General features: G+C 30.4%; 1 protein-coding gene, 1 long non-coding RNA gene and 1 pseudogene across 2 annotated transcripts; 1 reads left to right on the top strand and 2 right to left on the bottom strand.

Moving 5' to 3' along the window:
- The first annotated feature begins 24,056 nt into the window (after nt 1-24,056).
- LOC105851921 (uncharacterized) lies at nt 24,057-27,958 on the top strand. Its single transcript, XM_073367301.1, has 4 exons — nt 24,057-24,060; nt 24,474-26,800; nt 26,876-26,998; nt 27,167-27,958. Exons 1-2 carry the CDS (start codon nt 24,057-24,059, stop codon nt 25,103-25,105), a joined length of 636 nt encoding a protein of 211 aa, XP_073223402.1. The 3' UTR covers nt 25,106-26,800; nt 26,876-26,998; nt 27,167-27,958.
- Nucleotides 27,959-28,480: 522 nt separating this feature from the next.
- LOC113786215 (uncharacterized) lies at nt 28,481-29,208 on the bottom strand. The gene is made up of 2 exons (XR_003472386.2): nt 28,897-29,208; nt 28,481-28,767 (listed from the first exon to the last, which is right to left on the bottom strand). It is a non-coding gene; the product is annotated as an uncharacterized lncRNA (long non-coding RNA).
- Nucleotides 29,209-42,905: 13,697 nt separating this feature from the next.
- Nucleotides 42,906-45,906, bottom strand: LOC105851923 (zinc finger BED domain-containing protein RICESLEEPER 2-like; annotated as a pseudogene).
- Nucleotides 45,907-56,217: the final 10,311 nt, after the last annotated feature.

The raw sequence follows: 56,217 nt of genomic DNA, 5'->3' as shown, positions 1-56,217 counted from the left end.
GAAATTTCAAAAATGAAATTTCCGGGAAGGGTCACCGGAAATTTGAAAAATCCGGTATACATTTTCAATACCGGAAATTTGAAATTTCCGGATGGATTCCCGGAAATTTCATTTTTAAAATTTCCGGTATGCATTTATAACTACCGGAAATTTCAAATTTCCGGTATGTTCACCGGAAATTTCATACCTCTTTGAAATTTCCGGTACAATTTATATTTTTTTAATTTTTTTTGTTTTATATAATTTTTTTAATTTTTTTTTTATTGAATTTTGTTAGTGAGGACCAGAGGAGCAAAAACTAACGTTGATAATTCTCGAGTTCGACCTCCTACACAATCAAATAGGAGAGCTGCTGTTAAAAAAAGAAAAAAGAGAAATGAAGAAAGGCAGGCGCCCCAGGATGAGCAGCCCCAGCAAAATCCTGTGTTTGATGAAGAACAGGATGACCAGCCCCAGCAAGATCATGTGTTTGATGATGAACATGATCAACAGCAGCAGCAGCAGCAATTTGATGATGAACATGGTCAGCAACACCAGCCTGAAGAACCCATGTTTCCTGGAGGTCCTTATGATCTTTCTGTCCTTAAAGATTATGAGCACCATATTGCAATTAATGTGTGGAATGGACAGGTTAGTAAATAATTTATTTTATTACATATTATAATATATTTGTAGTATAGATTATTTTATTACATATTATAATATATTTGCAGTATAATGTATTTGTAATTGTGTGTTATTTTTAATTAAACAGGATAGACGTGCCTTGAAAGTTGTTTCAAATGGAAAAAAGCAAGACAAATTCATTGATATCAGATATCGATTACGTGCTCAAATAGATCATTGGATTACTATATCTGGATTACGTCCTTTGAGAAGATGTAGTTTGCATATGATTGATGGTAATATGATATTTGCTTTTGCTGAGAGATGGCACGCAGAGACTAGTTCATTTCACTTGCCATTCGGTGAAATGGCTATTACTCTTGACGGCGTTAGGGGTCTTTTGAGCATCCCATGTTCTGGAGAGTTTTTCACACCTCCCGCAAATGTCAATGAAGATTTGGCAATTGCGGCTGCTGTTGAGTTGTTGGGAGTTGCATATGATGAAGCTGTCACTAAAACTAGGACTAATAGAAGTGCCTCGTATAGTTTTGAGTGGTTGAAAGAGGTATTTTTCAAGAAACTTCATGAAGGACGATGTGACTGTGCAGCGAGGGCATACCTACTTCATTTGGTAGGGTGTACCATTCTAGCTGATAAAAGTTTTACCCTTGTATCTGTAAAATATCAGTTTTTGTTTCAAGACCTTGATACTTGTGGTAAATGGGCATGGGGACCAACTGCACTTGTTGTGTTATATGACTATATTATAGATAGTACATTGCCTGCAACCAAATAGATTGGAGGATATTTATCTTTATTTCAGGTACTATTATATTTATTATACTTATTATTATTTTTAATTATTTCATCACCTTTATAATTTTACTATATTTCAATTATTTACAAACTTGGATTTATGAACATTTTCCTGATATTTGTAAACGTGATATGGATGAGCTTATCTCCTCGATGCCATGGATGTTTCGTGGGCCTGCAAAACAAACATCTGGGAACGTTGCATATCACATGGCAAAGTTGGATGCTTTAAAGGATACTAATATTATCTGGACGCCGAATTACGACGAGAACTCTATGACATGATTTCAGTGTGTGTCATTGTTTACAGGATACATTCGTCGGTGTTCCATGATGGTTTTGTATTTACCAGAGAGGTGCATACGACAGTTTGGGTATACTCAACACATTCCTCCTACACCACCGATGCTTGTTGTACGTGATGTTGATGTTGAATGGAGTATGTACCGGAACTCTGTACGATCACTTCGAGCTAAATTGCACCCAGCTGCATATCCACATGAGTGTGTTGAGGGATACATCCAGTGGTATTATAGGATATCTCATCCTCGGATGATCCCTTATGTTGCTGCATATGTTGGTCCTAGTTATGATGCTGATGCTGATGCTGGTCCTGGTCCTGATGCTGGTCATTGTCATGATGCTGGTCCCGATACTAGGTGTACACGGTGTCATGCAATTGGTGGTCTTATGCATCAGAGTTTAGACTTACATATGGGTGGTCCTGAAGATCAGATGAGTGTCTTATTTGAGAGAGCTTTACATATTTCTAGAGGAGGAGATTATCGGTAGTATTATAGTTGTATTATTAAGACTTATTTTACTATTCGCGACTTATTTATTATTCAGACTTATTTAATTAGTGACTTATTTTGTTGTATTATTCGCGACTTATTTATTATTCAAAGTTATTATTCGCGACTTATTTAGTTGTATTTAATATTTATTTAAGGTGTCAATCATCTAAATTTCAAACATATCATTTAAAGTGTCAATCATATCATTTAAAGCATCATAGAACACTTAATTGAAAACAAAATTGGCAATCATCTAAATCGAAAACAACATTTAAAGCATCATAAAACAAAAGTGGCAATCATCTAAATTGAAAACAACATTTAAAGTGTCAATCCTATCATTTAAAGCAACATACAAATCAAAAGTGTCAATTATCTGTCAAAGACATATAATCTGAATTATTTTCTAAATCTAAAGAACCCCAATGTTGTAGATGTCCTGCATAAGCGATATCCAATGATGTAGACTCATCACTACGATGCTTCTTCCAATGCCATGCAATTTTTGAAAGAAGTAAATCGCTCTTAAAAAATCCAATACAATTTTTGACAATAAATGAACTAAATAAAATAAAATGAAAAAACAAGGGCTCCAAAGGCCCAACGAGAGAAAGGAAGGAAATTATGGTGTGATCAATTAAATAGCCTATAACAAACCTACAAAAAGAGGATAAAATTAGGAGGATTATATTCTGCAGCCTACAACTGTACCTGCCATCTCCAAATACACATGAAAATATAATTTTACCATTATAACCATTTATAATAAGTTTCAAAATTGATAGTCTCGGAAGTGTCAAATATTTGAAAGAATGATTACCTTTTGAAAATTTAGAAAGTTTTGAAAGTTTCCAAATTTGGAAAGTTTCGAAAGTTTTAAAATCTATAAATTTTTCAAAGTTTCCAAATATGGAAAGTCTTTCAATTTTTCTATTTCGAAAGTTTTGAATTGTTCAAAAGTTTCGAAAATTTTGGAATTTCTATTTTGAAAGTTTTGAAAATTTTAGAAATTGTCATTTCGAAACTTTCGAATATTCTGAAAAAAATTATGTTTCGGAACTTTGAAATTTTCGGTACAAACTTCAAGAAATTATGGTGTGATCAAATAAATAGCCTATAACAAACCCACAAAAAGAGAATAAAATTACAAGGATTCTACCCTGCACCCCTACAAGTGTACCTGTCATCCCAAATACACATGAAAAAATAATTTTACTCTTTCAACCTTTCAAAATGGATAGTTTCGGAAGTTTTAAATTTTTGAAATAAGGATTACATTTTGAAAATTTAAAAAGTTTCTAAATCTAAAAATTTTCGAAAGTTTCAAAATATGGAAAATATCGAAATTTTCCTATTTCAAAAGTTTTGAATTGTTTAAATGTTTTGAAAATTCTTGAATTTTCTATTTCGAAAGTTTCTAAATTTTTTAAAAATTGTCATTTAAAAACTTTCAAATATTCTGGAATTTTTATGTTTTAGAACTTTGAAATTTTTGAGTGCCACTTACTTTTGATTTCGAAGATTTTGAAAGTTTCGAAGGTTAAAGTAATTTTTCTAAAGTTTCGAGAGAGATGGAGAAAAAATGAGAAGTTAAAAGTTGAAGTTTAATGAGTGGTGCACGGTACAAACTTCAAGAAATTATGGTGTGATCAAATAAATAGCCTATAACAAACCCACAAAAAGAGAATAAAATTACAAGGATTCTACCCTGCACCCCTACAAGTGTACCTGTCATCCCAAATACACATGAAAAAATAATTTTACTCTTTCAACCTTTCAAAATGGATAGTTTCGGAAGTTTTAAATTTTTGAAATAAGGATTACATTTTGAAAATTTAAAAAGTTTCTAAATCTAAAAATTTTCGAAAGTTTCAAAATATGGAAAATATCGAAATTTTCCTATTTCAAAAGTTTTGAATTGTTTAAATGTTTTGAAAATTCTTGAATTTTCTATTTCGAAAGTTTCTAAATTTTTTAAAAATTGTCATTTAAAAACTTTCAAATATTCTGGAATTTTTATGTTTTAGAACTTTGAAATTTTTGAGTGCCACTTACTTTTGATTTCGAAGATTTTGAAAGTTTCGAAGGTTAAAGTAATTTTTCTAAAGTTTCGAGAGAGATGGAGAAAAAATGAGAAGTTAAAAGTTGAAGTTTTTATAACGTTGATTGAAAGGGTGTTAGGTTTAGGTGTAGGGGTACAGACTAGATCGATTTGGAGGATTCTACTCTACACTCTAAGACACATGAAAATACAATTTTACCCTTTGAACCATTTATAATAAGTTTCAAAATTAATAGTTTCAGAAGTTTCAAGTTTTCGAAATAAGATTACATTTTGAAATTTTGGAAAATTTCAAAAGTTTTCAAATCTGAAAAGTTTAGAAAGTTTCCTAATTTGAAAAGTTTCTAAATTTGGAAAGTTTCGAAATTTTTCTATTTCGAAAGTTTTGAATTGTTCGAAAGTTTCAAAAACGCTAGAATTTTCTATTTATTTCGAAAATTTCAAATTGTTTGAAAATTCTAAAGATTGTCATTTTGAAACTTTCGAATATTCTAGAAAATTTATGTTTCGGAACTTTGAAATTTTCGAGTGTCACTTGATTTCAATTTTTTTGAAAGTTTCAAAGGTTCAGTAATTTTTATAAAGTTTCAAAAGAGGAGTGAAAAAATAAGAAGTTAAAAGAATTGAAGTTTTTATATATGATTAAAACAACAAATTTATATTTTCACGTTAAATGAATGATGAAAGGTTTAAGTGCGAAGGTGCATAGTAGAATCTAAAATGAGATATCTACAAAGTAAAAAAAAAAAAGTATTTTCCTATAGCGAATTATCTCTGTTATATGAATTATTCCATTTTCATTATAAGTAAGTGTATAAAAAATGAAAATGGTAAAATAATTTAATGTAATTTTAAAAGGAAACTTATTTATTTTTTGATTGAAGGAAACTTTGACTTTGAAATAATTAATATAATGTTCTAATAAAATAATTTAAATATTATATTGCGCATAACACAAATATGCATTTATTTTATTTATTATATTCTTTTTTACAAAATTTATAATATATATACATATATATACAAGTATGGTAGATTTATTTACTGATTTTCATAACATTATTAAAGTAGAGGAAAAACAATGACTAATAAACAAAAAGTTTTTTTATGACGTGGTTATTATGTTCTCAATAAATATGTAGACAATTGGTAGAATAAAGTTTGAATCTTTCCTATATTATTTCTCTTATGATATTAATTATTTGTTACACTAATAACACTCTTTTTTATATGTATGGCCAAAGTTAAACTTGTATTAGAGAAATGTTTTTCTAAATATGACCAACACTTTAATTGTGATTCATTCCACACTAATCATGGATATTTTCAAGAAATATGCAATTTTAGGGATGAGAATAGGCTAGGCTGTCCGTCAGGGGCTTATAGCCTGGCCTGCTGTTTAATAAAAAGGTCAGGCTCATGCTGTTTTTAAAGCCTATTAATGTAAATAGGTCAGATTCATGCTTATAAAAAAACCTATCAGACATGACAGGCCGACCTATATATATTTTATTATTTATTCTATTTTTTATTTTTTTCTTCTAATTTCCATTGCACTCACTCCAACAAACAAATTGGTACGTAAGCAATATATTTTTTTTTTATAAAAACCAATACTATTTATTTGTTACCTTTATATTTTATAAAAACCAATACTATTGATTTGTTATCTTTATATATATTATTAGTATATAAAATTGGAAACTCTAATTGTTTATTATTATTGAATATGATTTTTTTTAGAGGATTTGTTTAGAGGTAATATTCCGAGTTGTTTGAGAGGATTTGTTTAGAGGTAACATTTTGAGTTGTTTGAGAGATAATAATGGGGCGTTTGTTTCAATAAAAAATTTATTAATTCTTTTAAACTAAAAATCATTTTTTAGAGTTTAGAGGGTGTATGTTTCATATTTTTTTAAAAAATCATTTTTTTAATATATATATATATATATATTAGTATTGGTATATAGAGAATTATGTAAATCAATATAGTTGATCATTAGGTATGAATAATTGTTTATTTGTTACCTTTATATATATATATATATATATATATATATATATATATATATATATATATATATATATATATATATATATATATATATATATATATATATATATATATATATATATATATATATATATATATATATATATATATATATATATATATATATATATATATATATATATATATATATATATATATATATATATATATATATATATATATATATATATATATATATATATATATATATATATATATATATATATATATATATATATATATATATATATATATATATATATATATATATATATATATATATATATATATATATATATATATATATATATATATATATATATATATATATATATATATATATATATATATATATATATATATATATATATATATATATATATATATATATATATATATATATATATATATATATATATATATATATATATATAAAACCAAAAATCAATTTTTTATGTTGAAAATGATATTTGTTTCAGATTTTTTTTAAAATATTTTGTTAAAAAATCATTTTTTATTTAATATATATATACATATATACATTGATATTAGTATGTGAATAGCATTATGTAAATCGGTATGGGTAGAACACATGTAAATTGATACGGATAAAACATCATGTAGGTTGATATGTGTATAATGACTAATTTATTTTTTATTAGGACCCAATTTTTAGTTATCAAGTAGTATTTATTCATTTTTTATATAAATTTGCTCATTTATTTATTTATTATTTTTTAGCTCAGTGTCTAACATATGTATTTTTTCTTTTGTTTTTGAAGGTTGATAAACAAGAGATACAAATCACCTATAAGATTTGATATCATATTTTTGTTATTCATTGAGCTTTGAATGTGTTTTGTTGGCTGATATTATGGGGTTCATTTTGTTTTATTTGCAATTTTTGAAGGACTTTTTAGAGTTTGTTAATTATGAATTCATTTTGTTTTTTTTTTGTTTTATTGGAAGATTGTTGCATTACAAACTTGTTAGTAATTATTTTATTAGATTTGATTATAATTTTATTAGTTTAACTTGTATATAAAGGCATAGTTTAGCCTATTTTAAAAAAATATAAAATATAACATTTAAATATTTTAATGTGAATAAGGCTTTTAAATAGGCTTACAGGCCATGCCATGATAGGCCGTAGACCAGGCTCAGGCCGAAAAAAAAGCCTATGAAAGGCCGTAGGCCTAAAAAATTCATCGTAGGACAGACTCAGGCCTTTCAAAGTCTTGCCTGACCTGACCTATTTCTACCCCTAATTATGCAATAAATATTGTTGTTGTTACAACTTAGAGAAAAATAACTTACTTGGAACTTATAACGTTTATTCAAATTTGAATAAAATATTATGTTTACATATAAGTAATGTTCATTAGAAACAAATAAAATATGAAATATTTTCATGAAGTGGGTTTGATTGAAAACTGAAAGGATCCCTAATAAATTTGTATCACGAGTTTTGATTGAGTGTTAGGTTTTCCTTGGGTAGTAGCCTTCTCAATTTAGGCGGAGAATATTTGCTTTGATTGAGTGATAGGTTTTCTTTGAAATTAAAACTCCGGAGTGGGGACGATTTTTGGAGTGTTCATATTCACTTAGTCCCGAATGCCCTTTTCGAGCTTTTCGAGCATTTTTAACGGTGAGTTCATTAAATATGGTCTATTGTGCCACATAATCTTGAAGTAACTTATTCATTTTTTACTTCGACGGTGATCGTCTCATGTATTTTTTATTGTTTAACTCCTAAGAACCATATTATGTCTCACAAATTTAATTTATATTTAATTTTATTACAACTTAAAATATTAGTTAAAATATTTCAATTAATATTATTATATATTATTTTAATTTAAATTTAAAGTAAAATTGAACTTAAATTTTCATAAAAATAATAAAAATTAAATATTATATACATGACATAAATAATTAGAAATGATAAAAGAAATTAATAAAAAAGGTAATTAAATTATGAAAGTATAGTTCCTTCTTGAGAGAACCGTGATAACAGTTTGTCACAACTTCGAACTTGTCAAAAACTAAATTTTACGTAACTACACGTTTGCAAACGTATTTAACAACCGTTGGAGATGCTCTTAATAATATTATTTTCACTTTAAAATTTTATATACATATACATATTCAATATATTTGATATTTTTTTAATATTAAAAATTATAATTTTTCTCTATAAAATTTAATATTTTACTATCTATTTTATTTTATATAATAATAATAATTTTATTATATTAATTATAATAAATAGAAATTTTAAATTTATTATTTTATACATTTGAATGGAAGCATATGTGAGCGGGGATGGAGACTTAAATTTTACGGTCAATAAAAACCAAGACAATACGGGTTTACCTAGTCAAGTGCGGAAACCCGTCCTCACCCTACTATAATGTTGTCATGTCTAGAGAAATGAAACCTCTATTGAAATAGGAGATTAATATGTACTCCATTAGTTTTAAATTTTAAAAAAAATTGAAAAAATCAATTAATGTTCAAAAGTTTTTTTACCAAAAGATATTTTTGCTTCCAAAATTACTCTTTTTAACTACATTTAATGTAAACAAATTGAATAATTGAAAATCAAAACAAAAGATATAATACAGAGTAGAATAATCCACAACAATTAAACTCTAGCAACTTAGTTCAACCAACATGTCCAAGTAAGCAAATTCAGATTTGACATTATTTCCATAATCCTCTCAAAAGTCTATCAAATAAAATTAATTGACATTTATAAAATGATTGACGTTACAAAGTAAATTTAAATGAAAATGTAATTCGGTTACATGTTATAAATGAAAATAAATAATACATCGGTTACATAAATCAGAATAACGAATGAATAGCAATAATAAAAATTAAATAATAATAATTCTCAGAAATGTTGTATTAATTAACTTTTATATAACATTTGACCTTAAAATTAAAACATCTCTTGGTTACATATTATTATAAATGAAAATTAATTTTGCATCGGTTAAAAAACTTACAATATCAATAATAAGTATACAAAATATTAATTGTCATACATTTTCTTTTACGATATCATTTAAAAGAAATCAAAACATACAATTTTATTTGACCTTGAAAGCAAATATGCATTTATTTTATTTCTTATAATTTTTTTACAAAATATATAATAAATATACATATATAAGTATGGTGAATTAACTTACGGATTTACACAGAATCATTGAACAAGAGAAAAAACAATGATTGTTAAACAAAAATTTATTATTACAACCTTAATTGTAGTTCTTTTGTTTTCAATAGGTATATAAATAATTGGTTAAAATTTGAATCTTTCCTATATTAGTTCTTTATGTGTATTAATTATTTATTATACTAATATCATTCTTTTTACAAGTACGGCCAAAATTGATCTTGTATTAAAGAAATGTTTTTCTAGATCTGACCAACACTCTAATTGTAATTTGTTTTGCACTAATCATGGATATTTTCAAGGAATATGCCATGAATATTGTTGTTGTTGACTTAAATAACTTACTTGGAACTTAGAGGTTTATTCTAATTTAAAGAAAATTTTACTTTTTACACGTATATGTAAGCTTCATTTGAAAGAAATAAAATTTGAAATATTATCATGAAGTGTGCTCGATTGAGAAATTAGGGGATTCTTAATAAAATATATATGTGTTATGTATCATTAGTTGTGTTCACCGTTTGATCTTCGAGAGAGGAAATTATAAACGTAAATTCAAAATATAACTTTGAAACAAAAGTCAAAATTTGAATGATAATCTTGTATGTAAAATTATAGATACGGTCCTTGAATTTTAACTAATAATAAAATTTAAATACTTTTTAGTGATATTTATATATAGTCAATGGTTAAATCAAAATTTTATCATAGTTAACATAACACTTTAACATTCAACACAACCATTCATCAATTTTTCTCTTACATAACATTGTGAGGGAAAAGTCTCAAGCTTACATCTTCAAACTAATGTCTATCTCCAATAACAATCAAATTGTTGACCTCTTCACAAGAGCTTGTTGCCAAAGTGTTTTAACAATTTTGTTTCTAAGCTTGGATTACTTGATATGTATCAAGCTCCAACTTATGAGGGGGTATAATTATAATAGCTGGTCTATTTGGCTCGTGTGCCATGGCAGTCTCCTTCTCTTTTTTGTTGCAACTAGCCTCATTTTCACCGACCAACCAGTCATCCAATAGTAATTTTCTATTTTACTTTTTTCAATATATGAGGAACAATTACATCTTATTTTCTAATACTCTTCAAACTAAATTTGTGCTTGACACTTTTGACAATGCAATGAAGGTCCTTCAAAATATTGAACCACTACATGAAGCCCTGTATAAAAGTCATTGTTGTTTGTAAACATACCTTAATGTTGATTTTATAAAAATTAATTTATGAAGTGGTGGACCGTACATTGAATCTCAGCATTTTCATATAGTTCATATTGAGCCGGAGATTTGGGTTCTTCGTTTCGTACACCTACAATTATTTAGTACAAATATAACACTTACATTGAATTTTTGTTGGGACATACAATAATAAAATATTCTTATATAACAGAGGAGACTTTTTTTGAGAAACCTAAAGTGTAGTCATGGTATTGGGCGTTCGAATGCGGATGTTGACCTTTGACCTTTGACCTTTATCATCATCAAATGTCAACCTTGTAGATCCAATATGTTGTATCGTACTATTCAGGTTACTTTTTTGTTTACCAACTAAATGTGCACTTGGTGGATTAAAAACCTCAGACATTGGGGTCTCCATGTCACAATCTGCAAATCAATTATTGTTAGTGGTGTTTTAGTTATGCATGCTAATTGATTTTTTTAGATATTTGATTGACTTGTAAATGTTGTTGTTGTTGTCGCACTTCAGGTTCATGGGGAGAATTTTGAAAGGGAAAACAATGTAAGGATGCTTGCTTAGGGTAAAAAGCCACTAAGTTTAGTATAAAGCCACTAAGTAAAAAGAAACACGGAACCACATTCAATTTGTTAACAATGAAAAGAGGAAGAAAGAGGAAGAAGAGAAAACAACCACTCTAGGGTTTCATATCATATAATAAACCAAAACTGAAGTTAATAGGGTTACAATGAGTATATATAGAGGAAAATAGAAAATATCTAAAATACCCTTACTACTAATATATAATAATATTATCTAATATCTCTCCTCAAACTCACGATGCATTAACATGGAGCATCTGAGAGTTTGTCAACTAAAAAACGGAAACGTTTAATGGAATGCATCTTTGTGAACAAATCAGCAATCTGTAAAGAAGAAGGGACAAATGGTAGAGTAATAGTTCCATGCTGAAGATGATGACGAGTAAAATGACAATCAATCTCAATGTGTTTGGTGCGTTCATGAAAGACCGAGTTGTGAGCAATTTGAATAGCACTCTTGTTATCACAGTGCATCGGAGTTGGCTCAGCAAGAGAGATACCCATATCAGACAAAAGCCAACGCAACCAAATTATTTCAGCGGTAGTGGATGCCATAGCACGATATTCAGCTTCTGTAGAAGAGCGAGAGACAATGTCTTGTTTCTTACTCTTCCAAGAAATAAGAGAGTCTCCAAGAAAGATACAAAACCCTGTGGTGGATTTACGATCAGTGGTATCACCAGCCCAATCAGCATCAGAATAAGCTCGTAACTCCAATGAGGATGACGATGGAAAGAGAAGACTTTGAAATTGAGTTCCTCGAAGATAACGAAGAATCCGAAGAACTGCTGCCCAATGTACTGTAGTGGGGGAGACAACAAACTGACTAACAACATGAACAGCATAAGCAATGTCAGGTCTGGTAATCGTAAGATACACTAAGCTGCCAACCAAAGTACGATACAAAGTGGAATCTGGTAAAGGAACACCATCCGAGGGAGCATATTTTACATTCAACTCAAGAGGAGTATCTGCTGCTCTAGTATCAGAAAGACGAGCCTGATCAAGAATGTTGGCAATGTACTTGGATTGAGAAAGAAGGTAGCCTCTAGGAGAGTAGGCAACTTCAATCCCCAAGAAATAGCGAAGAGTTCCCAAGTCCTTCATCTCAAACTGTTTGGCTAACTGCAATTTCAACTCATTAATTCCACTAACATCATCACCTGTAATAATCATATCATCAACATATAGAGAAAGTATAATGCGACCATGAGTGGTGGACCTTATAAACAATGCAGAATCATGTTCACTAGAGCGAAAACCAAGAGAAGTGATCACAGTAGAGAATTTCTCAAACCAAGCTCGAGGAGCTTGTTTAAGACCATATAGAGCCTTTTTTAACTTACATACTTCCCCTGGATCATGAGAAACTCCTTGTGGAGGGACCATATAGACTTCTTCATGAAGCTCACCATTTAAAAAGGCATTTTTGACATCCATTTGGGAAATATGCCATTGACGAATAGATGCAACTGCAATAAGAGTACGAATAGTGGTCATCTTGGCTACAGGAGCAAAAGTTTCTTCATAATCCATACCATATTGTTGAGAGAAACCCTTAGCAACAAGACGTGCTTTGTAGCGCTCAACTGACCCATCAGACTTAGTTTTGATCTTGTATACCCAACGAGACCCAATAGCACGTTTTCCAGGAGGAAGAGGTACTAATTCCCAAGTGTTGGTTTTGTGCAATGCAGATAGTTCTTCTGCCATAGCCTGCTGCCAAAGAGGATCAAGAACAGCCTCTTTATAGGAAGAGGGCTCAGACAAACTGTGAATAGAGGTTAAGAAAGAAGCAAACGAAGCTGAGTAAGTTGAATAGACAAAATCAGGTAACTGAGTAGACTTACGTTGACGAGAAGGGTAACGAGGAGGATCAACAATCGCAGGAGGTGGTTGGACAGCCGGGGGGACAAGAGGGATGTCATCATGTGGAGTAGTAGTATTTGTCCTGCAATTCTCAATAGTACAATCACTAGAAGCGCTATCATTAGGACCAAACGGATCAATATGGGTTAGTTCAGAACTCTTAGTAATCTGCGAATCAGAGGAAACAGAGTAAAAAGGAATGTGCTCAAGAAAAACAACATTACGAGATACATAAAGTTTTCTTGCATGAGGATCATAACAACGATAACCCTTTTGACCATCCCCATAACCAAGAAAAACACACATGGCTGAACGAGAAGACAACTTACTGCGCTCTACTTGAGGGCGAAGAACAAAACAAGTAGAACCAAAAACTTTCAAAGAATAGTAATCAGGGGTAGAAGCATATAATTTTTCAAAGGGAGACAAACCTGATATGATAGAGGATGGAATTCTATTAATAGCATGAACAGCAGTAAGAACTGCTTCTCCCCAAAACTCACTAGGAACTGAAGCGGACAACAAAAGGGAACGAGCAGTCTCTATAATGTGACGATGTTTCCTTTCAGCAACTCCATTTTGTTGAGGAGTATCAGTACAAGATGTTTGGTGGCGAGTGCCATCATAAGCAAGTAATTCAGAAAATTTATTAGAGGTATATTCACCACCTAAATCACAACGAAAACACTTTATAACAGAATTATGTTGAGTTTTGACCATTGCACGAAATATATGATAAATGTCAAAAAATTCAGACCGATTTTTCATAAGATAAACCCAACAATAACGAGTGTAATCATCAATAAACGAAACATAATATCTAGATCCACCTTTGGTGAGCACCGGTGATGGACCCCAAACATCAGAGTGAACTAAATCAAAAGGCGCATATGAAACGGAAACACTTTTACTAAACGGTAAAGCTGGAAATTTAGCAAGTTTACAACCACAACAATCTGAGATATCACAGGGTTTTAACTTTCCTAAGGCTCCAGTAGAAGCCAAATATTTTAATCTAGAAGCAGAAACATGTCCAAGGCGAGAATGCCATAAATAAAAACTAGAAGATAATGAATTCAAGCGAAAACTAGATAATAAGTCAGCAGTAGTTGTTGAGGCTGCAATATCTGGGAGTCGTAGTTCATCCAAAACGTAAAGTCCCCCCTGTCTATGGCCTGTCCCAATCAGCCTCCCAGAATGTGGATCCTGCACACAACAAGAAGTGGAAGAAAACGTAACCGAATAACCGAAATCACATATTTGACTAACAGAAGCAAGACTCAAAGTAAGATTAGGAATATAATAAACATTAGAAAGAGACAAGTTAGGTGTGGAGACAGAACCAATGCCTGCTAGTGGCATAGGAGTGCCATCAGCAGTCATAACTGACACAGACGATGTGGAGACAGAACCAATGCCTGCTAGTGGCATAGGAGTTATAACCGACACAGACGAGGCAGGTTTCACAGACACAAAAGATTTATCATCGTATGTCATATGATGAGATGCTCCAGAATCAAGAATCCATATGGAAGGAGATATACCTGACATACCAGAGGAGTTCAAACCTTTAGAAGAGGTGGCAGACATGGCATGTGATTGAGTGGCAAGAAGTCTTTGAAGTTGTTCTGCAATATCAGATATTTGGGAAGCACTCTCAGATGAGTATACAGAACCAGAACTAGAGTCAATGGTAGGAGGAGCAGAAGCAACAACATTGGACGATGGCCCCCTAAAATTCTTCTTATGTGTTCTCCCCAATTTCGGACAACGTGCTTTCCAATGACCTTTTTCTTTGCAGAATGCACATTCATCATTACCAAGCCCAACTCTCCCTTGAGATGTTTTTTTTTGAACAGGAGCAACAAAAACAGATGGAGGAGCTGAGAGAATTTCCTTATTTAACATACCAGAATGAGTCTTAAGTCTGATTTCTTCTGCCAACAATTCACTAACTACTGATTCAACATTAGGAAGGGGGGAACGATGCAAAATACCCCCACGAAGGCCCTCAAAATCATCACGAAGAGCCATTAGAAACCAAACCAGACGTTGCTCCTCTCTTTGATCAATGTATGCTTTGACAGCTTTCAACTCAGGTGATTCCATAAGAGCCAATTGATCCCACAGATTAGTCATTGCCGAATAGAATTCCTGAATGGTCATACTGCTCTGCTTAAGGGCTCTAATATCACTTTCTAACTGATAACGTTTTGCAAAGTTAGACTGAACATACAAACGTTTCAAGTGATCCCAAATCTCTTTAGCAGTATCATATTTTGCTAGTTGTACTCCTATAGACAACTCAACAGAATTATTAATCCAAGTAATAATTTTTGAATTACTAACATTCCATGTTTTCAGATCTTTTGCATATTGAGTTTCATCCTTTTTATCTGTAGGCTTAACAGAAGTTCCATCAACAAAACCCCACATATCTTTTCCAATCAAAATTTTTTTTTATCACATAACTCCAATAAGAGTAATTTTGTCCATTGAGGTGAACACTAACAGCTTGAAGAGAATCATCCTTAACACCAGCCATAACAAATAATGACAGAAAAATACGACAAACACAATCACTGAGAGAAAATAAATTAAGGATAACCTGGTGCTGTGCGAGCACGATTTCTCTCTTTCCAGACGTCGTTTCGTCGATCCGACCGTTGAAGACGAAGACCTATATGTTGCGAACCTGCTGTCCAAAAATCAGCCCGATCCAACGGTTAACGAATGCGCAATCGATGTTTTTCTGAGACTGATTTAACAAAATCGGGAATATGGTTACTCTTCTCTTTTCTCTTTTGGTGGTTGTCTTTCCTATCAAAATAGTCTCTCTCTTCTCTACGGTAGATCCCAAAATCAACCAAAGCTCTGATACCATGTTAACAATGAAAAGAGGAAGAAAGAGGAAGAAGAGAAAACAACCACTCTAGGGTTTCATATCATATAATAAATTAAAGCTGAAGTTAATAGGGTTACAATGAGTATATATAGAGGAAAATAGAAAATATCTAAAATACCCTTACTACTAATATATAATAATATTATCTAATACAATTTACACACAACATGCTAATTTTAGTATTATAAGTATTCCTTTTTAGTGTATTAATATAAATTTAATTCAATTTTGACTATCTATCTCCTACCTATCTATATTATTGTAATATATAGATGTCTCTAAACTACTGTATTCCTCACATGTCATCTCTGCAAAACTCCTCACTTTTTTACTCATAATATTGTGTACACTTATATTTCCTCTCTTAATATCTTTTTTTCTCAAATTGTGTATACTCTATTATTTCCTCTCTCATTTACCACTATTAACATATTTCAACTACTTTTTTTATTAGCCATTCCTCACTTGTCCATTCATGTTGGTTCCATTCTGATGATTAATATGACATAAAGCATGTATGAGATGGTTAACAAGGTGTTTATTTTATCCACCTATTTTTACATGTATTTTTATGTATATATAAACTTAATAAATACTAATTATTTTCTTGATTTTATGGTCTTCTAATGTTTGTCTTAGGACCAAGGGTTGCTTTCAAATATTTCTATAAGGTAATATTTGGATTTCTTTTTCCACTCATTTGTTGGTTTTTGTTTTTGTTTTCGAATAACCCTATTTTCAAATTAATTTATCTAAATACTCCCTTTTCAAACTATTAACCAAACTACCTATTTTTTTAAGTTACAAGTCGCCTTTTGGAATGGCGGCTTCCTTAAGGAAGCCCACGTTTCAAACATCGACTTTCTGAAACAATTTAAAAAAAAAATCAAATTTTTTTCAAATAATAAAAATAAAATATATATATATATATATAATTAATTAATATAATTCATAAAAATACATAAACACAAATTTTAAATTATGATAAAATTATATATATATATATATATATTATATTTTTGTCAATGTATATGTTAATTCTTTTCAATGTTTTTAATTTTGACAATACAAGTATAATTTTTTTGAATTAATATTTTTAAAAAAAGCACTTCAATGTGAAATGTAAAAAAAAAAAAAACTACTTTCCTATTGTTGTTAAATTACAACATGCATTCTCTACATTATAAATGTATGTAGGGTTAGTCGCTTTCTTTTCTTTTTCACATATGTTGCTTAGGAGTTAGGAATTGGGAGCTTTGATTTATTGTCACTATATTGAGACTTTATTTGATGATATAAAGTTATGTTCGAGATTTGGGAGTGAAACAATTAATAATTATTATTAAATATAATAAAAACATAATGCAATATGTAATGATAACATTTAAAATTGATTATTAAAAACAAAGTTTAATTTTTTTTATATATTAAAATTTATTTAGAGAGGCACACTTTAGTGTAAGGTCAAAAAGAATGCAATGAAATTTATATAAAATCTATCAATGAAAGAATTTCAGATTTGAATTCAAGTAATAATAATGGATGTACGGAGGAGATCTAACCATATGTGTCAACCATATTGAGTAATATAATTATATAATTATTTAATATAATTTTATTTTATAACTTGATTAAATTCTATTATTAAGATATTTTCTTTTATGTTTATATTTTTTAATTTATAATTATTTTTATTTAATTTTTAATTAACTTTAAAATATAAAATCGTGCAACACGTGAGTATCATCTCTGTTTATAATAATATTTTTGGGGCTAAAAATACCTTTAAAATGCTTTAAATATTAAAAAGGAGTTGTTTTATGTATGTTGTATTTTACGCACGATATTGAACTTGGATGTGTTGATAACCACTGTTGTGTCACGTTTTGCTAGTATTTCTATTTTGGAAGGAAGTTCATGCTATTTGCTCTCAACCTGGTAACAAAAAGTATAATATTTGATATGAAGGTCTTTATATATCTCATATGAAAAAAGATTTTGTTCTGTTAGAATTTCTCCTCATTAAACTTTTTGTGCTTGTTATATATTCAGTGTAAATTATTTTTCTTCAATTAGTTTAAATTTTACGAGTGGAGCCCATAAAACTAAAACCAACACAATACCTTATCCAAAGTATGGTAAACATGAAGTTTGCTGGTTATGATGTTAGTTATGTTCTTGCAAATAAGTTATTCTTTAAAACTGTACGTTACTAATGTGCCAATTTGCACTTTACTAATGTGCCAATTTGCACTTATATGACGATGTTTGGTGGTGCATAGGTTTCCATAAAGTACGAAAGGGATTTACAATATAAGGTGGTTAATTAGATGATTGAAAAAATTAGACAAACTATAAACTCTACAATTAAGGAATTGGAAAAAAAAAACTTACAATTCTCTCAATTCTCTCATTTGATTATTAAATGAGAATTTTTAAAAATGGTAAAAATTCTAAAAATTCTTCTATATATGTGACAAACAACTAGTGTGACATCATTTCATCCAAAATTTCTAGTTTATTAATAAAAAATTTCACTAATCTCATTGTAACCAAAAAATGGTATGATTCTCATTATCTTCATTCAAATTCATTTCTAAAAGATATTTAAATTTAAGTTTGTTTTCAATTCGTCACATCAATCCAATTTCCAAAAATAAGTTTAGTATTCTATGCTCACATATGATAATTATATCATGTTTATTTTATGCAAGTATGGTAATCATAAATTAATTACTAGGATCTTATCTTTTGAAGATCTTGTTTTGAAAGATATCTTAGTTGTATATGGCTTGGTTAATCAACACATAAAATGGACTAACCAGAATTATAAGTTCACCACTTGAACGGTTGCAAGAAGTATATTTTGAAAATTAAAATATATTGTTTTAAAAACTATTATTAGGTTTTATGTACTCTAAATCTAAAAGAAGTTCTATTCTATCTCTACTATTACACATTTATGGTTTTCTTATCCTTTATATTAACATCTATTCTCCTTCAATATTGTAAGTGACTCATCAGTAACTCCACCACATGAAATTACCAAGTAATTAACCAACAATAATCATTTCATTTTCCTTCATCTTACATTATTTTCATTTCGCAAATGATTTATCCTACATGTTCTCAAGTTGTCATTATATTATTCGATCATATATAAGATCATGATATACATAACTCTGATTTAGCATTCATAAGTATATGTTCATATTTCATACTTCTGACCAAAGTGTATGTTCATATTTCATACTTCTGACCAAATTAGTGTATGTTCATATCTACACATGTATTGAAATAAATTTTAAGTGATGCTTATTATTGGATATGTTTGTACTATTGTCTAATGCAATAACTAAAAGGTAATCTTTGAAAGAGAATTTCATCAATGTGAGACCCGAGAACTTGGTTTTCAAGTCGAACTATGTCAATACAAAAATGGCTTCTATTGTTTGGATATTGTTTAATTATTTTTCTTTCGACAAAATATTTTTGTCTATGAGAAGTATGAGGATAAAACAAATTAAAACAAAATTGTCTTAAATTTAAATTAAAAAATAAATAAAAGTTGAATAGAGGATAAAATTTGAATTGGGAAAAAAATTATCTATTTTAATTTCGAAAATAAAATTAAATAAATCATAAATATTGAAAATTGATGTTAAAATAAAATTAGTAATTAATAAAATAAGATGAATGAGATGTTTGATGAGAAAGTTTTACTTTTATAAAAAGAAAAATTTCATAATAAAAAAATGGAGTTTGATGAAAAACTTTTGCTTTGAAAAAAATGATATATTTATAAATAAAAGAAAACTAAAAAATAGAATTTGCTGTGAAAGTTTTGCTTTGGTACAAAAATAGATATATTTTACAAATAAATAAAAAATAAAAAATGGAGTTTATTACGAAAATTTCCTTTGATAAAAACATTGTTTAATATAAAATAAAAAAACAAAAATTAATATTAAAGTGACATGTGGCAAAAAGAAACTTTTATATATATATATATATATATATATATATATATATATATATATATATATATATAATAAAAAAATATATTCTCTAAATATATATATATATATATATATATATATATATATATATATAATTAAAAATGATATTCATTCAATTAAATTGGTAGAATACATTGATTTGTGTTCAAAATCTACAAAATCAAACGGGATGAATATGCAAACAAACTCACAATATTTAGGTTAATAGCACAAAACGACAACATGACAAAAAATATATGACAAAATTCAAGTGTCTAGAATACTCATGTCTCTAAATTTATAACATCAACGATGTTAAAATCATTGATTGAAATTTTTAACGGAATAATAAAAAAAAAAAAACCTTTTGAGTTTTTTCTTCCATATAAGTGACTCAACATTTTCTCACATTTTGCTTCCATAAGCTTTTCTATGCTCCATTTAATTTAGAAGAATCATTCAATTAAGTGCCGATTTTCTGTTGACCTAATAAACTAAGAAGGGCTTTTTTTATAAGAAGAAGAAGCAGGGCTGACCCAACATGTTATGAAGTTTAAAGCAAAATTATTAGATGGAGTTTTTTTCAAAATTTAATAAATAAATTATTAATATTTTATTTAATAACTATATAAATTTTCTTTAGCAAAATTAATGTCATTTTCAAATCTATTTTCTCTATATTTTTCAAAAAATGAAATAAGACATTTCAGCGGTTCTACGACAACATCAAGAACTCATGTAAAATTTTTCATGTTTTAATTGAAGAAGAAAATAGTGTGTATACATTGAATCACTTCAATAACTCATGTTAATAATATGTTAATATTTCTGATATGAGTAATATGCTCACTTTTTGTCTCATGATTTTTCAATTTATAACTAATATTTCTCTCATCCCTACTACTTTCATTAACCAACTTAGTTGTCCTAAAAAGAGTATTAACAAAAACAAAATATTTAATTTAATTTATATAAGATTTTATCAGTTTTAGTTTTAAGAATATTAAAATATAAAGTAATTTTTTAAAATTAAAAAAAAATTTGAGGCCTTTTTTGTCAAATAAAAAATTTTATTTTTTAGGAAGACCTAAAGATTTTGATTTAGTGGCCTTATCTTTCAGCTCAATTAAGAAGACTAAAAATATAAGTAAATAATCACAAAATGGTGGGTTTTTGATAATTCAATTTTATAGAAGAAAACAAAATAATAGAAAAACCCATGAACCGAGTGTGAGTGCATGAGAAGTGGTAGAAACATGGAGGAAGGTGTCGCACGTTGCGGTCTTGAATCATGACTTATATATATATATATATATATAAAAGATTAGAAGTATAAGTCATGTGATTTAATTGTAAATGATTATATGTCACTTAAATAAATCTTGATCATGACACTTTAATATATAATTGTACGGTTAAAATTTAACTCTTAAAAGTTGGTCATTCAAAAATCAACTAGTTAAGATTATATTCATTCACAAGACAAATGTTATTCACTATTTACACTATTTAAATAGTTAAAAGTCAGTTATTTCTAAATCGATTAGTTAAGAGAGAAATATCTTACTATATTTATCTCATAATTATCTGCTAAATATCTTACTGATAAATAGATAACGGAAAGTATAATATATTAATTATAATTTATTATACTAATCATACACATGAAATGTGTTCACTATACATAAAAATATGTAACATGTTATAATACATGTACAATAAATATAATTTACTATGCAAATATATATATGAAACACATATTTATCACTAATTAATCAGTTAAAATACTGTCGACAATTAATTAAATAATAAAATATCAAATTCATACTCTAAGACACATTTTCAAAGCTTCATTTTAAATCCTCCCTTTATAAGTATAACTTTCTTTTAAGTTTTAATTATTTTTTTATGATAAAGTTTTAATTATATTAGACTAACAAGTTTCACTTATGTATAGTTAATTCCTTCACTCTGTATTTGTAGACCAACAATTAAAATAATTGGTGTAATTTATGTCAAAAATTGAGTTTATAATTATAAATACTTGATATTTTATTCTTATGATTTTATTGTTCTTATTGACTAATTTTTTAATTTTTTCATTGTATTAAATCTACGTAAGAACTTCAAATACAATATATATTAATGATATTATGGTGATAACAAATGAAAAGAATAATTATCTACTAATTGATTGATTTAAGTGTGTAATTTATATAATGCCAAATTAAAACTCTTATATTAACTATCTACTAACAGTAAAATAATTATTTGTGACTTGGTAATTACAATGCGTGTTAGTTCATTAGAAAAACAATATGAATATTATTATCGAATGATGAATTATTATAGTCAATAATTATCTAATGTATATATATATGCAACGTGTCATTTCAAATTAAATCTCAATTATTTTTATTAATAACGATATTGTTTTGTTAACGCAAAATTTTCTCAGCAAACTGCATTTATTTATTTTCTTTATTAATAAAATAGTTTGTTTTTATCAAAGCAAAACTTTCTGAACAAATTTCATTCTTCAAATCTGAAAAAGATAATTTTATTTTGTAAATATTTTTGAATTCAATCCTTGTCCATTTATTTGAATTTTAATTATTTTTGAATCAATAATATATAAAGTAATTTTAAAATTTGGTAGATCGAAAAAAATCTCTTATAAGTTAATGAAAACTTGAGAATTAACGTGTGAGTAAAACATGTCAAGTAGATCAAAAGTGCTTAACACGTAAGAAATAATTAAAGATGTTTAGATAATTTAACCAGATGAAAAACTTAAGTTATGACATAAGAGGTTGTGTATGAGTGAGAAATACATAGTTTAGCTAGTTAAGAAAGACTTGAGTATACATTTTAAAGAGTAAATATGATATTTTGAGGTGTTCAAAAAATTTAAGGCCATAGTTAAGCATGAAACTGGAAAAAAGTTGAATTGTATACACATAGACAATGGAGGTAAATATTTGAGACTATTTAGTGCTTATTGTAGAGAGAGATGGATTAGAAATCCGAAGTCTCTACAGTTAAATGGTGTTGTTGAGAGGATGAACAAAACACTAGTTGAAAGAGTTAGATGTTTGTTGTCGCAAAACGAGCTTTCACAATTGTTTTGGGGTGAAGCATTGAGCACATTTGTGAACGTACAAAACCTTTCACCATGTGTGTCCTTGCAATATGATGTTGTCATTGCCATTTAACTTAACAAAGTGCTCTTATATAAATAGTAATGTAACAGAATAGTATTATGTGCATAGTCAGGTAGATAAGTAGACACATATGTATTTAGGTAGGAGAGCTATTGCATCAAAATGTCATTGAACTTAGAGATGGAAATTCAGTGGTTATGCATTTTGCAGGTAACAGTGCAGTGCCTTGCACCAAAAACAAAACCCAGGTTTGTATTGAAGTGTAGCCTTGTATAATATAATTATAATGTCTATTATTTCTAATAAAAATGGATCTCCTACAAATTTTCAGAGATCAAGAATCAAGCGAAACAAAGTCCCATTTGAAGGCTTTAAATGAAAATAATCATGAAGTGATTGTCAAGTCAAATGGATCTGATTGTTCATATGTACAGAGTGTTGAATCTTCCTCTGTTGATGATGGGGACTCTACCTTATTTCTACAGTTTATCATCAGTGTTCTGTTGCATATATGGTTCTAAATCCCTGTCCATGCATGCATTATTGGTAAATAATTATTATTTGTGCTTATAACTAGATAACTAGATGAATCTACAATCGACAATCGGGATTAGCTATGAAGATTCAAATAACTCTCAAGTTCGATAGTTTGTTTTGATTTAGGGTCTCCTGGTATACGAGAAAGCATTCATTAGGTTTTTATAAAGAAAACTTTGCACAAAACACATCACCTCATATCCCCCAATTCCAATTTTAACCCGCATCTTCTCAACCGATAAGCAAAGTTATTTGGTGGTTGAAACCGATGGGTTCTAAAACAAAATTATCTAATTTAATCGTATCAGTTTTTACTTGATCATTCACTAGTTCTTTCAGATTGGATGCAATCCAATATATAAAATGATTTTAATTGTTCTGATTTTTTTTTTTTTTTTTTGAAGTTTTTTTATGAGACATTTGACATATCATAAAATGTTAATTAAATACTAATAATAATTTCAATGGTTTGGTCTAATGATAAAAAGATAAATATTGAATCTGTAGGTTGTGAGGATATGAAGTTAACCTTGGTTGGAGCACCATCCCTTCACTCTAAATATCTTCTACAAAAAAAATTAAATATTATTTAAAATATCAAATGCCTCATCTCAATCTATAAGAGAAAACTCATGCAGCAAGTCTTTCTGGATCTGTATCAAATTGCAGCTATAACTCAGCTGAGGATTCCACTGGAAGGGGAAATTTCTCTCATGCATCAGTGATGGGAGCCCGATTCAAGAACTGGAAGAACTGGCTAAGGTGCAAGAACTGGAAGAGGCATTGGAGGATACGATTCAAGACATTGAACATGCAAAGATTCCAAACAACGAAACACTTCCAGATATCGAAAAGGAATATGAAAGCAAGTTATCTGCTAAAGAGGAAGAAATTTCAAGTTTGAAAGCAAGGTTGTTTGAATCTGTCACAGAAACCTGTAATGTGGAGACTGTGTCCAGAAATGTAGGTGACGCAGATCTTTTGAAACAAATCGAAGTACTGAAAGAGAAAGTTGAGGAACTTGAGATGGACTGTACTGAGCTGACAAATGAAAACCTTGAGCTTTTATTCAAGCTAAAAGAAGCAAAGACAGCTTCAAAAGATGGAGGTGCATCTGAAGAACTTTTGTCAAACATGCTCAAAGATCAATCTTTTTCTAGCTTTGAATCTGAAGTCAGCAGCAATTTATTTCGAATATTTCATTCAGAAGACATGCTCCAGGAGAAAAACGCTGAGAAGATTAGTAATGATAGTCATACTTCAATTCGAGACCTCCAAATCACCACTAGTAGAAGTGAGATTCAATTATCTGAATAATCATCTAACTAATAAAACATCTGATATGGCTAGTGATGAGGCTGACGCATCAAGTAAAGAAAAGGAGATTGGGGTTCTAAAGAAGCTCCTGAGCAAGTTGAAAGCCAAGGTTTATCATCTTGAACAAGAGAAAATTCTACTAGAGGAACACATGGATGACAGGATGAAAGAAAGAACGCATGAAATGATGCTCCACATATCAGATATAGAACATGAAAATGGAAAGCTGTCAATGCGTGTTTCTGTTTTAGAAGATGAAGTGAGAGATTTGACAAACGAACAAGAGTCCCAATTATCAGAGCTAGAGAATGATAGAAATCAAGCTGCAAGGCTCCGAGAGAAGATTATGGAGATGCAGTATGAGATGGATTCTTCCATAGAAGATTTGAAACAAAAACTGAAGACGACACAATTTCATTGGTCAGAAGCACAAGAAGAATCTGAATAATCTTAGAGGAGAAAATCAGCAGCTACAAATTACCATTGAAAATCCTGAAGACGAGTGCAATTCATTTGAGAATCTAAATGGATATTTGAGGCAGCAGAAGTTGGAGTTAGAGGACAATTGCTCCCTTATGGGAGCCAGGTTGAGGGAATCAAGTGAAAGGTTTGCTGATTGCTGTGGAAGAGTGGGATTCCTAGAAAAGAAATTTTCTCTAATGCTGGAAGATATTGCATTAAAAGAGAAGGATTTAACTTCAGATATGGATGGTATTTTGGATGAGAATAAAAAACATATGGAGCAGGGCCAAAACTTATTGAATGAGTTACAAATGGAGAAGATGGTAGACATTCAGAACCTTAAACTAGAAATAGAGAACCTCAGCCTGAAATTTTCAGCAGCCTATGATGAAAAAGAGAGAATAGCTTCCAATGCTTTGCTTGAAGTATCTGAATTACGTGCTGAAAAAGACAAACTGGAATATGCTTTTGGAGAAGCTCAATCTAAAGTGATTTTGTTTAAAACTGAGGTCAAAACGATGCAGACTCAATATGAACAAAAGTTGAAAGAGCAAACAACTGAGCTTGCTGATTTCAAAACTAAAATGGAAATGCAGATAGCTGAACATGAAAAATTGGCAAAACTGGTGGAGGACTACAAATCAAGAGAACTGAAATTCAAAAGCACTATAAATGCCCTTGAGTCAAAACTTACAGTCACTGCATATAAAAGACATAAAGACCTGGATGAATCCGGAAATTTAAAGGTTTCAGTTGCAGCAGACACGTCAATCTGAAAATGAGATAATGGCTCTAAATAGTGAGCTCAACGCTTCCAATACAGAGAAAGAGCGACTGGAAGCCTCATTATGCTTGACATCTGAACTATGTGAAGATCTGAAGGCAGAGAATACATCATTGGAACGAAAGGTATCAAGCTTGGAGACGGCTGCATCATTATTGGAGCACTGCAAGAGAACTAGAGCATCCATTGAAGAAAGGATTATGCAGTTGGAGAACGACTTGAAGGCAAGAGAAACAAGATGTGCTCATCATGATACTGAGCTCAATAACATCAAAAGAATAAATAGCCAGCTTCAACAGACCATACAACAACTTGAACAGGAAAAGGCTGAATTTCAGAGAAAAGTTCAGGCCTTTGAAGAAGAATTGAAACTGTTTAAGGAACAAAAGCGAAATCAAGTTTCAAAGTTAAACAGGAAAATTATTCACGATGATCAGAAGACTTCAAAAGTAAGTGTCTCTTTTTCATTAATTACATATCATTGTGAAGACATGACTGATAATTTTCTTTCTTTGATTTATTAGAATTCTATGGTTAAGAATACCAATCAAGTACGCAGTAATAGGAAAAAGCCATAATTAAAGAATGACAGAGAAATCCTGAAAGATCAACATGACCCTTATTACAGCAGCAATCATCAGAATTAGGTGATATGTTTTGAATTTGTCTTATTGTATTTTACCTAATTTTCAAATGTTACAAAGTATATTTTGGTTTGCGGCTTCAATTGTGCTGACCCAAAGTAATAATATCAAATAATTGCAATCTCACTGGAAATTAAATGTTTTTGTTTCATATCTCCTTTTTGTTCATAGGTGAAAGTAAACATGGACTTCTTGATGACAATGTTCATACGGTTGAATTAGAACCAATATCGAAGACTCAATTGCTTGCGACTGAACTAGAAAAGTCAGAAGAAGCCAAGAACATATATGAAGTTCAACTTAACAAGTCGGAGAAACACATTATGCATCCATTCTAGTAAAAACGAAAAGCTTTTAGTATATTTGTATGGTTCCTTATTCTGTTGTTTGTTTGGAGCTTTTTTTATTTAGAACTTTGCAGCAGAATCAACAATAAAAAATAAACAAATGAACAAAAATGGTTATTTTAGTTGTTGACGGAATAAAGAGAAAAAAAAGTGAAGTAATTAAAAGTGGAAAAAAGAAGAACAATGATGTATTGGTGTTCTCCTTCTTCCCCTGATGTCCAAGACCTGTCTACCAAATAATGTCTTGTTTCTTGATATAGGAGATCAAGCCTTGTATTTATAAAAATTCAACCATAGGAATCTCAAATTATGAGCCTAGAAATTATGGCCTACATTGTTATGCACTTGGACCAAAATTGTGTCCTAAGCCTATTACAAATTGATCACAATATTAATAGGTCTAACTATCATCAAATAGATCATAACATTAGCCCATTTTAAGAGTACCATTGATTGTAAGCACAATAATATTAAAATAAAAAATAAAAATTTAACATCTGGTATATTTAACTCCAGAAGATAGGTACACTGTTCGAAGAAGTTGTTACTCTTCTTCTAACTGTTGGAAGCAAATTTTAAAACAGAAAGGTATATCCTTATTATACTTTTGCTTTAGGTCGACCTATAAATCAGGATTGCTGGAATTTGAATCAGGTATAGCCTGTTTAAGTCATTTGTATTATGCCTTTGGTTTTAGGTCATGCCTTATTGTTCTATTAAGTCATTTGTGCAATAATATTCCTTGTATTATTATACTGCAGATTGTCACCTCAAGGCCGAAACAGCCGGGCAGAAGGCCCAGTAAAATTAATAGCTGAAGAAGAACTAGTGACAAAAGAAAAGTTTGAACGTACAAAATCAATGCTAGAGGAAGAGTTAAGAGATATTCAGGATCACTACTTCCACATGAGCCTTAAATATGCAGAGGTAGAATCTGAGCGTGAAGAACTTGTAATGAAGCTCAAGGTGGCTAAGAGCAAAAAAGGATGGCTCTCATAGAACTACGACCATCATTTTTTATGCTGACAATCTCAGGCTCCATCTATCACGAATTTGAAGTGCCAGAGTTTTCAATCTGATATAGAAGATAGTATACATTGTCGGAAAGTAATAAAGAAACCATAATGGTCATTGTAAATATCAGAAATTTTGAAGGTAGAAATTAACACAGAAAGTGATATTGTGAATTGTCTTGCGGTCAATACTAGGACTTTTATGTACACTTTTCTTTGGTATTCCTCCATGAGTGGACCTATTACATAGTTTCAATTTTCAAACATTAAACTTTCATGTTTTGGAATTTTATAACTGATCCTATTATCAACAACAGTAAAATACAAAACATACACGTCTCTTCCACAGTGCCAAGTGACCGTCCACTCTACACTAACAAAGGAGAACAAGCAAATGCGGGCCTGCATTGTCCTGATCCAAAGCACCTAATACGTTATAAACTATTCATATATGAAATAAAAAACACATAATTGTCGCAAAAGAAAAGAGAGATTTAAATTCATTAGCATCTTTGGAAGAACTAATCATTCAATCGATCACCTGAAATATCCTATGAACTGGTCAATTGCTAAGAAGGACATATTGATCATTAGTGGGCCTTGCCAAACTAAATAGTTGAACTACAAGCCTCGAATACTGATGGTGAAAATAAACAAAACTAATGGTACGTTTGTTTCCGCGCTTGACCACCGATTCACTGCATGTCCATGTCGAAGCTAAATAGCTTTCTATTGGCCGCGCATCTTGAGCTTTCCAATGTGAAAGCAATCACATGCTAACTGTGTCTTACATTCTAATTTCTATGGTAAGTTTTTCATTGACTTCCGTGGCAGATTTTTTCAGGAGTGGACATGGACCATGGTATTCCTAAATTTTCTATTTTTTTTTAATAAATAATAATGATATAATAATAAATTATTAAAATAATAGTAATAAGTTATTAAAATATCTCAAATTATTTTGTGAATAGGACTTCGTCTCTCTCCCTCTCTTCTTTAAGTTTTGTGCTTATTATTATATCTCTTTTCTTTTGGACTCTTCTTCTTAGTCGCACTAGTTAGGGTAGTTTCTTGTTTTGATCTTCAGACTATCTAAATATGTTTCTTATATTTGTCAGGTTCTTACTCTTTTTCTCCTCTAAGTAATTTTTCTCTATTAATATTAAATAAAGTAAAAAACAAATGTCAATGATTCTTGCTAGTAATAATCTTCTTTTTATTTTTACCATAATATAAAGAGATTATTCAATATATATTTCTTAAATCACAATCAACTTGTTGATATCATATTAAAATTACACAATTGAGGAGATACACAATGTAGACATTTATTAGAATTTAGACTGATAAAAAATATAATAAAATTAATACAACGAGTTATATATACAAATAAACTACTTAATATAAACTAACTAATATCAAACACATGTTAAGAGTTGATATATGACATGTTACATGTTAAAAGTTGATATATGATATGGTGTGATACTATTTGTTATGTTGATTTCAAGGCTTTAGGAGAACAAATTACATAACGTTAATTCGATGTAAATGTCTCTTTTCACATATTATATTTTTATTTTGTATTGATGTTAAATTGAATCTTTGATAAAACTGTATGATTTTTATAAATTTCAATTATAATATTTTAGTTAATATTTATTTTTTCCCAATATTTTGTGTAAGATCCTCTTTTATTGATTTTAGTTGAAAGTAAGTTTAAGGTAACATAATTTATATTTGGATACTGTTAGAAAATTCTATAATTTGAATCGACCTAGAATCTAAGGGATGAGGACGAATATATGAAAATATAAGTTCAAGGGAAGGGTTCATACATAAAAGTGTTGAAAAAATAAATCAATAGAGAAATTTAAATAATAGTCAAAACACAAGAAAATAATGTGGAAATTTTAAATCAGAGGAAAAACAACTATCAAAGAATAACACTATGTGAAAATAATTACAACACATAAACTTCTTTCAAATATCCAACCTACTTAGCAGAAAGACAAATATTCCTTGCTCATTATCAACAATAGTTTATTCAAAAAACCCGCATGGACCTAGTAGTTCAGTGAAACGCTCAGTTACATTAATATAATTTATTTTTAATTATTAATATTATTAAAATCAAACCAACTCCACTCTATTTCATTTTTCCACCTCACATTTTCTCTCCTTCTTCTCTCTCGGCAACAACATCCATCTTCCCCCTTTTTTCTTCTCTTCTTTTTTTTCCTTGCATAATCTCACTCCACAACACCAATTGCACACCTAAACCCTCAACTCTTATAATGAACTTAACACCCCAAGAGCATAATTTTTCATACTCCTACAAATACTCTTTGTTAAGATTTTTGGAGGTTAGGGTTTGTGAGTCAAGAAAGGAGAATAGTAACCATTTTTTGAAAGGTGTTCATTGAGACTCTTTGAGATAAATACACAACTCTAATGCTAGTATGAATCTATAGAAAAACATGTAGTTTTGTTTAAACATTTTATTTTTGTGTTTAAAATAGATGTAAATGATTTTTATAGTTTCCTAGAGTTAGCTAAACTTTTGAATAATTTTTCGAAAGTCTCGAGATTATTTTTGATTCTCAGATTTGTTAGCTGAGGTCCTGCCTCTACTCTAGAGTTGTTGGAGAACAAACTTAGTCCATTTTCCATAGTTGTGAGTAGACGAAGATCATTATCATATTTTTTTTTTATTATGCTATAATTATTATTTTACTCGTTTTCTATGTTAAAGTATTTATTTAAAAAATTGGGGAACACAATCTTTGTATTTTTTCTCGATTTTATCATTTACTTATTTTCACGGTCTTTGTTATATAATATGTTTGTAGCTTGATTTATTTATGAGTTATAAAACATTTAAATATCGAATTGATGTATCGTTGAATATGTTTTTCCATGAGTTATGGTGAAATGAAAGATTATTTTTAAATATGTGTTTTGAAAATTGTTGTTATAATTATGAAATCGTTAACGACAATAGGTACACTTAGTTACCTCATTTTGATTAGGGACAATTACTCGTTAGATGAAGTTGCTCATATGAGAAATGTCATCCGTAGGAGGAGAGAGCTGTCAACGAGATGTAAGCTCCCTAATTGATACGTGATAATGCGTTGCGAGATTGAGAGGAGAGAGCTATTCGTTAGATGGAGTCACCCCTAAGGGAAATGCCACCTTTAGGAGGAAAATACTATCAATGAGATGAAGCTGCCTCTTGGTTCTCAAGAATTTATATTTTTTACTTGTTTGATTTTCTATGGTATTTTTAAGGTGGTACATTTTGATTTCACTTCTTTATGAATTTGATTTTTAATATTTCAACCTGAATGGTCAAATTATAAGTTTAATAATTTTATCATGTGTATATTTTATTTGAAAATTATTTATATTTTAGGTAGTATTGTTTAACATAATTGTCACAAGATTGTAAAACAATTATTTGTGCCTTTTTGTGTTTCTCTTCTAGTTGGTGGTGATTGTTTGTCTCATCACTAAGTCTTTGTGACTTAGCCCTTCATGTTGTATATTTTTTTCTTTAGATTCACATAAAGCTGAGTAGCAAGTTGTTAGTAGATTCAAGTCTCGATTTTTTTTGTAGGCCTCTTTGACCGAGGATCCTTTTTGTAAAGTCTGTTAAGTCGTAATATATTTTGCAACTATTTTGAATCTAAAAAGTCTTTTTGGGAGATGTATTAAAAATTTAGATTATGCTCTTTGGAACATGACTGAGTTGAAAGTTTAAAAAGAATTTTATAAATTTGGAAACGTTGAAATTATAGAGGATACTATGTTGAAATTTCGAGAAAAATTATATATTTTTCGAAATGGTTATTGAGAACTATTTAGTTGCTTAATTGTTAAGTTAGTTGGTAGGTTTGTCAGACTATGAGTATAGCTTGTGCGCCGGTCACAACGTTTAGTTTTAGGGTCGTGACATTTAGATTTCCCATCTCATGGGAAACCCTTTTCGCTCCGCTTAAACCTAACACCCCAATGCATCCACACTGTCCAAAAAAAAAAATCTAACTACCTCACAAAACTCTAAAATAAGAGAGAAAGAAATACTTATATATCAACTTAAAGTGTTTCTGACTGATGCAAATTGTAATCAAAACTAAAGCCATATATATAACTTTGAACTCTCTCTTCCTTTACAAATCCAAACAATGTGAGACTATTTTAATTTCAACCAAAACTCAACAATCTCTACTTTGATTGAAATTGATGAACCTTCCACTTTCATTGTCTATTACGAAAATCATAGTTCAAAAGAACTATCATACTTCACCATAAAAAATATACTCTACTTAAAGTTAAATCACTTACATAATTTATTCTCAATGCCGAAAACATGCTAAAAAATATGGTGCAACTTCATTGTTATCTTTCTCAAAAAGTTCTTCAGCGACGTACATAATTTCATAGCACACCTTACATCAATGTCAACCAATCTCCATATTTTATTCCTCTAGCAATAATTAATCTTTTTCCATGGCAGCGCCGAAATGCCATAAGGATATACTATTCTTCACATGACATAATTTCACATCACACCTTGCATCATGAATGAGACATTGGTATTATTTGACTCAAACTCTTTTTATGATATTTCTCTACCAAAGCAATTATTCTTCACATGCCCAGACTGTCCACATTTTTAACATTTCATATAATTCTATGATTTTTCTTTTCATAAGGCATACCCTTAGCAACCAACACCCAATATTATAAATCTTCCTCACTTTTCAACTTTCTTTCTTCAGAAATAATTTTGCTGACAACTTCTTCAAAGTTCAAAGTTTCCTTCCCATATATCAAAACATGTTTGATATGCCCATAGGAAGATGGAAGAGACCGTACGAGTCTTAATGTCTTATCTTCCCTCTAATGACTTCTAATTTGTAGACAATACTATTGAGAGTACTTTGATGATCAAATACTTCATTTTTTCATCCATGCATAAATTATGAAACATCTCCTTCAACAACAACCAATTTGAGATGACTTTTGTTTGAAATAGCCTTTCAAGTTTCTCCCAAAGCTCTTTGACTTTCGACTTGTCTTGCACATTCATAGGAATATTTTTAGCCAAATACAAACAAATTGCACTTGCAGTTGTCAAATCTAATTCCTACCATTTTTCATTTTCCATTTATAAAATGTTTCCTTTTAGTGCCTTGTATAATCCTGATTGTATCAACATATTTTTTATTTATATTTTCCACAAGCCAAAAAATTATTTTTCCCATTAATTTCTCTATTTCAAACTTAACAAGACTTAACGTTGTAACCGAATGAAAACTGTAAGTTGTGCAACAAGTAGGTTCCCAAGAAAGAGAGGTAAATCACAAAGGACCACTTAACAACCTAGTTTTCTTTCCTTAACTAGATCATTGTCTAACATCACTTCTATAGTATCAAAATTATGTTTTGATATGTAAGATGAATTGAATACCCTACAATACCATAATTCTTTTCTGATGTGGAAGATCAAACAAAGTTGCGACCACAAAGCATTCTAAGAACTCTATTTTCTTGGACCAAACCAAAAGCTATTAATACTAGATGTTGGAAAAAAAAAACAAATAGAGAAAATTATATAACAATCACAACACTCAAAAATAATGTTGAAACTCCAAACCGAAGATTATTACAACACATAGATTTCTCTCAAATACTACACACCTCATTATAACCACACTCTCCAAATAAAATATCTAACTACCTTACAAAACTCTAAAACAAGAGACAAAGAAAAAGTCAGATATAAACTTAAAGTATTTCTGACTGGGGTGAATTGTAATGAAAAACTAGATTCATATATATATAACCTTGAACTTGCTCTTCCTTTATAATTCAAAGCAATGTGAGATTATTTCAATTTCAACCAACACTCAACAAAAAGAAATTTGGCAGTCGACGTCGCATTCAACCAACATTGACAAATAGTCAAAAGGGACAACTAACACCAGATAAAACAACGTCAACAGCATAAGGTTCCACATGCTAAACACATGAGTGAAAGTCATCAAGTTTACCGCAACACTAACCGGTTGTGTCGACTAGTAGCATGTAGACGTTGAAATTTAGTTCAACAAAAGTAACTACCACGAACTTGACATTTCCCTAAGACTACACTTACTTAATTTATTGTTTTTAAAAATACAAAGTTTCTACAATGGGAAACCAAGTCGGATACGTTCATTCTGAAACGAATTCAAAGCTTTACCAAAACTAAGTATATTTGTCGTGTATTCTGTAAGATTTCACAAATCTTAATAATTCGAATCTTTAGTTTCTTGTAAACATTTCAATTCTTCCGTAAAATTAATTATGTCGTTTACTCTCATATTGTCATTTACTTTCAAATCATTTACTTTCGAGTTATTTTAATCTTCTGCAATTTAACTTAAAATGCACTTTTCTTTCAAACTATTTACTCTAAGACATTTAAATATTCTGCAATTTAACTTAAAACGCACTTTACTTTCAAGTTATTTAGTTTCAAGCATAATTTACTTTCTATCATTGCTTTTAATTGCAATTTCCAACATTTATCTTTGCTATATAAATAAAATGTTATTTTCAAACTTTCTAGTCTTTTAAAGCTTGAACTCCTTTTAGAGATTTTAAATATTCAAAACACCTCACACATAAGATTATTATGTAACTTGTTTGGATTCTCATGTCACACTAATTAAACATTCATTTATGCTTGGATTTAGTAAATTTAGGGATTAATCCAAAAAAACGTCCAAAACAAATATATCATGTGAAAGTGAGTTCAATTACATTTGAGTGTAAATATATCTCGTTTGATGAAAAAAACTACAAATCTCAAATTCGAATTAGAATCAATTCTAGAAATAAATCAATTATAATCGATAACACCCAAACATTCTAAAATTAAATTTAGTGTGTCATGCGTTTGGTTCTCCTTTATCTTGTCCTACTTATCATGTCAAGTCTTTAAGGTCTTTATAATTATTATAACCATTTGATAGCAATAAAGCTAAATCTGCTTATTTAAGAATAGTTATAACTTTATTAGTCAAAGAATACTTGATATATCTTGGTCTTTTCGATCGAATTTTGAATTATTAGAATTCATTTTTTTAAAAATTAAATGGTTAAAAAAATGGTATTTATTGTTTAGTATAGTCTCATGATCAATTCATCTAATTGTCATTTAATAAATTGTTCTAACGACTTTATTATTTAATTAAATAGTTAATTGAAAACTTTATCATTTAGTTAAATGAATAAACAACATAATTAATTCCTATCAAACAAGAAAACCATAATTAATGTCTCATATGTTAAAGATCAATTTACTCTATAAATAATTCTTGTTAGAGTTATTATGAATAATTCTTTGTTGACATTTAATTATATCCATCAAACTTTCATTATTTTTATATTATCTTAATAATTATGTTGGAAATCAATAATGTTTTTGGTTTTGAGTGTTAGAAAAACGGAGAACGTTGAACGTTTTCCGTATTCTGTTTTTGTAATTCAAGTTAAGTTTGATTGTATGTAATCAACTACCTAACTAATTACTTGTTTAGTTAGTTAGTTAGGTAGAAGTTACTTAGAAATAATGTGATAAAAACTATGTATAAATAGCATATTCACCTCTCAATAAAACAACACATTCATATCATTCCTTTCTTTCTGGTTTTACTTCCATTTGAATAGTTTAAACACTAACAATATGTATCCAGATCAAGGTTTCGATTCGAGTGACAAACACAAGTGAAGTGTGAGGATAAATACGAGTTAAGTGTGAGGATCAAACACAGTGAATTGAGAATGAGTTCAAGTGCAAACAATAAAAAATTTCCAGCCCACATGCCACATTTTGATGAAAAAGATGGTGATAGATGGAGAGTGCAGATTTGAGCATTGTTTGGATTTCTAGAAGTGTTGGAAATCATAGAAAAAAGTTTTGAAGATCTGGGAGCCAATCCAACAGAGGAAAAGAAGTTGAATTTTAAAGAAAACAAGAAGAAAGATTGCAAGACCACTTTTATTCTTCATCAATGCCTTGACACTACCAACTTTGACAAAAATTTCTGATGCAAGAAGTGCAAAAGAAATATGGGACATTTTGGAGAAGTGTTATTCTAGAGGAACCAAGGTCAATAAAGTGAAATTGCAGACCTTATAGAAACAGTTCGAATTGTTGCAGATGCAGGAACAAGAGAAGGTTTCAGATCTGATTTCAAGATTGAGGAGTATCACAAATAAGATATTGAGATCTTTGCATCCCGAGTTCGATTATGTTGTGTGCGCGATTGAAGAATCTAAAGAAATTTCCACATTGAGTCTTGAAGAGTTGTAGGGAACTCTAGAATCAAGAGAGTTGAAAATGGATGAAATGAGTGAGAGTAATTCTGGGAATCAGGCATTAATAACATATGCCAACAAGAAAGGAGAACATAAAAAGAAATAGAAGAAGAATCTATATCTTTTCTAATTTATGATACTTTATGAGTTGTGTAAACAAAGTTGCCAACCAATTTTTTGTTGTTGTAGACAATATTGGGTGTTGTTTGCCATCAATGTCACATATGAAATTATATACTATTTAGATCCATTGCACGATCATTATAACAATCACTCACATATAAAGAATATCTTCGACACGTAAGTAATAATGTGTTTGGTAATTGAATAATAATCACATTTATTTTCATCGTGCTTTACAAGTTTTCCGCGCTCAACGGGGTGCTATAGTGTCGAAGTATAAGTCAAACAACATCACATGGATTTCAATAAAGGTTTGAAATTGTTATTATAGAACTTAATTATATGCCTTTAAAATTTCAATTACAATTAATGCATAAATATTTATTTTATAGTGTCCTCGTCAAACTAACATTATAGATTGCAGATACTATATATTATGATTCATGAAGGAGATTGTTGATATAAATCAAAATATAATTCCAAAAACGGTACGTTATTTTCATTATATATTTGATTCTAACTTATTTATGTTCAAATATTATATCACATAGTACTTTGACAACTCCAATTCAACATACTCTAAAAGTGATCTAACTGAAATAAAGGAAGATTGGTGTTAGTATGTGATCAAACTAAAAGTTATATAATTACTGGGAAATTGGCTATTGGAAATTGCTGGAAATTGGCATGCTTGAAATTGTTGATCATTATTTCAATTACTGTACATATTGTTGTTGTGCATATGTAATTGATATTATGGATATGTAATTGTTGTGAATATGATATTGTTGCTGTGAATATGTACTGAATATAGTACTGATGTAATTGAACTTGTTGTGAATATGTTTTAAATTAGAAAATTGCAAGTCAGTATGTTTCAATATGATTTTGGAAAAAAATAGAAAGACAACGTTTTTTTAAAAAATGCCATTAAACCTGTTTAAAAATTTCAAACTAGCGCTTTTTTAGAAATGCCATTAAAAAATGTCAATCAGATTTACAACGTTTTAATAAAAAGCGTTGTCAAACTAGTATAAAAATGAACCTACTACAACGTTTTTTTGAGAAAGCGCTGTAAGACGAGTATAAAAATGTATCTATTACAATGCTTTTGTAAAAAAAGCGCTGTAAAAACGTGTACAACAAGCAACGTTTGTTAGAATAGTTTTACAACGCTTTTTGCGAAAAACATTGTAAAACTAGTCTAACAAGTGCACTCTATATCATCTATTGCAGCATTTTTTTAGAAAAGCGCTGTAAATAGATAAATGTAAAAGAAGTATTGAGCGCTATATATTACATTACTTTTTATTTTAAATAGCGTTGTTGTATCTTTTAACAACATTAGATACTATAGCGCTTAAAAGCGTTTTAAACAGTTTAAAAAAAACGTTGTAAAAACTTATTTTTGGCGTAGTGTTTGATGTATCTTCAATATATATCAAGACGACACATCCATATAGATTAATTTGACAATATGGATTTTTGTTATTAATTTTAATTTTTTGAATATCTTTTTCACCAAAAACAAAATCCCAAATTAAATTTTTAGGAAGTATAATTTTGGTTTCGGTGATAAATTTTTTATGGATTTTTGTAAATTTAATTTAATTTTTTCTTTAATGTGCATCGGTAAGATGTGTAATTTGATTTTTATGACTGATAGATTTAGGATTTATTTTTGAATTTGAGATGTTTTATTTTTCTTGATTTTAGGACTAAGATGTTGAGATGATGATGACAAAGATATTGGAGATTTTTTATTGAGTTTTGAGATTTGATTTTTTCTAGGATTTTGATATGAAGTTATTTTGAAGATGATGAATATTATGATGAGTTTTTTAATTTTTCTTTTTTATAAAATAAAATTCTAAAAGAATGGTGATGTTGCTATAGTTGTTTGCTACCTCAATATTTTTAAGTAAAAAACTATCAAAGAAATGTTGACTTTGTTGAAATGGTTTGTCACCTTAGTATTTTTCAATAAAGAATGAAAAAAATAAAAAAGAATAATTTATGCATATTTCAAAATATAAATCACAAGATTTATACTTAATTTGAAAAGAAAATAAATAAAAAACTGCAATGTTAAAACTAAATAAGATAAAATATTAAAAATTTAATTTTGTCAATTAATTTTTTTTACTGAAAACAGAAAAAATCCACCTTTTGACCATTGAGAGGTACATGTTAATACATACCTAAGCATTTTTTTTTTTTTACTTTAAAAGTTGTTAAGTGTTATGAAAATAAAAATACATAGCTAAGCATTTTCTTTTACTTTTAAAAACACCATTGTTTTGACGGTGTTGTTAATTGTTATATATATATTCTAATGTTGAACATATTTATTTAATATAAAATTCTAAATTATAATATTAAAGTAAATAGGAGAAAAAAAAACCAAGTGATAAGATAAAATTATTAACTAAGAATTAATAGAGTCATAAGTATTGTTGTCAAACCCACTCCTCCATATATGATTGGTTTTCATTATTTTTTATCCGGAATGGACTTGGATTTTTGGCCGAAGTGTAAGATGAAATTCTTCAGATAGTAAATCTATTCACACTATGATAGTTGACTAAATTTATATCTTAGAAGAGGTTTTAAGTTAAAATAATGTGCAAATTTGCAGGTATCTTTTTGTATGACGTACTCGTGTTTCTAGAAGAAATCTTTTAGTGTTGTAAGTTGGATGGTTTGCGATTTTCATATCATTGTCTAATTATGGATATGTATTCTTGTTTATGAGTGATGGTTATTGAAATCATGTGGTTGAAATCATGATGTAATTATCATTGTGCGGCCAAGGGAGGAGGTATGTGTGAGCTATGATGGTCCCTCACTTCAGATTCTCTTTGAAAGTTTTAAAATACCCTAATTCAAAAAAATTTTGTATTTATTTAAAGGATGAATAAGGTTGATCAGAGATCGGCCCTAATGACATTCAGATGAATCAAACTAACTTGTCCAGCCTAGAACACTTTTATTTTGGGTTTTGATGTCTCTTTTATGCAACTTTGTTTAAGGTATTCTAGATTGAAATATCCCTTAATAACATTATTTTATGTCATATTTTCAATTTCAGAAAGAAAGAAAAAACTTAAAATGAGATTTAGAGAAAAATCAATTTAAAGTTATAGTGAATATTATTAAATGGTAATTAGTTAAAAATTAAAATCAAATATATCAACTTTTCAAATATTATATTTTTACTTTTTTAGTTTCTTGATAAGTGTCATTGGATCACTTTTTAGCATTTCCCTATACTTTCTCTATAACAAAATATAAGCAAAACAAACCAATAAAAATTAATATATTGGATTTAAATTTAATCTAAATATATTAAATTTTTGTTTTGACTTTATTTTGATTATATGTTGTTACAAAGTAGTGAAATATATTTGAAATAAATATTTGTAGTATAAAAAATAAATTTTTTTTCTAATATTATTTTTATTTTATCTTATTAAAATTGAAAGGTTAATACAATTCGATAAATGTATTTCAAAATTAATTTTTTGTTTATAATAAAAACAACTTGCTTTTTTTTTTACTTATACGAGAAGTATTTCTTAAGTCAAACTTGTACGGTTACAAACCCAAATAATTTGTGTTTAAATCCACACAAAATAAAAAATAAAAGATTATTATATCAATAATAATAATAATAATATCAATAATAATAATAATAATATTAATAATAATAATAATTTAATAATTACTTTTATCATTTATACGTGTGCGCAAACACAAATGATTTATGCTTGTCACCACTTGATCATGCAAGGTTTGCTGGTCTATCTCCACTCTAAATGAATAATTTATATAAAGATTTGTCTCAAAGTGCCCTTCAAAGATTAAAATCATTTTGATCAGAAGGCAAACTTTACGCAAGCAAATAGACTGCAAAATTTTAATCTAAAAGGGGGCAAGACAAATTATGATCAATGATTATGCTGTTGTTGTGCACAAAGATTGTGAAAATGTCACTCATATATATTATTATATATAATAATAAATTAGAGGTTTAATTATAGTTTTGGTCTCCTATTTTAGTTTAATTGCAAAAGTAGTCCATCCATTTTATTTCTCTCCAGTCTTGAAACAGAATTTTGATAAAAAATTTGATGAAGTTTCATTTTTTTGTGTGCATTTATTTAAATCACACTATGCCTTAAGATTTAGTGGTGCAACAATTGTATCTAAAATATATGATTATAAATGGTGTAGTGTGACTTGAAAAAATGAAACTTTTATCAATTTGGACTAAAATTCTGTTTGAGGTACTAAAACTGAGGAGAAATAAAATAGAGAGACTATTTTACTAAAAGTTTGACACCAAACAGCTAAAACCTTAAAGCGAAATAATGCTTTCAAAGGTAAAATATTCAGTGGCGTCTGCCAAGCACACAAACAAAAATAAACTCTATTCTTTTTTGTTTTTTTACATTAAAACAAACTCTATTCATATTAAAATAAAAATAATATAATCAAACTTAATAATTAAAAAGTAAATAAATAATATATTTCAATGGTTAATGGTAAAGAATAGTGTAAGATCCGCAATTCTTAATGTCATCAATTTTCGAAAAAAAAATAATATATATTTTATTGTAAGTTCATATCGAGTGTAGGTGGTCTTTGACATAATCAATCTAACCACATGTTGACAAGTTATTTGAGTGTTGGATTTAGTAGTAAACTCGATAAGCCCCTTACTCAAAATATGCTATCGACTTAGAGAAAGATAAATTTATATAAATTTCTTTGGACAAGGAATTTTTTTTTTTTTTGAGATAACATGATTTTTTAGGATAATTCGAATTCTTTAATATATATTACTTTGCTTGGATAAAAAATTTGAATAAATTTTAAATGAAAAGAATTTTATGAAGTATTTTGTCAAAACTTTATTTAGAAAATTTCAAATACGACGAAAAAATAAAGAATTTGAAAAATCTTCTTTACCTTGTAATATATGAATAACAAAATGGTCCATATAATTTTTTTACATTTACAATTTTGTCTTTATATATTTCAAAATTTGCACATTAGTTCCTATATTATTTTTGTTTTAAAAATTTCATCTCTAAAAATTTGCAAAATCTCTCAATTTATCTAAAATTTCAGTTTTACCCAATTTTTTTTCCCTCGAAACTTTTGAAATTTTATAAAAATAGCTTGACTTTAAATAAACAATTGTACCTCAATGTAGTGGAGGGATCTGAATTCGGACATGTTTGTGCACAATATCAATTGTGTATTCGGAAATGGCCAAAGTGTTATGTTTTGGAAAGAAAAATGGTTAGCTCAATCATTTTCACTAGAGGTGTTGCCACAAGATAAGTGTATTCGGTTGGAGACTTATGCATACAAGAGGTATAATCACATATCTTTATGCTTTATCTTGTGTTTTATGTTTTTGCAATGTGGAAACTTTGGATCATTTGGAAAGTGGTATGCACTTGGTTAGGCATTGACTTAAGTGAAAATTTAGCAGGGGTTATGCACTTGAATTATTTGTACGCTACTTGAAACAAAAACATATTAATTCAAATACACTCTACTTTCTTATTTTGGATTGTGAAAGCATATCTTCTTTTATAATTTTTTTTATATCAAAAGAAAAACAAATTAAACATTTTTTAGGAAAATAAATAAAGTTAGTTTGAGTAAATAGTTTAATTAATGCTTGTAATACAACAGTTTAATTAAGAGCATGTTTTGATTTTGAGTTGGACAATATTTTCTCGTGTCCCAAACTATATGAATTGGGCAATATTTTCTCCAACAAACGTCAACAAATCATGTTCAAAATGATGTCACGCAAGCACAATTTTCAGCCAAAACATCATCCTCAAAATACAGGCATGTGTTGTGCAAGTATAAGTCATATATGACTTCAAAAAACTAAGAAAGTCTGAAATCTGAAACCTAGATGTAATTAAATAAAACTGAAATAGCATAATTGTTAGGTTCATTATTAAAGCTCACTTACATACTTTATACATAAAAAATAAGTATAATTTTTCTTACTTAAAAAACTTAAGCAGGCCCAGGAGCAGTTGCTCCGTCAATAATAGACCCTTGCCTTCCACTACTAGTTATTGAGCCTTGTTGAAGTTCTACAATGAATAAATAATTTAAATTAAAAATTAATTTACAATAACAAGAAATAGTCTAATTAAAGAAGTACATATACAAATTACCCAGCCTGTCACAACATTCTTTGATATCTCAAAATCTTCTATCAAAATAAGGTCTTTAAAGTATGAGAAAGAGGGCTTCAACCAGTTCTAAGTGCAGATCAAAGCTTCTGCTATTTTTGGGCTCAAAGAGCTCCTATATGTGTCCAAAACCCTTCCACCTATGCTGAATGCACTATCTGAAGCCACAGTTGACACTAGTGTGGCCAAAATTTCTCTTACCATTGCTGCCAAAATAGGGTAACGAGCAGTGTTTTGCTTCCACCAAATCAAAATGTCAAACTTATGACCATCTACTGAACAAGCGCCACTTAAGTACCTCTTAAGTTTGTTTTGTTTATCAATAGAATCCTTTTCTTTTAAGTGTTGTTTAAAAGCATCTACCTGTGCAAAAAATGATGGATTTTTATGGGGAGTAGATTGTTCAACAGATCGGTCAACAACAGATACAACACTATGATCATGGGCAGATTTGTACCAAATGTACAATTTCATTAAACTATCCTTAATATTTTCAGCGTTCACCTTACCAATGTCCTCACCATACATGTTATCAAAAGTCCACTCAATATACCTTAATTTATAACGAGGATCACATATCACTCCAAAATAAAGAAAACGATTGATTTTTTCAATGTCACCCCAATATTTATCATATTTTCCCTTCATATATGAACCCATTACAACCACAATAGTATTCAGGTTCATTGATGTTTTGTCAAGCTCACATTGAATAGAAGCCAAGTTATGAAAAGCTGTGTGCAAAGATACTTGTTGCGACGATGAAAAAACCTTTGTCGCTTCAAAGAAAATCTTTAAAAATCCAACAAATGCTCGAATTCTTTCCCAATCATCAATCATCAGAAGTAGGAGGACCAACAACCCCAAACCTAGTCAAACACCCATAATCCTTACCCTTTAATTTATCAAAAGCTTTTTGATACTTTTCAGCAGCTTCCAACAAGGTGTAATCCTTACATTTGTGGGATTTTTAAAGATTTTCTTAGTCTTGATGTTTCTACTTTTTGTATGTTGAATTCCACCTTGTAGAAACATCAAGACTAAGAAGTTTTTTATATGTTATATTACAAATATCAATGCATTCCTTAAACTTCAAAGCTCTTTGTGGAGAAGAACGGACAAACCTAATTGCATTGCGAATGCTACGAATAGATAAATCTTGTTCTAATAACCCATCTTGGACTACTAGATTCAAGATATGGGCGCAACACCTCATATGAAAATAATCCCCTTCACCCATCAGTCCATTCTTGTTCTTAAGTCTCTTGTTCAGATAAGAGACAACCACATCATTGGATGATACATTGTCAGCGGTAATTGTAGACACTTTTCTAATACCCCATTCCATCAAAACCTCTTCAATTTTCCTACCAATAGTGTCCCCTTTGTGATTTGGCACTAAACTAAAGCTTATAATGCGTTTATGATAGTTCCATTCTTTATCAATGAAATAAGCGGTAAAGGTCATATAACCGAGATTTTGAACGAACGTGCAACAGTCCGTAGTAAGAGCTACTCTACTACAATCAGATTTGAACAATGCCTTCAGCTTCAGTTTTTCAGCAAGATATAGTTGAAAACAATCCCTAGCAATAGTCCTCCTTGAAGGGATGGTCATTTGTGGCTGCAATTGTCTACATAATTGTTTAAAACCCTCACCTTCAACCACTCTAAATGAATGTTCATCAAGAATAACAAAAAGAACAATGGCATTCCTACATGCTTGGGCATTGAATCTTTGGCTTGATGGAACCAAACTACCACCATCACCAAAAGAAAGGTTTGTTTGATTGGGGTCATTAAGAATGTGGGCTGGATTACTTTTGCATTTCTCATAGTGAGCTTTCAAGTTTGAGGTTCCATGTGTTTTAAAATGACAAAGGTATCTTTGGTGACAATGTTTACAAGAAGCAGTAGGGATAGGCTCATCGGGTAGAATGTTAAAGTCCAGCCAAACCTTAGAGCTTCTCCTAGGACCATTAGCATTGGGTTTTCTTTTTTTACTACTAATAGGAAGAGGAGGAAGCCCATCTGCAGCAATAACTGCTTGTGTTGGTTGAGAATTATCCACTACTGAAATATTTTAAGAGTTTAATTATTAATTTTTTTAATATTTAAAGTGTAGTTTTTAATTAGTTTTTTTATATATAGTTAAACTATTTAAATTTTTTTAAATAGTTAAAATGTTTAATAAGTAGTAATAGAAGGATAAGTACTAATTAATATTACATAAAAACTAATTAAACCTGAGAATAAATAAAATTTAGGCATAAAGGATACATATTAAATAAAAACAGTTGCAAGAAGTACCCATAAAAATTGAGGATAATATATGCATACTAATTAAGAATAAATTAGTTGCAATCATATATATTAAGCATGAAACATGCATACATACAAATTAAAAATAAAATAATATATACTAATTAAGCATCAAATAGTTGCAAATCTAGATACTAATTAAACAAGAAGCATACATACAAATTAAAAATAAAATAATATATACTAATTAAGCATCAAATAGTTGCAAATCTAGATACTAATTAAACAAGAAGCATACATACAAATTAAACATAAAAAGAAACATACTCATTAAACATAAAATATTTGCAAGCATACATACATACTAAACATAAAACTATTTGCATATTAAACATAACAAACTCACAGTGATGATGCTCCAATACTCCTTGTTGTCCTCCTTGACTGTTACCCTCTCCTTGTTCCATTACTCCTTGATGTCCTCCTTCACTGTTACCCTCTCCTTGCTCCACTACTCCTTGATGTCCTCCTTGATTGCTAGCTTCTCCTTGCTCCATCTTCTAAAGCTAGAACCACACTAATAAAACCAGAATTAGACACAAACCCTCAAAATAAAATCCAGAATTAATAACCAACCAAACTGCAAAAATCATAACGATAAAAAATTAATAACATAAACAAACAACACAATAATATGAATGAAAGAGCTAAACAAACACACAAACTAGATTATATAAAAAAGTAAAGCTAGTTAACAAACTAGATTGAAAAAACTTGAAGTCTAAAAATAAGAACCATACTCTTAAAACTTTTGAAAATTGGAAACATTTAAATAAATAAAAAAGAGAAGAATGCTTTAAAAATAACAAACAAAAGCATACATAAATAAAAAAACTGAAATTGAAAAATAAGCATACACTCAACAAAAGAATATAAATAAAAGAACTAACAAAAGACACAAACTAGATTAAAAAAAAAAGTAAAGTTAATTATAAACAAACTAGATTGAAAAAGCTTGAAGTCTAAAAATAGGAACCCTAATCTTAAACCTTTTGAAAATTGAAAACATTTAAATAATCAATGACATGGTTTTCATTCTATTCAGTTAGCTCACATAAAATTTCAGTCTGTACCCAAAACAACAAAAATCAAACAGAAAAGTGCTATAAATTTTGCAATCCATTAACCAAATTTTCTTTGTACCTTAAACAAATAGTAATCTAGGTCGAGTAGCTTACCGATGAAATCTAGTTGAATCTTCTAGGATACCTTTGCTGAGATAGGATAAACAAAAGCAGAAGATAACTTTAGAAGATGCTTTCAGTTTATAATCTCACTTGTCAAGCAAAGAGAATTCAAAATAAAACATCCTTTTTGATAAAATTTTGTTGTTAGCTTTGGTCAAACATTAATGGACATGGTTGACAAAAGATCCATCTTAACATGTGTATTGAACATTAGATCAGAATCTAATTGTCAAAACCAAAATGCTATTTATTAAATTAAATGATAATGCCCAGAAAACAAAAAAAATCATATAGATCTAAGATTATCTACACAATTATCTTTAAATTTATCTTACACAAGAAAATCATGAAATTCAACAATATAATACTCTTATAATATGATATCTTTTTTATTTTAGCCACAAAAAACACAGAAATAAATTCCTGCTAAGACAAACAAAACTGAAAATAAAAATATATTGAAGAGATTCACACCAATGAAGATTTGATAACCTTAAACATAGAACAAACCCCAACTAAATCACATTAAATAAACCACACCAAATTATGCATAAAAACCTAACATTAACTAAAATATTTTTAAATATATAAACTTATAAATGCAAAATAAAACCTTCAAGACAAACCCTAAGTTAAATAAATTGAACCCAACTTAACAAAAACAAAAAGAAATCATAAAAGACCCAAAAAATAAAACTTCCAAAAACCCTAAAAGACCCATTATATAATAAACTTTCATAAATCAAACCAGAACATAAACAAACTTTAATAGATTTAAAATGTCACAAATCATAAAACTGAAAACAAATTTAAAAACCCTACACCCATTATACAATCAACCCTAACCTTTTTGTTCTTGCTCACAATGATGAGTGATGAAGACCTTCCAACACAGGAAAAATGACACGCTCAGTAGATTCAGTACCTTAACATAGATGAAAAAATGAAGTTATTTATTCAAACTCAGATCGTAAGAGAAATGAAAAACCTAACAAAAAACTTAGTGTGCTTTGAATAAGTAAAATCATGTTTTAAAACCATAACTAAGATCATTAAAAACAAAAAAGAAGGAACTCAAATGATGTTGCATGTACCTATGTGCCTTTGTGAAGGATCGTGTTGCATGTACCCTCTCCATTTACAGATTTTTAGTGAGGGCAATGGGTTTATTCTAGATTTGAGCTTTTTTTTTTTTTTCTGGACTGGGGAAAGCCTTTGAGATTTTTGGACAACCCTAGTATTTTAAAATATAATATTATTAATTTGAAATGGGCGGGTCCGGGTATCCGTAGTTCAAAAATTCTAACCCGAACCCGTCCATTATAAACCACATAAACCCGTTTTCATTGACCCGCGTACCTAGAGCTGTCAATTTGACAAGCCCCCTAATTATTGGCCCCAGCCCACATTTTGAAGGGGCCAAAAAAATTAATAATTTAAAAGGCCCCCAAAAACAAGACCCCCTAAACTAAAAGCCCCCTAAAAATTTGTGGGCTTAGGAGGCCCATAGGCCCACTTTTATCTAAAAAGAATCGATTTTCTTTTTTGAGAAATAAAGTTTTTCAAATTTTTCACAGATAATTTTTTTTTTAATTTTTTTCAATAAAATTTTCCGATTTTTTTTTTTTAAATTTTCTGATTTTCTTTCGATAAAAATTGCCGATAAAAAATTTCCGACTTTTTTCGATAAAAAATTTCCGATTTTTTTTCGATAAAAAATTTCAGATTTTTTTTTGATAAAAAATGTCCGATTTTTTGTTTCGATAAAAAATGTCTAATTTTTTTTTCGATAAAAAATGTCCTATTTTTATTATAAAAAATTTCCAATTTTTTTCGATAAAAAATTTCCAATTTTTCGATAAAAAATGTCCGACTTTTTTTGGATAAAAAATGTTCGATTTTTTTTTCGATAAATAGTTTCTAATTTTTTTTTTCGATAAAAAATTTTCATTTTTTTGAAAAAAAATTTTTCAAAAAAAAAATCTTAAAATTAACAAAATATTGGGGGCCTATGGGCCCCCTAGAGCCACCTCCCTTAGGCCCCATGAAATAATGGGCCTAAATTAAGGGCCCTTTAAAAGATTATTTTGATAGGGGGCCTAATAATAAAATAAAAAAAGTAAGGAGGCCTTGTAGTTGGGGGCTTTTTTGACGGCTCTAGCCACATGTCGTAAATGTCCAAGTTAACTTTATGATATTTTCTTAAGCTTTAAAGTAATATCATCTTCTAAACTTGAGTTCATAATATTCTTTATTGGCCATTGAATATGACTGTCAGACAACTACCCCTCTGCCCCATATGGAACCATTTCTTGAAAATTTTGGCAGTTGGGTAGTGGAGAATTAAGTGTATGGTTTGTAATGGTAATTTCTATGCTCCTTTTCTTTCATGCTTAAACAATATGTTATAAGATTGCTGGGAAATTAACTTTCTTTTGTAGATGGGAATTTCTCTTGGAAAGGGCAACTTCAATCATTTGGCATTTTTCAATTCCTTCAAATATGTGTTTGGATCCTCTACAACTAACTATGGTATATATGTAAGATTTATGGGTCACATATGTAATTAATTAATAAAGTGTGTTGGGGTCATTATATAATTAGCCAATAGACTAGGGGTCAAATAATATATAATAGTTTATGGCTAAAGAGCATAATAGTTATGAAAATTAATAGTGTAGATACCAGGCAGTTTCTAATTTAATGAGGGGCTGAATTGGAAATACTGCAATTTGGGATATAACCAATAATAGTTATATATAGGGGTAATGGTCCCCAAGGCAAACACAACAAGACTATTCAATTTCAAAACCCTAAAGGAGAAAACTCTCTGGTTCTCTCTATCCCCATCAAGAGAGCAAGGTCTTCAGGGTGTTTTGCAGGGTGTTTTGCTGAGGAAGATCACTTAACCCATTGGCTCTATCATCATCATCCCAGGATTTCATTAATGGTAATTCCCACAGGTACGCTTCCGCATTTGGTTATTCATCATGTAATTGACATGGATAATTAACAAGTGGTATCAGAGCCTACCATGTTTAATTCATGATGAAATTCGGTTATTGTCTTTGTTTAGGATTCAATTTGGGAATTTTGACATGAAATAAAGTTTATATTAGTGAAAAATAATTTTTTTTATTTTTTAATATTGTTTTATTTGGATATAATTTTTATTTATTTATAAATATTGTTTTATTTGGATATAATAAATATATGTTCAAGTCAAGTTTGACATTTTTGAATGAGTTAATTGAAGCTTGACGTCGCCAAAGTGACCTCTCTTGTCTAAATTGCTCGTGAAGAGTGTCAAATGGCTGTGTATATGTTTATTCATGCGGGTATTGACCGGCCCAAAGGAAGGTTAATATTTGGCAGAATTACATGGTACACCTGTGATGATAAATGTGTGACAATTATTTTGGTATACATGTGAGCAGTAAATCGGCCCAAAGGAAGGTTTATTGTTTGACATGTCTTATTGTCAATATTTGGTCGTTGCAACAAGAGTACCGCTAGCAGTTGGTGTTACTATCCAAAGACTTGACATCAATGGTGCAGTGAGTATCTTGAGATGGGTTAAATTCCATGATTTGAACATATGTATTTATTTATTTATTGATTTATTTTCCTATAATGTGAGTTTTTAAGTTTCGTTCTTTATCTAATTTACAACATCGGTTGCTTCCATATCTGCAAATTTGAGTTCTATTCCTGTCCTTAATGGGACAAATTTTAAGGAATGGGAAGAGAACATTCTGATTGTTCTTGGCTGCATGGATCTAGACCTTGCATTAAGAATTGATCGACCCTCTACTCCTAAGGACTCTAGTTCTTCTGAAGAAAAATTAGAGTATGAGAAATGAGATCGCTCAAATCGCATAAGTCTTATGATCATAAAGCGTGGCATTCCCGAGGTCTTTAGAGGTGCTGTCTTGGATGAGATAGATACAGCTAAAAATTTCCTTGTTGAGATGGAAAAACGCTTTGTAAAAAGTGATAAGGCTGAAACAAGTTCTTTGCTTTAGAATTTAATTTCCATGAAGTATCAAGGCAAGGGAAATATAAGAGAGCACATTATGATGATGTCCAACATTGCTTCTAAGCTTAAAGGTCTAAAGCTTGAGTTGTCAGATGACTTACTCATTCATTTAGTATTGCTGTCTCTTCCTTCGCAATTCAGCCAGTTTAAGGTGACTTATAATTGTCAAAAGGAGAAATTGACTCTTAATGAGCTCATTTCATTATGTGTGCAAGAAGAGGACAGGCTGAAGCAAGATAGGACTGAAAGTGCTCACTTTACTAGCATCTCTAAAGACAAGGGCAAAAGGAAAAGAATTGAGGAGCCCAAGAACAAAGCTGCTGCTAAGGGTCCAGAACAAAAGAAGCAGACTAAGGATAACAACTGCTTCTTCTGCAGGAGTTCTGGACACGTGAAGAAGGATTGTGCCAAATATCACGCTTGGCGTGTTAAGAAAGGTATGATTCTGTCTTTGGTCTGTTCTGAGGTTAATTTAGCTTCAGTACCTGGAAACACTTGGTGGTTAGACTCTGGTGCAACTACTAACATCAGTGTTTCAATGCAGGGTTGCCTGAACTTCCGAAAGCCTAGTGATACTGAAAGATGCATCTATGTAGGAGATGGGAAGAAGGTAGAAGTTGAAGCCATAGGAAAATTTAGATTATTATTAAGTTCCGGTCATTATTTGGATTTAAAAGACACTTTTGTTGTACCGTCATTTAGACGGAATTTGATCTCTATTTCTTATTTGGACAAATCAGGATATTATTGTTCATTCGGGAATAAAGAATTTACTTTGTCTTTAAATTCGAATGTTGTTGGAACCGGTTTACTTTCTGGTTATGATAATCTTTATTTGTTGGAAACTGTGGCTAACTATAATGAAACCTTGAATGTGGAATCACGTGGTACTAAGCGGAAAATTGACAATTTCAATTCAGGAGTGCTTTGGCACAAACGTCTAGGTCACATCTCTAAAAATAGAGTTGAACGACTTGTGTCAGATGGAATTTTAGATTCCATTGACTTCACAGACCTTAACGTTTGTGTAGCATGCATTAAAGGAAAACAGACTAAAGATAAGAAATTAGGCGCATATAGAGCTACAGACGTCTTAGAATTGATACATACGGACATCTGTGGGCCATTTCCAACTCCTTCTTGGAATGGTCAACAATATTTTATATCATTCATAGACGATTACTCTAGATATGCCTACCTTTACCTAATTCACGAAAAGTCCCAATCAATAGACGTGTTCAAATCCTTTAAGGCAGAAGTTGAGAATCAACTTAATAAAAGAATTAAAAAGGTCAAATCTGATCGTGGTGGTGAATACTACGGCAGATATGACGGTTCAGGTGAACAACGTCCGGGACCATTTGCCAAATACCTAGAGGAATGTGGAATCGTCCCACAATACACTATGCCGGGGTCACCCAGCATGAATGGTGTAGCTGAAAGACGAAACAGGACTCTTAAGGATATGGTAAGGAGTATGATTTGTCATTCCACCTTGCCAGAGTCACTCTGGGGAGAGGCATTAAAAACAGCAGCATACATTCTTAATAGAGTACCAACTAAGGCAGCGGCTAAAACACCTTATGAGCTTTGGATTGGGCGTAAGCCTAGCCTGAAGCACTTTCATGTTTGGGGATGTCCAGCTGAGGCAAGGCCTTATAGGCCGAATGAAAAGAAATTTGAACCCCGAACAATTAGCAGCTATTTTATAGGGTACTCAGAAAAATCAAGGGGCTATAAATTTTATGATCCTAATTTGAGAACAATTTTTGAGACGGGAACGACAACGTTCTTTGAGGATATTGAGTTTGGGGGGAAGATTAAGGTTAAAGATTTTGTCTTTGAGGAAGAATCTGTAACAATTCCAGAACTGATTCTTCCACCAATTGACTTTCCCATTATTGAACAAACTCAAGATGATCTGGTTGTTCAGGAAGAACAAAATCCAGATCAAATTCAAGATCCTCAAGAACAAGTGCCTCAAGAGCCAGCTCCATTGCGGAGATCCACTAGAGAAAGGAAAAATGCTATTTCGGATGATTATGTAGTATTTATCAATGAGGTAGAGGAAAATGTTGGCATGACGGAAGACGACCCAGTCAACTTTCATCAAGCCATGCAAGATTCTCGTTCAGATAAGTGGATCGAAGCAATGAATGAGGAGTACAAGTCTATGCAAGACAATTCAGTTTGGGAACTTATCCCATTACCTGAAGGAAAGAAACCCATTGGTTGCAAATGGATTTTTAAAACCAAGCGGGATTCCAATGGTAATGTGGAGAGATATAAGGCACGTCTTGTAGCTAAGGGTTATACTCAAAAGGAAGGGATTGATTATAAAGAGACTTTCTCTCCGGTTTCATCGAAGGACTCTTTAAGAATAATCATGGCTCTTGTTGCTCACTTTAATTTGGAGCTTCATCAAATGGATGTAAAAACAGCTTTTCTCAATGGCGACATTGATGAGACGATCTATATGGTGCAGCCAGAAAACTTTGTGTTGGGAGACCCAAAGAATATGGTGTGCAAACTAAGAAAATCCATTTATGGGCTAAAACAAGCTTCTCGTCAATGGTACCATAAATTTCATCAAGTAATTCTCTCATTTGGTTTTGAGATGAATACAGTTGATGATTGTGTGTATCATAAGTTCAGTGGGAGCAGACATATTTTCCTGGTCTTGTATGTTGATGACATACTGCTTGCCACTAACGATATAGGCATGTTGCACGAAACTAAGAAATTTCTATCAAAGCATTTTGAGATGAAAGATCTTGGTGACGCCTCTTTTGTATTAGGAATTCAGATACACCGAGACAGATCTCGAGGTATTCTTGGATTGTCACAAAAGAGCTATATCGATAAGGTTCTCAAAAGGTTTGGGTTACAGGATTGCAAACCAGGGGACACCCCAGTTGCTAAGGGAGACAAGTTTAGTCTCAAACAGTGCCCTAAGGGAAGTTTGGAAATTCAAGAAATGCAAAAGATCCCTTATGCTTCAGCTGTAGGGAGTCTTATGTATGCCCAAGTATGTACGCGTCCAGACATAGCGTTCATAGTAGGGATTTTAGGCAGATATTTAAGCAATCCAGGTCTTGACCATTGGAAAGCAGCCAAGAGGGTCATGAGATATTTGAAGAGAACAAGAAACTACATGCTCACATATAGGAGGTCAGACCAGTTAGAGATCACTGGGTACTCTGACTCGGATTTTGCGGGATGCCAAGACAGCTTAAGATCAACTTCAGGCTATGTCTTTCTGTTAGCTGGTGGAGCAGTTTCTTGGCGTAGTGCCAAGCAAGGTCTTACTGCCTCATCAACCATGGCAGCAGAATTCGTAGCAATTCATGAGGCATCTGACCAGGGCATTTGGCTGAGAAATTTTGTCACAGGGCTGCAAATAGTTGAAGGGATTGAAAGACCACTCAAGTTGTATTGTGACAATAGATCAGCAGTCCTGTATTCTAACAATAATAGGAGCTCAACCAAGTCAAAGCACATTGACATTAAGTTCCTAGTTGTTAAAGAGAAGGTACAAAGTGGACAGATATCCATAGAACACTTAAGGACAAACTCCATGATTGCGGATCCACTCACTAAAGGTCTACCACCCAAGGTCTTTCATGAGCACACTGCTCACATGAGTGTGCTACAGCTTGAGGAATCTTGATTTTAGTGGGAGTTTCGTCCATTATGTAATTCATGTTCTATGTTTAATTGTAAAGTACAAATACATTGTATTTGGACTTTCTGATCAGAAATAAAGTTTAAAGTATTCAGTTTTTGGTTACTTTGTACATTTAAGTTATGGTATGATCTCATTCGATAAAGTAGGACCAGTTGAAAATTGACATGCATTGACCAACTTCATGTAATTTTCATGCTACACTTTTCATAATGGGTCTATGTCATTTAGTTGTGTCAGTACGGGTGATCATTGATGGGTTTAGTTATGCTTATTATGACGAAAGCCTCTTTGGTTCCATGTGCTGATATGATTAATGGACGGGACAATTTGGATTATACTCAAGGTAATTATAATGACATTTTTGACGTCATAAAGTCTAACACACTCCTAAGGATACATGTGTGACCAGTGGGAGATTGTAAGATTTATGGGTCACATATGTAATTAATTAATAAAGTGTGTTAGGGTCATTATATAATTAGCCAATAAACTAGGGGTCAAATAATATATAATAGTTTATGGCTAAAGAGCATAATACCAACAGGCAGCTTAAACAAATCCTAGAAAAGACAGTAACTGCCTCACGAAAAGATTGGTCAACGAAACTTGATGATGCACTTTGGGCCTACCGAACAGCTTTTAAGACCTCCCTGGGTATGTCACCGTATCAAATTGTGTATGGTAAAGCTTGTCATTTACCTCTCGAACTTGAACATCGAGCATTTTGGGCGACGAAGTACTTGAACTTTGACTCAGGCAAGGCGGGAGAGGCGAGAATTCTTCAACTTCACGAGTTAGAGGAATTCCGGAATTTTGCTTATGAGAATGCCAAAATATATAAAGAAAAAACCAAGAAATGGCATGACAAAAAAATCAAATTCAAGGAATTCCAAGAAGGAGAACTAGTTCTCCTATTCAACTCAAGATTGAAGTTGTTTCCCGGAAAACTAAAGTCAAGATGGTCGGGCCCTTTCAAGGTAACCAAGGTATTTCCACACGGTGCCGTCGAAGTGAAAGATGTACACTCCGATCGGAACTTCAAGGTCAATGGACAAAGACTCAAATCGTATTTCGGGGAAGAGTCAAAGGAGTCTATCCATCTGGTTGCCATTTGAAGAATGATCTGTCAAGCTTAGGACACTAAACAAGCGCTTATTGGGAGGCAACCCAATTTTATATCCTTTGCACCGTATTTAATTATTGCGTTTCATGTTTATTTTACTCCATTTAGTTTCAATTTTAGTCTCTAATTACTAGCCCTCTTAGTTTGGATGTTTGGTATGAGCAAGAAATCAAAAAAGGATGCGTTGAGAAGCGATCGAACGGCTCGAAGTGACCCCAGCGCGCCCAAGCGCGTCCAAGCGCAAGCCAAGCGCATTTCTCAGGAATTTGCCACTGTCAACATGCGCCCAAGCGCGTCCAAGCGCAAGCCAAGCGCATTTTTCAGGAATTTGCCACTGCCAACATGCGCCCAAGCGCGCCCAAGCGCAAGCCAAGCGCATTTCTTCAGAATTTGCCACTGTCAACATGCGCCCAAGCGCGTCCAAGCGCAAGCCAAGCGCATTTTTCAGGAATTTGCCACTGCCAACATGCGCCCAAGCGCGCCCAAGCGCAAGCCAAGCGCATTTCTTCAGAATTTGCCACTGTCAACATGCGCCCAAGCGCGTCCAAGCGCAAGCCAAGCGCATTTTTCAAGAATTTGCCACTGTCAACATGCGCCCAAGCGCGTCCAAGCGCAAGCCAAGCGCATTTTTCAAGAATTTGCCACTGTCAACATGCGCCCAAGCGCGTCCAAGCGCAAGCCAAGCGCATTTTTCAAGAATTTGCCACTGTCAACATGCGCCCAAGCGCGTCCAAGCGCAAGCCAAGCGCATTTTTCAGGAATTTGCCACTG

Source organism: Cicer arietinum, chromosome 4 (assembly GCF_000331145.2).
Source record: "Cicer arietinum cultivar CDC Frontier isolate Library 1 chromosome 4, Cicar.CDCFrontier_v2.0, whole genome shotgun sequence".
NCBI classification, from domain to species: Eukaryota; Viridiplantae; Streptophyta; class Magnoliopsida; order Fabales; family Fabaceae; genus Cicer; species Cicer arietinum.
Note: the sequence above shows the minus strand (reverse complement) of the source record. Positions and strands in the feature narration are given on the sequence as shown.